Source organism: Muscardinus avellanarius (assembly GCF_963383645.1).
Source record: "Muscardinus avellanarius genome assembly, chromosome: 10".
NCBI classification, from domain to species: domain Eukaryota; kingdom Metazoa; phylum Chordata; class Mammalia; order Rodentia; family Gliridae; genus Muscardinus; species Muscardinus avellanarius.
The window spans coordinates 6,189,815-6,261,610 of NC_137796.1; the positions used below are offsets into that span (position 1 = coordinate 6,189,815).

The 71,796-nt window shown below is 49.5% G+C and overlaps 1 protein-coding gene across 1 annotated transcript; it reads right to left on the reverse strand.

The window, feature by feature from the left end:
* Positions 1-12,616: 12,616 nt before the first annotated feature.
* Positions 12,617-57,134, reverse strand: GAN (gigaxonin; the record flags this gene model as incomplete). Its single annotated transcript, XM_080703141.1, has 11 exons — positions 12,617-12,798; positions 12,886-12,995; positions 22,010-22,138; positions 22,415-22,551; positions 23,476-23,625; positions 24,446-24,558; positions 24,968-25,089; positions 25,295-25,512; positions 26,839-27,189; positions 30,753-30,867; positions 56,968-57,134. The coding sequence occupies 11 exons, from the start codon at positions 57,132-57,134 to the stop codon at positions 12,617-12,619; spliced, it is 1,794 nt and encodes a 597-aa protein (XP_080559267.1).
* Positions 57,135-71,796: the final 14,662 nt, after the last annotated feature.

Below are 71,796 nucleotides of genomic sequence, written 5' to 3' on the forward strand. Positions count from 1 at the left end.
ACGTCTCACACCAAGTCCCAGCGACTCCTTGGTGCTGCAGGTGGGGCCTGGCACCAGAGGGCACAGCCCCGGGCAGTTCTGTTTCTCAGGGAAGGCTCACGGAACTCCATCTGGGCAGGGCGGGCGAGACCCAGGCCGTGACCGGGAGCGCGGCTGTCGAGGGCCGCCTTCCCTCCAGAGCCAGGTCCAGGGGACGGACGCTAAACCTGAGTCTGATCATGGTGGGAAGAATAAAGGCATTCAAGAACGGAACCACGCTACGTCGATGACGCCGATGCGGCAAGCACTCGAAACTGGAAACCATGAGAAAATGCCTTCCCCATCAAATTATCTTTATTAGGTTAGTTAAACAGCTTAAAGACGGTTCGTTTTGTTCAGTACCCTTCTAGAAAATATTTCAAGTTTTAAATGAACTTCCAATACATAAAACAAAATTACTTTTACCATACACAAATTTCAGATCAAAATACAACACTCTGTTTTCGGACAGTTATAAAATCCAGTCAATACAAACTACATAAAAAAGATAAACACTTTCACTGATACTCGGTACACGAGGACGGCAGGAGTGTCCCCAGGGCACGGCCCGTCCTTGGGAGAAGGGATGGAGCCCACGGTCACCCCACAACGGACAAGTGTGTAAACAAACCGCGTGCAACGTCAAGTCGAACTATCCTGTCGCGTCAGATATCACTTGTAAACCATGAGGCGACTTTGTAAGAAAGGTTACGAGTTTCAACGTTACTTCTGACTTCACTAAATTTCATACCAGCAAGGGAACAGAAAACGACGCCACGGAACGAACGGGCTCATTTGTACCACAGAATGCGCGACGGGATGGTTCAACGAAAGCAAGGCAGTCTTTCTGCTATCCTACTCAATCTGGGGAGTACGATCTTACAGGTTGCAACTTGCCTGCACTTGGATATTTAGAACTTTTTTTGTTTTTTCTTTCCTTTCCTTTTTTTTTTTTTTTTTTTTGTGGTACTGGGGATTGAACTCAGGGGCATTCTACCTCTGTATTTTTTTTTTTTTTTTTGAAACACGGTCTAAGTAACTGAAACTGGCCTCCAACTTGCAATCCTCCCATCTCAGCCTCCCAAGTACTGGGATTAGAGGCGCGCACTGCTGTGCCCGGCTGGATTTTTGGAAGTTTCTGTGTCTTTCATTCACCGTGCGCACGTTCATTGCGAACCTTTGCTTTTCAGTAGGCCGACTCTGCTTAGGGTCGCAGGAGGGCGACTTCCTCACACACAGCACCATCTCCTCTGGATGCGTGCCAGAGAAGACTTCCCAACTGAACCCTAATGAAGGCTGTTCTCCATGAACCATGTCAGAAAATATAGATGCGTTCATTAGACAGACTGGGGATTACCAGGGTGGATTTTGGTATGGTAGTTTGTCACTGTTGTTGTGGTACAGGGGACTGAATCCAGGAACTTTCGACCACTGAGCTACACTCCAGCCCTTTTTTAATTTGAGACAGGGTCTCGCTAAGTCTCTTAGTTGCCTTGACCTTGCAATCCTTCTGATTCGGTCTCCTAAGTACTGACTGGGCTTACAGGAGGGCACCACCATGCTGGGCTCTTTTTTTTTTTTTTTTTTTAATTTCGAAACAGTTTCTTCCTAAATTACCAAGCTTTGGCCTCGAATCCGAGATCCTCCTGACTCAGCCTCCCTAGGATTACAGGCGTGCGCCACCGCACCTGGCTTTGGTATGGTAGTTTTGGAATTTGGTGTTTATTGTGTTATGAAATCTGCCCTATGGCATTAAAAGCGTCAACCAGACTGTGCCAAAAAACTAGTCCCTTTACCAGGTTGACGGGCACACACTCAGTACCCAGGATAATACAGGCGGAAGCCAGCAGGGGCGAGGCAAAGCCGCCCGTGAATTGGGGAGCGTCAAACTGAGTTTACAATCTTGTTGTCAGGAGTTTCTTCTCCTTGGAGAAGACCGCCAGGCAAAAATCAATTCATCCCCCCTGTTTCAACTGTGTTACAAGCGGGCCTCATTCTGCAGTCTGCGGGGCCTCCTGCGGCTCCTCGACGCAAAGCGGAGGACCGGCCCCGGGCCATGCGTCCCGTCTGCAGGGGCTGTGGTGTCTTTTGTCCTTGTGGCCGTCACCGCTCACACACGGTACGGGACGAGATGAAATGGGCATCGCCATGCCAGGTCGGCGATCTGAAGGTGTCCGAGGGGGAGGAACCGGACTACAGTTGGGTTAAAAAGGAGTTCCAGATGACAAGAACGTCCTTTGGGCAGAAAAACCCTTAAGGGAGTTTTGCTAAATAGCCTGTGCTTTTCCCAACTAAAGGCCACCTGATACATTTCCCAACAGAAAATTATTTACCCCGTGGAATTTCGACGACCTCTGTTTCCATGGAGAATTGAATTTTGAGGTGCCGTGTCAGAAAGGGATGTCACGACGCCCATAAATAGGTTTGTGTATTTTAATTTTTTAAAGTAGATGACACCCCTTTGCCCCACGGGATTTATTTTAACAAAGCGTAAGAGTCCAGTTCAGTGAGCCCTGCTAGATTAAGGACAGCAAACATACCTCAGGAGTCTCTTTTGAAGCAAGAATTCCTTCGGACAAAAATACAAAAGGGGTGGTCCGTCTCCTTGGAAACAAGCAATTCTAATTTCCAAGTCTGCTCCTCACTCGGAGCGCAGGGTGTGTGGAAGTTGGAGCCAGGAGAGAAGACATCAAGGTCTGAGTCTGCTGTAGGGAGCAGAGGCCACGGGCGGCCCCAGGGCTCCGCGGGCGGCGAGGGGCGCACGGAGCGCTTGTTTACGCCAGAGGCGCCGGCCCTGTGCGCGTCTCGCGGGACAGCCTGGGCGCTGAGGTAGTATGCGAGGCCTGGTGCCGCCCCTCTCCTGCTCAGAGAGGGGCCCACGGCCTCCAGGAGCTTGTTCTCGGCTACAGATGCTGGGGGCGAGGGGGACGGGATGTGGTGGCCCGCCTCAGTGGGAGCTGCCGAGGGTGCTGGCTCGACTGCGCGGTCAGGGGCTGCTGGGGAGGCAGAACCCGGAGGCTGACTGCGGGATGTTTTGGGGTCTGGGAGACAGAGTTAGGCTGCTTTTCCTTGCTGTGGGATGGAACAGGGCAGGTGGCAGGGCCGCCACCAAGAGAAGAGGGTTGCTAGGAATGCTTGTATGGACAGGATCAAGCCATCCTCCTGCCCAGGCCAGAGGCCCCGGGCCGCAGGAAAGGCACGCCCGCTGTGTTCTCCAAGGGCCCGTGTGGCGGCCACGGTGGACCAGGGAGAGAAAGCAACACACACTCACACAGGCTCACTGAGAGCAAGGGGGCCGGGCAGGCGGTGGCCCTGCTCCTCCCCGGACGCCTCTCCGTCGCCATCACAGAGCACCCACTCCTGGGCCCGGAGAGAGGCCCTTGCTCTCCTCCCAGAGCTGGGGGGTCTGCAGCTGACTGCCACCGGGGCAGCAGCCAAGAGGAAACCAACCTTGGAAGCCCTTCTCGAGGAACGAGAAAGAAACGCACGTGAGACACCGATGCGGGCTCCGGGCAGAGGGGCCGCGCAGGTTGGCGCACCGGCCGCGGGACAGCACCGCCTCCCTCCCGGCTTTCTTAAATCTGTCCACACAGCGGGGGATTTAAAACAAGAACAAGAACAACTATCACCATCAACTACGTGGGGCTAAAATGGTTCCAGAGGACAATGTGGTTCAGAGAAATCTCTGGAAATAAGACTATTTCTGGAAGCGTGACTAAAGCCAGCATGCCGGGTGCAGGCAGGGAGGGGGCTGCTGCAGCGGCCCCAGCCACAGCCACGGGGCTGACGGGGCCCGGGGAGGAAGGGCCAGGGCAGGGAGCACAGGAGGAGCATGGATGTCACACGGCCTTCTCCTTTTTTACTAAACAGCCTGGGACCTGGATCTCACGGCAGGGCACCCTGGAATCCCTGCTGCTGGCGCCCTGCTCACTGGGTGTCCAGAGCAGGGGGCACTGGGCACCCAGAGGAGCTAGCTGCATCATCCTGAGGCAGTTCCGTCAGAAACTCTCTGTCCTTCTGCCTCCTGGTCAGGCTCTGTGAGCACACCTGCTCCTCTGCTGCCTTCCCCGGTGCCCCAGGCTCACAGTCCCTGGTTGGCGCCGCCCACCCGCCATCCTCTGGATGCCCTCAGGCCCGCGCAGGCCTGACTGTGCCCCCCGACCTGGCAGGAGGCCCATGGCCCATGCAAAGCGCAGGGAAGCAGGATCGGCCGGCTCGGCGTCGCCCGCGTGGACAGGTGCTCAGCAGCTGCCCGCCCTGCCCGACCCTGTCCTCTGTCTTGGAGCAACTGCCTTGTCTGAATCTAGAACCAGAGTTTCTCTTTAGCCATTCCACTGCCAAGAGCATGAGACCTGAACACCCGACAGAGAATCTCTCCTACCGCTGGGCTGTCTTCTCTTTGTGAAAGTTACTAATGGAAATGTCAGCCAGGCGCTGCTGGGCTGACGGGTGGTGACTGATGGCGGCGTCCCTCGGCCTCTGCCAGCCTGGTGCCCATGCGGTACTCCCATTCAGAGCCAACGTGGACTGTGCCAAACGCCTCCCTAGGCCCAGAGCAGCCGGGCCTGGCGCCCCTGCTCGACGCCATCACAGAATCGACTGGAAGGGTGGGCATTGGGGAGAGAGCGGGGCATTCTGCCACCACCCTGCCGAGTCACCTCCTCTCCTGAAGCTGCAGGGGCTCGTTCTCTCTCGCTCATTCACACACACACACACACACACACACACACACACACACACACACACTTCTTTGCTTGTTTTTAAGTTTTATATGACACCCAAATTAAGAAAGTATAGTTTAGGTCTGTTGGTTTCAAACCAACAGATAGATCTAGAAGATACTATCCAGTTTGTTTGGCCAATATAAGATTGTCATCTTTGATATTTTAATGGGGGAAAAGAAGAAAAATTCAACTTTGGTAAAGAGTTTTAAGCATTATTAAAAGACTTCAATGGGCAAATTCTGAAAAGAGGCCTGTTTATAACAATGTTTTTTCATGTACTAGGGATTGAACCCTCCAAACTACACTCTCGGGCCCACTATTCTTTTTCTTGAAACAGGGTCTCAGTAAGTTGTGAAGAGCCTCACTAAGTAGTATAACAATTTTAAATATTCTTTTTTTTTGGGTACTGAAGGTTGAACCCAGAGGCATTCGACCTCTGAGTTACAACCCTAGCCCTATTTTATTTTTAAATTCTTGAAACATGGTCTTGCAAAGTTGCCAAGGCTGCCTTGAACATGTGATCCTCCTGCCTCGGCCTCCAACGTACTGGGATTACAGGTGTGTAATCACACCATGCCTGGTTACAACTTTAAATATTCTAAACCATATGTTGGTGGGAGGTTTCGAGTATCTAAAATTCTCCTGATTTTAGTTATTAGATATGCAAGATGGCAGAGATCAGAAGATAAATCATTTTCTATGGTGGCAGGGCCTGGAATTACAGAGGCTGTGAGGCCGGGGTCCTCTGTGAGGAACCTCCAGGTATCTCCAGTGCTGACACATGGTAGAATCCACAGGGGCAGTGGCAGCCACCACCACGTGCAAGGCACCACCCTGAGATTTTAGTCACCCCTCCTGTTGATCCTGGGAGCACCGCAGAGGTGAGTTCCCATGTATTCTACAGTGAGCACCCCAGCATCCTACTCCAGGGGAGCACCCCAGCATCCTACTCCAGGGGAGCACCCCCGCCATCCTACTCCAGGGGAGCACCCCCGCCATCCTACTCCACGGGAGTACTCCAGCATCCTACTCCAGGGGAGCACTCCAGCATCCTACTCCAGGGGAGCACCCCGCCATCCTACTCCTTCGGGTAGAAACTGAACGGAGCCTCAGGCTCACGTGCTTCCTGGGGCCACAGAGCTGTACGGGGCAAAGTCTTCAACCCTGTCCACCTCCCTGTGGAGCCTTACTCCCAACCACTGGGCTTGCTCCAGGAAAGTACAAATACATAAAATATTTACAGGTGATTTCCTTTAAGAAATATAAAAGAGTTCATGGCATAAGTTAAGGGGTGGGCTCGCGTTCTTGGAACCATTCACAGGATCCGTCCTGAGCCTGCTCCCGGGTGAGCCGAGGGCCCCGACACAGTCACAAGAAGCTTTGCCGTTCTACCCACATGAACAACCCTTTACTCTGAAAAGTGCAAGCATACAAACGAAGTCTTACCCACTCTAGGGACAGTTAAGTTTTAGATGTCACTGGTTTTAGGCTATCCTGAGTCTGCGAGCCTTCAAGGAGGCTCTTGAGGCCGCTGAGGATTTAATCCTCCATTTAAGTAGCCATGGGCAACTGTGGCCTGAAATAGGCCACTACTCTTAAAAACAGCTCCTGGAGGGAGGGTCTGTCTGCAACTGCTGCCCCCAGCTCCTTCCTCCTGACCTGGGCCCCAGGTGGGGGACAGACACCGTCCCAAGTGACCCCAGCAGGCTCGGGCAGGGGTTCTACTGACACATGGAACCTGTCAGATTATTTGTGCTTCTAACACGATTCTACATCCTTCACCTTGTACCTGGGAACACCTCGGAGTTTCATTTTAAATTCCTGGTTATTAGAACTCAAGGAGAGGGGAACTTAGTAACGAGTCTACTTTTCCATCAAGATAAAAGGTCCTTGGGAAACAACAGCACCCGTCCAAGAAATTAAAACATAGTCTCAGTTCTAAGCAGTGGTCAGATTACAGATGGACGCACTGTCCTGTCTGGTTCTCACCAGGATGGAAACCATGCGCTCACGTAATTACACAGCGTTTCATTCTACTGCTTTTCTGCTATGAAAAACACAGCCTTTAAAAGACTCTTTAAAAAGTTCAAGTTAAGTTTCAAGTCATTTTGCAGGAGCTCTAGGAGAATTATTGTTCCTCCTGATTAAAAGTGCTTATTAAAAAAAGGGGGGGGGTAAAATGGAAAACAGGCCCCAGAGAATTGTCCTCCGGGCCGCTCTCGGCTGGCTCCCAGCCTTGTGCGCAAGGGCCGCCGTGGAATCCTCGAGTCGGTGGAGCAGGCGCAGCACTCCACGATGAGGTAGCTGAGAACAGAGTTTTTCCTACAAACAGCACAACGAAGGGGCATAGGCGCGTGTGATTCTCATCCAATTAAACAGGAAACCCGATGGAGTAAGCTCGGCAGAGTCTACTGAAACCACGGCCACGGGCGTGACCTGAAAAACGCCACTCAGGGTTCGAAGGCCCGCTCCTTCGCATCTGCCAAGTAAGAATGAAAGAACAAGGGGCCTGAACTTACACTGTGCTGAAATGCGCACAGGGCTCTAGATATACGATTCACCCAGCAAGGGGGAGAGGAGCCTACACACACTCGGGGTTTAGATTCCTTTTCTTTTTGTGGCACTAGGGATGGAACCCAGGGGCATTCTACCTCTGAGCTACACCCCTAGCCCTATTTTATTTTTTATTTGGAAAACTGGGTCTCATTAAGTGCCAAAGAGCCTTATTATTTGTGGAGGCTGGCTGCAAACCTGCTATCCTCCTGTCTCAGCCTCCCAAGCACTGGGATTGCAGTTGTGTGCTACCAGGCCCAGCTGGGGCTGAATTGTTTGAAATGGCCACTTACTTACACAGAGCCTAGTAGCTGGGTGATCGTGAACCACTTCATCTTACCAAGGTATCTGACGTTCCTCCCTCCCTCCTGCGCCGCCTCGGATTCAACCACAATGATTAAAAAGCTCTCGCCACAGTCAAGTTTTCTGGGGGTGGGGGCCAATGATTTTGTGGAACTATGAGGCTATTGATACCAAAGAATTTATCATTAGGTTAAATTTCAGTTGAGCAGAGATTTAAAAAGAGTAGTTTTTATCTTAAAATTAAACCCAAAAAAGAGAGGGCAACAGATCTTTTTTCTCTAAATAATTACATAATGTAGTTTTATTTATCAGACATTTGATTTCAGTGAGAAGGGGAACAAGTTGAAACAGCCAGTCACCCAGACTCCACCAACGACAGAACTGAGAAGGAGAACTTTCCTAACCTGTGTGCTCTGACCAGGGGATTCCGAAGTATATCTGAACCCTTGGAAAGAACTAGACAAATGAGACCGTGTTGCGAGATCTAAAGTTAAAACAACAGCAGGATTATGTCTGAAAATGTAAAACCAAGCAGGATTACATCTGAAAATGTAAAACCACGTGGGTGGTCAGGGTACTTCAGGGACTATTGAAAAGCCAGCGAAGCCTTCCTGGACATCGGGAGACCGTTCTCTCTGCGGGCGGGAGGCCAGGACGCCTGCGCGCTGTTCTTGCAGACACGGACTTGTGCTTTTCTGACTGGCTCACACAGGAAAGGGATCTTTTGGCGTGCACCTGCACAGCTTGCCAAGGATGTTTGGAAGTTTAAACTGTAGTATAAATGATTATCATAGGACTCAAAACACTTGCAAGCCCAGGAAAACCAAGTCAGAGTCTGAACAGTCAGAGCTGATGGTAAACAGATGACCCCAAGCCCCGGATCTCTCCCCCGCGCCTCTCAGATGGCTCTCGGCTGGGGCACGCACACCTCTCCAGCAGAGATGCGGGGGCCAAAGCAGTATGTTCTGGAAAAGACTTTGAGCCCCCATAAAAAGCAATAAGTAACCTGACGTTAACTGTGATGAACACTGCTGGGTGCACTGGGTGTGGGGTCTTGAAAGCCCCCCAGGACATACAGAGGACAGGGCTTGCGCACCGCCAATGTCAGGCACTTTGCATTCGAGTCCAGCCTCCCACTCTATATAAGGCTGGCCCATTTGTGCACCAAGCTCTCCACTTAAGTCCAGCAAAACTTTTCAACCCCGTGAAGAGCAGTCACTGTGGGCACGAGGATACTAGGTTCATTTCTCAAATACTGAGCAAGCACCGGGCGCTGCTGGTCCCGGCAGTGTGTTTGCCTGCGAGAGCGCCGGGGCCCTGAGACACCTGCCTCGCGGCTGAGCTAGCTGAGAAACGCATGCTCAGTTCTTGGTGGGCACTCAGTAGTGTCTGCTGACCGACCCAGGGTGGGCTTTGCCGCTCCCGACCTGGCCTGTCCCCACGGCGCTCGTCAGGGGTTCCTGCGCCCCATCTACACGGTGAGATAGCCACTGACTGCTCCCCAGATAACTCAAGCCCTCACCTGACCCAGGAGCCCTGCTTCATGGGAGGCCGATGTTCGCGAAGGCAAGACTGCAGTGTTTTTCACACTCTGGGGATCTTTGGGGATCCCTGGCTTGGCACGTCGGGTGGGAAGGTGCCAAACAGAGCCCTACTGCACCACGGTGGCCGAGTGAATTCCCTGGAAACCTGACTCATTTCCCCCGTCAGTGAGGCGCCACATCAGAGACAGCCCTGTCTTTACCACGGGGACGCAGAGGAAGGATTTCCTATCTGCCAATGACCAGGACAACTCTGCCAAACCATCAAGGAAGGTCCATTCGTAAAGTGGTAGCGCAGTAAGAAGGCTTCGGTACCAACAACAGCCTGCCTGGCACCCCACAGATGGGTTTTTTTTGGTTGCTGAACAGTTTGAAAAAGCCTAATGTGAACTGTCAAGTCCTCACAGCAAGGAAATACTCAAGTTCTGAGGCCCAATCTTTACAGGTGGCAGGTGCTGTCATTTTTTTTCCTGCTGAAGAAGAGAGATGCAAACACCAAATACAACTTACTACAAACTACAAATATTTCCATATTTACAGTCAACGTGACTTCGACACAGCGGTCTAAACGGAAGGTCAACAGGCTCCAGCGTTCACCGGAAGCACCAGGAGACAGCGATGCACGTGGTCAGGAGCTACAGTTTGAAAAGTAAACACACACAGACTCACCGAGTCCCACAGCACGCACGCACGCACGCACGCACGCACGCACGCACGCACGCACGCACGCGTCTCGCCTCTCACCTTTTCTTCCACGGGACGTAAACACGCGCTCACGCTCTCCCTCTGTATGTACATCACTTCATTTTAAATTCAGCGTAAGTCTGAGAAATCTAAGCTTGGATGCGTTAAACAAGGAAAGAAAAAGAAGCGCACCTATGTTAGACTCTGGCCTAGGAGGGTTCCTTGACATTTCACTAACTCTAACGAGACAACGTTCCTTCTATTGGTGGGATAATAAAAATAAATTGCACTTCCCCCGAAGGTACTTATACGTGTGATCGGAGGACCTGACCTCGGCCGCCAAATGCAACACACACCTGGTAAAAGTGCCTCGTGGAGAAAGAAAAAGGAAAAATGTATTAAGAAATGAAGTTTTAAGGTCTAAGTGGAATGTTAAAACACAAACCTGCATGAAATGAGTTATAATTTATTTCACAATACTGAAATAAGTATAATTTACAAAAAAGTCATACATGTTGGAACATAATAAAATTAAATACAGCCCTACACTTCAACACAGTAGTTTCATATTTATATGTAGGAAAGTAAGAGTTTGGCACTTAGCAGCATTTTTCATTATTGCATCCCATATTAAGTGGTAAATTTATTTCGTAAAAATTGTCTAATTTCTGCAGCTACAGTGTCAATGAGCTGAATTAAAAATTTTTTTTAAAGTGAATTTACCAAGTCACTCAGGCACTGACTATACTGCGACAGGCCCCAGGCCTGCTGGACTGGGGAGGCTTCAGACGTCAGACGTCAGGATTGGGAGCACCGTGGCTGTCACGGGCGAGGGACCACGTCTGTGTGCAACCTGGAGGCTTGAGCCCCGGCTCCGTGCGGGACGCCTCACCAAAGCACACGGGCATTCTCAGAAATTTAACTGCAAGAGGAAAGTGCGCTTCTCTGCAGCGGCCACGTGGCGTGCTTGGACGAGAAGCTACCCAGGGTCCTGGGGAAGGCGGGGGCGGGCGCGCCTGGCCGATGCACAGTACAGTCATGGGGCCACGTGGCCACCGCACAGCCGGCCCAGGGTCTCTAGCAAAGGGGTTAAGACTCTACACTTCTCTTGCCAAGGGCCTCCTGGCCGCGAGGGAGAGGAAGGCCACGCCTCACGATCTTTAGAACCCCATGGGCCTGGCCTCTTTTGGGTGTTGACCGACTTCCAGTAGGTGCGACATTAACACCTGCTGACCCTTCTCACGTGCATGGCTGGGAAAGCCCAAGTCATGTTTCATATGCATGTTAACTGCATACAAACATGCCACGAAGGAAGCTTCCAGAAGAAATTCCTGTTCTCAGATTTATAACCGAAGGATGTATTTATACATTTATTATTAAGACAAAATGTTGCTTCTTATAGCCATATTCTCAGAAAAAAAAAGCTGTAGAAAACAATTAGAAATGAAGTACTCTATAGGAAATTGATTAGAAATTTGATATTGCATAAAATTCAAACTATGAAGTAACCCAGCACTTTGAAGTCCCTGATTTCACCTCAGGGTGGTATAATCTGAATGGAAACAAAATCTCTTACAAGATAAGGTCCACTAGCAAAAGGATTCTTTCCCCCGGTGGGAAGTGGGGCGGAGCGGGCTGAAGTGGGAATGAGTGAGAGGAGAGGAGAGTGATTTGCTCTTCTGTGAGCAGAATGAAATTAAGTTGAGGTAGTTTATTCTACCAGCCAAACGTTACTCGGAACTTAATTTGCCTAAGGCTCTAACCAGTGAACAGCATGGGAAACATTCCGTTATAAAGACGAGGTTCTTAACACAGAGCCGCAGTCTAAGCTTTCGAATCCTAAACAGTAGTAAACAAGACTTAGTGTGCTTTCAGACAGATTACATAAGAAGATTTTGATCCCTATGTATTTTATCTGGACAGTTGCTTTTTTTAAGTCACAGCAGACCTTTATTATTTGCCCGACTCAGGTCTTTCTTTTTATAAAATCTCCTACCTACTAATACCCTCGTACTTATATAAAATGGTTTTGATCAACTGGAAAGGAGGAATGGCACTGCGTGAGGGCCTTCGCCACTGCAAAAGGACCACCCCGGAGCCAGGCTGACGCCCTCGGGAACGCAGGGGCCGGCGCTTCCCTGACGCCCACGAGGCTGTGGCCCGGCTCGGACTTACTGCATCTTTACATTACTAAGACAGAACATTCGGTGCATCAGAACATATAGTTTTAAAAGATTCTTAGAGCACTAGTAATAGATGGAGACTAACTGGCAGAGTCCATTCCAACATTTTAGCCACAAACCTTAATTCACTGGGCAGGGCTGGGGGTAAGAGACCTTCCAGGTGCAACAGAAAAGCAGTCTTGGTACGTTTGGATATGTTGATTTGCATATACGGGTTCTTTTGTTTGTTTGTTTACCAAAGCTACGGACTTAAACAGAGCAGCCAGTCGGACAGGAGTTCCCTGCAGGGAAAATGCACCTTAGGATTTTAGCTTTGACATTTTATATCACACCAATCCCACTCCCTCTTGCCTCGGATATTTACTACCTCCGTGGTTCACAGCCACGTTTACCTGGAGGAGCCGATTCCTCCCGAGGGGTGTTTCAGCAGTTACACGGTCTCCAAACAAGAGCAGAAGCTCAAGCTGCTAAGCGCGGTAAGACCCCCGCAGAGTCACCATACCCAAACCCAGCACAGCGAGCAGGGTCAGAGGAATCCCTGCTCTCCTGGACGTCCAGCTCTGAGATGGCGCGCTCGGGGCAGGATGTCGCTCTCAGCCCTGCTGCTTCTTCAAGGAGAGTGAACACGGATACGGAATAAGCCTTGCTGAAGCTGCAGGCGGAAAAGCTTGCAATTTGCAATACGTAAGGCTGCACACCCCGTGCGGCGGAGGTCGGACGGGAGGAGTGGCTTCGTGTGGTGCCAGGTCCCTGTGCTTCTTTTAAACTCCCGCACGTAGTCATAGTTGGTACCTACACCGTGAAGGTAAGCAAAGGTGAGACAATGTGCTTCCGGGTCACCGGGAAACAGTTCCAGGGACACGGCTGTGATGTTCATACCTGTATCGAGATCTCCGATGACGTAGATACTGGCGCCTATGGGTACAGCTCCGTAGACAAATGAGGAGCTGGCGGGGATGCACAAATTCTGGTCATTAAGATAGATCCACCTGCAAAGGCAACAGGCAGCGTTCAGGACAGCAAAAGCGTGACCGTGATACTTCACAGACCCAGAGGAAATGGAGCTTGACGAGCCACCTGAAGGCCAGGCACCACGCCCACCTCCACTGGGCAGTACACCTGTCCCCGCGGCCTCTGCCCTGCTTCCGAGCATCACAACGCAGCCCCGCCTGGACAAGACAGCCATGTCCAGCGAATCGCAGGCTGTCCTGGTCTGCACTGCTCGGCCCAGGGCTGCTGTGCCCGGCCCAGGCTGTCGCTGCCATCTGCAGTCTGCTTCTTGTTTTGTGTGTGTGGTACTGAGGTTCCTGGAAACCCTTCTACCTCCGGGCTACACTCCAGTTTGGGGCTTCTGTGGCTACAGCTGGTGCATCAGCGTGATCCCTTTCGTAGACGTGTGGACCGCCGGGTTCTGTGCACAGGGTTTCTGCTGCCTGAAGAGAAGATGCCCCGCTCCCTACACGCACTGACATGTACTTCAGTGAGCACGGCACGAGAGTCCCACTGTCCGTATGACTGCCAGCCCGTCGTGCGGCCAGCCTTTTAAACATCTTAGCAATTTCAGTGGTGTGCATCTCCCTCCAGACCAATGACATTAAGCATCTTAAGTCACCTTGTGCTTCAAAACCCGGCCTCATGTCTCAGCTTCTCGAGTGCTGGGACTGGAGACAAGCGGCACCGCGCTCAACATAAGATCCTTCATAGTTAGTGAGGAAGAATTCCTTTTTTTGGGGGCATACTTTCCAACTCTACCTCCAGCTATTTATTTATTTATTTATTTATTTATTTATTTATTTATTTATTTTGCAGGTCTGGGGAGGGAACCCAGGGGCATTCGACCTCTGAGCTACACCCCCTGCCCTGTTTTTTATTCTTTATTTTGAACCAGGGTCTCACTGAGTTGCAGAGGGCCTCACTAAGTAGCTGAGGCTGTCTGTGAACCGCAATCCTCCAGTCTCAGCCTCCCAAATGCTGGGATTACAAGCGTGCCCACCATGCCTGGCTCTCTCTTATTTTTTAAAACAGGGCCTGCTGCCGTTGCTGAGGGTCTTGTAAAATTGCTGAGATCACAGGAGCATGCCACCACACCTAGCGGTGAACACAGTCTTCTCTCCGACACATGTATTATGAATACTTTTTCCCCAGCATGTACTGTGCCTTTTCTTTTCCTCCTTCCTTCCTTTTTTTTTTTTTTTTTTTTTTTTTGTGGTCCTGGGGATTAAACCCAGGGCTGTACTATCACCGTGCTATACCCCAGGCCCTTTTCATTTTAGAAAAGAGGCTTGCTTAGTTACTGTGTGCCGGCCTTGAAACTGCGACTGTCCTGTCTCAGCCGCTCAAGGCCGGGGTCACTGTTGTGAGCCACTACGTGTGGCTTAGTGTGCCCTTTTCTTGGTGGACTCTGTTGAGAAGCAAATGTTCTTATTGGTGAGTTCCAATGTGCCCTTCTCTGCCTTTATGGCCTTGTTTTCTGCTGCCTTCTAGGAACTCTTGGCCTTCCCTGAGGCTATCTAGATTGTTCTCCTATGCATGCTTCTGGTTTTATCTTCTCCATTTAGGTATGATGTAGTTCAGATTAAGTTGGTCAAAGTTCTCTCCTTTCCTGTACAGAGAGCAGCTCCCCCAGCACCATTTCCTGGGGCTTTTCTCTTCCCAATGAATGGCCTTTGACCCTCTGTTGACAGTCAGCTGAGTAACCCCCAACGGAGCCAGAGCTTGGGGAAGACGAGGCTGATTCCAGAGTGGGCAGAGGACCCAAGATGAGCTCCGTGTCTATGCTGCCAGAAGGGATGCTTCCAAAGGGGAAGTGAGAGGGAGGAGCCGGCCGATGGCACTGGGGCACGGCGAGCAAGACAAGACACAGCGACAGAACTGGCCCATAACTCACAGCAGAAAGTTAATTTCCACGAATCACTAAAACTAATGATTGAAAAAATTAGTATATGGAAAAGGAAAGGGTTTTCTTTACAGAAGAATTTTTTTTTTTTTTTGGTAGTACTGGGGTTCCTGGAAGCCCTTCTACCTCTGGGATACACTCCCACGGGCTACACTCCCAGACCTATTTTTTAACTTTGTTATGTGGAAACAGGGTCTCCACATAAAGAGGATCCACCTGCACGATCCTCCTGTCTCCGCCTCCCAAGTGCGGGGATTACAAGCGTGCGCCACCACTTCTGTGCCTGGCTACAGAAGAATTTTAATTAATAAATTTAGAAGGGCCGGGCATGGTGGCGTATGCTTGTAATCCCAGCATTTGGGAGGCTGAGACCAGAGGATTGAGGTTCACAGCCAGCCTCAGATACTTAGTGAGTCCTCTGCAACTCAGTGAGACCCTGTTTCAAAATAAAGAATAAAAAATAGGGCTGGGAGTGTAGCTCGGAGGTAGAATGCCCCCGGGTTCCACTCTCAATACTGCAAAAAAAAAAAAAAAAAAAAAAAAAGTAGATGAAACAAAGGAAACAGAAAACCACCTGTAGGCAAACAGATGACGTACTGCGGGCTCGGTCTCCTGATGGCCAAGACTGGCGGGTGGAGGCTGACGGAGCAGCAGCGACTCAGCACATTCTCCAGTGATCTCCTCCAAGGTACTAGCTGATCACAACAGCGCCTTCCAGGGAGGAAGACCAAGAGACCGTGCCTTGACCAGCACCAAGGTTAGCCCAGCATCCATCGATAGCACCTGTCGGCTGCTCAGCAAACTTCTTGTGACTTCTCCTGGTCCACTTCAGTTCTGGTGCCACGGCCCAAATGCACAATCTCAGTCCACTCACAGGAGATCTTGAGACAGACCCAGAGGAAGAGAGGCATTGCACTGACCAGGGTCTCCAAGGGTCCCACGGTCAGACAGAGCAGGGGCTGACTCACGGCCGAGGCCGCCAAGGGGCACAGCAGAGTGTGCACAGAGTCTACACCAACCCCGGAGCCTCTAGATGCCAGCAGAAAAGCTGCGGGCCCTGGGCAGCCGCAGCCGGGTCTCGTTCAACGTCCATTCTGACGCTTGCGCCCCGGTTCCGGGCTGTTCACACTGGGAGCAGCTGAGCACGCGGCTCCGTCCCGCGAGCTGGGAGAGACTTACATGCAGAGGCCTTGTTACCTCCATTCAGCCCTAAGCATGCGGACCGTGAGTAAGCCGGCACTGCAGTCTGACATTTCCCTACCCTTTCTTTCAAAGGCTTGTTCAGCAAGAGCGCTTCAGGCTTTTCCCTTTTCCTTTCGTTGGAGGCGTTGCGGAAACGAGGCCAGAATCTGCGTTCCTGCTCCTCAGACCCCGCAGTCGGTGCTGCCATGCTGAGGGCTCGCCGTCAGTGTGCCTCAAAGCAAGCTGAGGAGAATCCCAGGCCTGGTCTGCAGCGGAACCAGAGCACCCAGGACGAGGCCCAAGAAAGCACAAGACCCTCCTGAGCAATCCCATCGACAGGACGAACAGCCCCTCTAAATCAAGACACGCACGACCACATCACGGCATCCGAGCACAGTGAGGCTCTGGAATAAGCTTACTGAGTTGAGAGTTTATCACTTTTCCTCCCTGGAATAATTAAATGAAGCTGAAGGAACTGCTCTATGTATATTATCTACTGAACTTGGTTCTAAGCAGATCAATATTTCAGGGTTCCTGGTTTTAAAAAAAAAAAAAGGCAAGCTTAGGTGCCCAGGTGATCTGCTTTATGTACCACCGCAGAGGGCTCATGCGACTAGGGTGACTAGGGCTTGGGAATTCAACTGGAACAAGTGTGTGGCTGCTCCTAAGGCTTGTGTGCGAGGCTCTCACATCTTCATCGCCGCACGGACCTTGAGCAGCTCGGCTGTCCCGGCCTCTATATCCTTATCTGCAAAATGGGATGCCAGAGACCACCAACCTCAGCTGACTGCTGGGAGGGGAAATGAAATGAGCGCTTTAGAGTACTTTGCATGGTGCCTGGAACACAGCGGGCATCACTAAAGGACAGTCATTTTGTAACAAACTCTGCCTCCGGTTACAAAGCTTTCCAGCATCGGCTTATCAGTACTTGGAGGCTATGAAGCTGTGTCCTTTGATAATTCGGAATCCAGGCTGTCCCGAGAATGGAACTTTAATATGCAGAATGGATCACAGCAGAGAGCTTGAGAGCGAGGTGAAGGACAGGAGAGGAGGGCAGGCAAGAGCCGGGGAGGAGCAGGAAGGAGCAGGCAAGCCTTCGCGGAGTCTTGCCATAACGTCAGAACATCTTGCTGGGATATATAGCTGATATCAGCTATAATCTCTACACAAAATACAAAATACAACTAAGCAGAGGCTCTGAACACTCAACAGGAGCAGGCAAATTTTGGAAAGAGCCTGAAAGTTGAGCGAGCAACCGGCCTGGAGTCTCCTGTTTCTCTGAAGCGTTCTCGAAGGCTCCCGAGGGCAGCAGTGCTGGGTAGCTCAAGGCGGCCATCTCTCTCACCAGGAGCCAGGAACTAGGAGGGAGCCTTGGCGCCGCTGTGATCACCCAAGTGTGAGCAGAGGACCCCAGAAAGAGGCAGGGTGGAGGCCCCGAGAGGCACGCCCACCTCACCTTGGACTGACCCTGCAATCAAGGCGTAATCAAGGCTTCCAGGACTGGTGTGGGCGCTGAGCCGCCACACACTGCAGGACGGCAGCCTGCGCCCAAGGCTGACCGCGGCACCTGCCTTCTGAGACTCAGCACCACACTCTAAAGACCGTGGGAAAACCAGGGCCGCCACAGCATAATACTAACAATGAACAAAAGAAGAGCCAGAGAAAGGAGTGCCCCTTCTCAAAGGGATAGACAATCAACAGACAACAACTCTGAGCTGACTCGGGAGCTGAGATTAGCAAGCGGGGGCCAACTGCGTCACCACGAGCACGCTCGGCCAGGGAGAGCAAACAGGCATATGGTGAAGAGAGCAACTTTCAGCACAGGAAAAAAAACCCAAAAGCCAACCGCAGAGACTGCAGAATCTAAAACAATATTTGAAACAAAAAACTCACTGGATGGCTATCACAAGAGAACAGAGGGAAGCAGGGATGAGCCGGTGGATCAACAGAAATCACCTGATCCGACAGGGGAGAGAGACTTCAAACTGAGCGAAAGGAAAAGAATGGAAATGCCGGGACGCAGCTGACGTGGTGCTCCGTGGGAAATCTGATGCTTTGGGTGTGCTAGGAAGGCGAATCTCCAGGGGCGATCTGAAGCTTCCCGAGAGGCAGAGGAAGGGCCACGGGCCGCCTCGCCACGGTACCCAGCACGCTACAGTGACGCCTCAAACTGAGCCAGCCCAGGGGTCATCAGCAGAAGACTGGAAGAGAACGTGGGATTACACACAAGGGGGTTTACACGGCCATCAAGAACAAGACCATGTCATCTGCAGGAAAATGGACGAACTGGAGAGCAGTATGTTTAGCAAAGTAAGACAGATTCCGAAAGCCAAGGGTTGTGTGTAGAAGATCAAACAGGAATAAAAAAGGATCTCATGAAAGCAGAAGGGGGCGCAGCAGAGCCAGTTAAGGGAGCCGGGACAGGCGGGGCAGGGAGGGCTGGGGCCGCCACTGCGACCTGTCCTGTGCAGACGCGCCCCGACACATGCAGCCCGTTCTTCTGCAGGACAGTAAGAAATTCTTAAAAACAAAAGCCAAAGTAAGACACAGGAGGGTGAACAGCTGCACACGAAACAGTCCATTACTTGACCCCAAAATTACCATGGAGTTTCTTTAAATTACAGACTCTGGGAATACAGCTTAACTGACTTTTATGTACCATAATTTAATTAATGTGCAACATCTCAGTAACGGATTACAGTAAAAAGCAGTATACTTGTAAAAAGAACAAAAAGAAACAGAAGGGAATAAAGATAAGAAACCCCAAGTAAAAGGAAACAAATCACATAGCTTGGAAATGACTTGACCTTCATTAAAAGCGATGGCAACAGAGTCAACGGGATGAAAGCACAGCGGAGAGATAAATGGAACCACCTGGCCCCATCACAGGCCGGGGCTGCGCGGCTGGGAGAGGCGGCCCCAGCCCAGAGGAGCCAGTCTGCTCCCTTGGGCGGCAGTGTGGGGGGACCTCCCCTGCACTTCCTGGCTCCCCGAATCCCAGAGGGCCGCTGCAGTTCTCTGCCGGGGCTGAATTCTCAGCCTGGTAAGGTGGGAGGACTCCAAGTCTTACCTCAACTATCTCTGCACTCTTTCTTTTAGTTTTGATGCTGCGGATGGACCCGGCCTTGCAATGTGCTCTGTGCCCCACGCCTTGTTTCTGCGCGCTTTATAGGCCTGGCTCATCCGTGTTGGTGCAGACCACCTTTACTAGTGAACAGTCACAGGACCTTCCCTCTCGGAAGGTGCGGTGGGCGGGCAGGCTGGCCTCCCACTTCCCGGTCGTCACCCACAGGAGCAGCCTGCGGTGGTGAGCGGGGCGGACCAGGCACGGCTGGGGAACAAAGGCGCCACCACCTCTGTGCGCTCAGCTGCACGGACCGACTGGGTCCCGAGGGAGGCTGTGCAGGTCCACGTTGGCTCTGGGTGCCTGCCGTTACCGCCACTTAGAGCAGCTCGTGGCCAACTCTCTGCTTTCCTTCTAACGGTTTTGTTTTTATTCAGAAACACAAAAAATAATAAGATATGGAATTTTTCCAGGAAAGTTTTAACCTAAAAATAGGAAACAAAGACAGGAAAGACAAGAGGTTATGTGAAAACAATCTGCATGGCCTCCAACCTAAGGCAGGTCGCTTCCCTGGCGACAGTCTCCACCTGCACACAGAACACGACGGGACACCGGTCCGGGGAACGCACCGCTCCTATAGCTCTCCACAGGAAGCCTGCGGCTCTGAAGGGGATGGCGCAGGGCTGGGAGAGGGGGCTCCGGAGCCGGGACGCCTGCGCTGAGACCTGGGGGCTGCACTGCTGACCTCTCAAGTGAAACAGGACGAGCAGGGGTACCCGCCCTCGGAGGCCGCCGCGAGGGGCTGAGGGCTAAGCGAGTCGGCGCGGGGCGCGGGGACCTGCGCTTGGCCAGCAGAGCACGCCAGAGTCCTGTGTGTTCTACCAACCAGAGCTTGGCTTTTCTCCGTCGGTTTACAACTTAATATGAGTGTGAACACAGAAAAAAACCTGAATACTTATGGATTTTACATGGAATGCTTTAAAATAGCAACAAAGGGTAAAACTCAGGTTTAATGATTATGAACTTCATTACAGAGCTATATTCAAAGTTAATCAACTACAAATATAAAACAGACCGACAGAGCCGGGCGTGGTGGCGCACGCTTGTAATCCCCGCGCTTGGGAGGCGGAGACAGGAGGATCGCGCAGGTTCGAAGCCAGCCGTGCTGGCGTAAGAGACCCTGTTTCAAAAATATAAAATAGGTCTGGGAGTGTAGCCCGGAGGAAGGAGAAAAAAAAAAAAAAAAAAACAGACCAACAGAGTTACAGAGGTTCTGGGGGGCGTGGCGGCGCACACTTGGAATCCCAGTACCTGGGAAGTTGAGACAGAAGGATCTCAAGTTCACAGTGGGACTGTTTTAAAATAAAAGAATAAAAAATAGGGCTGGGGTATAATAGCTCGGAGGTATAATGCCCCTGGGTTCAATCCCCAGTACCGCAAAAGAAAAAAAGAATTACAGAGGTTCTAACAATCTATAGCATATCAAGAAGCCGACTGAGAAACTTTCTAGCAGACTTAAGTCCTAGGCCGCGAGAACAGGGCCAGAGGTGTAAAGACACCGCAGCCTGACCTCTCCAGCAAGTGCCCGGACTTCTTGTGCTCTCCCAACAGTGACGCAACCATGGAAATGGCTACAGCGACACTCACCAGACACCACACACATTCCCACTGTTAATGAAGACAGGCTGTCTTGGGAGTCATTTGGGCAGGAAATTTGTTTCTGCAGCACTGGCAACTGAACCCAGGGGCGCTCTATCACTGAGCCATACCCCGGCCCTTTTCATTCTGAGACAGGGTTTCACTACGTTTGGGCAGAAACTTAATACACTACCTCATACCTCGGACAGTGTGCCCCCACCGTAATATCTTAAGGAAGGAGAAATACAGTATGTCTTTGAGATTCTCCACCCACTCCTATCATAACAAATATCTTTTAAACTGTACTCATACTTTGTCTAATAAATGTTCCTAAGATGGCCTGCCTCTATAATTGGAAACAAAAAAGGCTATGCAAAAAATATCCTAAATTTAAAATACAGCATCAGGTAACACACGTCTTTTTAACATTGGCATCTGCTCATTTGCCCTCAGCTGTATTAAATTAAACTTCATGTTATGGTACCCCCTCCTGGTAACACGGCTCAGACACTAGCAAGGCCATGTGGGTGTTCATGGGGCGGGCAGGGGCGGCCGGCGCCATCCACTCTGCCTGTCAGCCACAGCCCATTCTCGTGACTGACACCTGACTGGGTGTGACACAGGTCGGGTCAGATGCTGGAATCCAGGAGACAGAGTGGACTGGGGCACTGGCCTGACGGTGCTTACGGCTAGTAGTTACAAACCCAGAGAGATGGGCCATAGGCTGAGCAGCCTCCGTCAGACGGGGGGCAGGAGGCGGCTTTCTCCAGGGCTGAGCGGTAAGCAGAGCTTTGGAAAAGGCCAAGTAGCGGGATGCAGAGTGGGAAGGGAAACGCTAGGGGCGGCGCAGCAGACAGCCCAGAGGCTTGGGGAGCAGTGGTTCGGTGTGGCGCTCTGGGTTGGACAGCAGCAGAAGAAGCAGACCAAGGCCATCCCAGCCAAGGCCGTAGGGCTGAGCTGAGGTCTTCGTACTTTCTCTTAGAAGCCATAGGCAGCCAACAAGATTTTTTAAACAGCTAAAGTCAGGATCTGCTCTGAATTCCAGAAACATTTCCATGGTTTTCTTTAAAGGTGCCAATACTTTTGAAGCCACTAAATATCCAGCATGCGCGGGGCATATCTCGTATTATGTAATTCTATGAAGTGACTTCAAGAATAAACAAAGCTAAAGCGTGATTTTGAAAGCACAGAGGAAAGGCGTGGAAGAAGCTACTCGTAGTTACCTCTTAAACTCATCATGGTAGAACTCAGACTTGCAGGTGACCATCTCGTTAACCTGGATGTCCTCGCGGCTTCGGACTCCCCCAAACACGTACAGCTCCATAGCGACGCCACAGGCCACAGCTCCAAACCTGAGGGGACACAGCACAGCAGCGTTGGAGCCCGGCTCGGACCGACGCCCCGCTTCCGACAGCTTGCTTTACCTGCAGCACTCGACGCCGTGGGAGGTGTGGGCCTTGCTTTTTAGAATATATACTAAGAATCTCAGGATTATGTACAAGTAAACGTACCAATAAAACATGAAATGGGGAGAAAAGTGACTTTGGAATAAAAGAAGAAGAAAAGTGAGGCCGGGAATTGTCAGAGCCGGGGCAGCAGGGAACGGGCGGGGCCCCTCCCTCATTCACCTCCTCTCTTTCAGGGGACATATCGCAGTCCACTGCTGGGTCCGTGGATCGTAGCACTCCACAGATTCAAACAGCTTTCCATACGATCCTCCACCCATGGCATAGATTTTCTTTTTCATAGCTGCATAGCAGCCAATCTGAAAGGAAGGCGGGAAAAGGCTACGTTTATTATGAAAGCAGACAAAGATGTTAACTCATCTAGAGCACGTTTTTTTTTTTTTTGTTTTTTTTTTTGTTTTTTATTTTGGTGGCACTGGGGTTCTTGGAAACCCTTCTACCTCCGGGCTACACTCCCAGACCTATTTTATATTTTTATTTGGAAACAGGGTCTCTTAAGCCAGCATGGCTGGCTTTGAACCTGCGCAATCCTCCTGTCTCCACCTCCCAAGCGCGGGGATTACAAGCATGCACCACCATGCCTGGCTTATAGAGCACGCTTTTAATGCTACTTTTAACAAGAACTGGGATAGCTCAGCATTTAGGATGCATGCGGCTCTGGGTCTGACCCCAGCACTGGGGGAAAAATAATCTTTCCAGCCTCTATTCTTTCACCAGTACTTGAAGATTCCAAGATATGGATTGTGTAATGAAAAAAATCATTCAATTCCTGTGGAAGCAGTTCAGACAGAAGGGCACAAGTGTCACGCTTCAGCACACACCGGGAGCGAGTGCCCACACCTGAAGACGTGAGACACTTCTGGCGCTGAGCACAGCTCTGGGCACCTGGGATGAGCCGTCTGCTTTCACCCTACACAGGGAGATGGTGGTCCTTCCCCGTGGGCTGGCTGTGCTTCTCCCAGCCTGCACTGTGATTAGGAACTAGCTGGCAGGCGGCTGCCCCCGGCCGGCGGTGCCCACAGCGCAACAGCAGCCCTTGGCTGACAGGACCTGTGCTCAACCGCTCGCTCTCCTGCCTGGCGAGTCTGCTGACGGACAAGGCAAGCTAGCAAAGACAGAATTCTGAGTGCTGACGCCTTCAGTCCTCTCTGCTGTGGGAAGGGCACATTTAAGAAATGAAGGAACGGCGGCTTTAACATCCAGTGGCGGGCGACAGTCCTCACCTTTCTAACCATGGTCAAATCGGGTTGCTTTGTCCAGGTTTTAGAATAAATGTCGTAACACTCCATGGAGATCAGCTCCTTGTCACCGTCTTCCCCTCCTAAAATGTACAGCATCCCGTCTATCTCCACAATTCCAAAGTTGTGTCTTGCCTGAAAGACAGGGGAGACCTCTGTAACAGGTGATGCTCGTGTATTTGCTGCCAACGACAGCATCGTTCTACCGCCGCGTGCCAGGAGAGAAGGCCCATGCGCAAAAGCACTTCTCTGGTAACACTTCTTCAATATCCCTCACTTCCTTAGCAGCCCCCTCATCTAGCACGGGAGACAAAGAACCAGAACAAGGGAGGAAAATACGTGTAGAATTTACTGGCAGAGCCATTACTTTTTAACCCACAAGAGCTCACAACAAGAAAAAGAATTACCACCTTAGGTAATCACTGCTTCGATCAAATTGTTTTAGCGGAGCAAAGGGCAGTGAGTGTCTCTCGGCTCCCGTGTGAGAGACCAGGAGGAGCCGTGCAGCGTGGGCTGTCCGTGGCCGGCGGGGGCAGGACAGGGTCACGTCAAGGTATCGGGAATCACAGAAGCTTGGGCGCGCAACACTCCCCTGCTGAAGACTCTCCACTCAGACCAAAAATAAAACTGAACTGAAGGAATTTCCCTGCTGTCAAAGGGTGTACATAAAAATTTGTGTGGGGAGGTGCCATGAAGTGTGGCGTGGGAAGCCCTCAAGGAGGAGCGGGCCAGCAGCGATCTGAGGGCGAGGGAGGTTTCAGACAGGGACCCAGGGTGAGACCCGGGATGGAGAAAGTCCTGGGAAGCCGGAAGGAGCTGGGGTGGAGGCCCGAGAACGGGCCGGGTGGGAGGCGCCAGTGCGGGGCCGGGCTGGCTGCCTCTTCCTTTGCACCTCTGACCACAAAACAACAAAGCCCCGAGAGGAAAGGCGCGCAGAGAAGCGCGTGCGTCCCACCTCGCTCATGGGCGGCAGCGCGGTCCACGTGTTCGCGTCTGGGTCGTACTTTTCTCCCGAGCTCAGCGTCTGCTTATTTTCATCTTGGCCGCCGAACACAAACAAAAATCCTTCTGCAGAGACGACAGGAGACACACAAGGAGGCTGAATCAGGCCCCCAGCAGCCAGGAGCCTGGCAGGCGGGACAGGGCGCCTGAGAGCCCCTGGCACGGCCACGGGCTCACCCCGAGCGGGGCCCTTCTGCCTCTCCTTGGCTCCTTGGTGACAGAGCTGAACCCGAGTGACTCTGGCCATTCTGCTTTCTCCCGTCTCTGAGACGACCCCCCCAACACACACGGTGAGACCGAGACTGACATCAGACGCTGCTCCCCGAACTCACATCATCTTAAAAGCGGAACCGCAATGAAAATGTCATCATGGCGACAATAAAATGATCTCTGAAAGGCTGTGACTTATTCTGAATGACCTTGGAATTGCTTATCACTTGGTCTCGTGTTACTGAAACTGGCCCGCAGCAAGTACCTGCTGAGAGGACTCCGTGGTTAATTCTCGGCATGCTCAAGGGGGCCAGCTCGATCCAAAGCTGCCTGTTGGGGTCGTAGAGAGGGCACATGCACCGCATTGCTGCCGTGGGCTTCCGTGAACTAGGAGAGCAAGCACTGATTAGCGGTTAGGGTTTTACGCAGTTCTGCTTCCAACCATCACCACTAGCTTTAGTATCTTAAGAATGTTTAAAATGATAAAAAATATCAATCGCTATTATGCTTTAAATACTGAAAAGCATCTGAATTCCCGCGTGTGTGGAGTGCGTCTTCCTGGCCCCACTCCCCAGCGCGTGCGTCCACTCACACTCTCTCCTCCCCTCCGACGGTCACGATGCACTCGGAGTAGCCCCGGGGCTTGAAGCTGGCCAGCATGGCCTCGCCCTGCTGCGGCTGGCTGAGCGGGATGTTGCTGCACTCCTTCACGATCTCTCGCACTAACGGTTCATTCAGCATCTGCTCCCGTAGGTAACTGGAGTCCAACCCTGAAACCCACAGTGCCGACATGACGTCCTTCATGTGGACCTGTGGAAAGGGAAGAAAGGGCCGCGGTTAAAAACGGAGACTGCCACACAGGAACGGTCACAGGATCTTCAGATTGCACGTTTCCTGACTTGTGGAAAACAACAGTTCTTAACAGTCTGATTATTATTGTTGTTGATATTTGTGCGCAGTACTGGGGACTGAGCCTAGGGGTACTCTACCTCTGAGCTACATCTCCAGCCCTATTTTATTTTATTTAGTTTGAAACAGTCTCACTAAGTTGCAGAGGGCTTGCTGACTAGTTGCTAAGGTTGGCACCAAACCTGTGATTCTCCTGTCTCAGCCTCCCAAGCCTGGGAGTCCATTGTGTCTAATTCGTGACGGGCCAGGCATCAGGGTCAGGACTGCCCGAACAGGTGTCACCGCCCCTTTCCTTTTTACCTCCCACAGCCTCGGGAATAAAGCTTTAACTTTTTTTTTTCTTCTTTTTTTGCAGTATTGAGGATGGAACCCAGGGGCATTCTACCTCCAAGCTACATACTCAGTGCTATTTTTTATTCTTTATTTTGAAACAGGGTCTCGCTGAGTTGCAAAGGGCCTCACTGAGCAAGTGAGGTTGTCCACAAACCATGATCCTTCTAAGGTCTCATTTTTGATAATTTTAACAAGGATTAGCATTCATTCACTTTTTCCATTATAAATATGACATGATAGCCGGGTGTGGTGGCACATGCTTCTAATCTCCACACTTGGGAGGCAGAGACAGGAGGATCGCACAGGTTCGAAGCCAGCCTCAACTACTTAGTGAGGCTCTTAGCAATTAGTGAGACCCTGTTTCCAAATAAAGTATAAAATAGGTCTGGGAGTATAGCCTGGAGGTAGAAAAGCCCCTGGGTTCCACCCTAAGTACCACAATAATAATAATAATAATAATAATAATAATAATAATAATAATAATAAAAATAAATAAAAGCAATGGACAAGGGACACATCACTTCCAAGCACCATTATTTTCACTAAACCTTGTGAGGCACATGGACCTTTACAGAGAGGTCTCAAAGATCCACCACTTTAGTAATACATGGGAAGATATTTACAGATAAAAATCTTTTAGGTCACAGCTTGGTACTTGGAAGGCGGAACCAGGAGGACCCCAGGTTTGAGGCCAGCCCCCGTAACTTAATAAGGCCCTCTGCAACTTAGTGAGGCCCTGTTTCAAAACAAAAAATAAAATTGGGCTGGCAGCGTGTAGCGTGGAGGTAGAGTTCCCTTGGGTTCAATCCCTAGTACCAAAGACAAAAGAAAACCCCCAAACAAAACAAACTTAATGAAAAGGTGGCCCGAGACCAGGCCAGCCACGCCAGGCACCTTTCTTATCTCCGCGTCGTGCGCTATCCACCGAATCACGGCTTCGAACACGTATCTCTCATTGCCGACGTTGAGCTTCTCAAGAGAAATCACCTCCTTGAGCTTCTGAGGACTCAGCTCTAGGAACTCCTCAGTACTGCTGACGTCCCGGAAGTGGGTCTCCAGGTATTCGGTGGCGAGGTAATGGACGTGGTGCAGGCAGTAGTGCAGGGCGAAGTCCCGGATGCCAATGCAGTTCTCAGCTGCGATGCAGCCCTCCAAGAACTCGCAGCACAGGGTCTTCAGGTCCGTCAGCAGCAGCAGGTCTGCCGCCTGCACGACGTCCTGGATTGTATCCTCATTGAGCCTGATCTGGAAGAGCACCGTAAACATTCTACATTTGAATGCAGATAATCCAAACCCACAGCACTCATCTATCAGGCTGACCCACATGAAGCTTCCACATGTGTGGGGCAAGGATGACTGCATACTTGCGATGTGGTGCCGATCACCCTCTAGGTTTGAGGGCCCCGGCTGAGCCATTGCTGAACTGCTGGGGACCCAGTGTCCATGACTACCTCTAACTCAGAGAAAAGCCTTCTGACTGAAACTCCTATGACACTGGGCTTTTGCCTTCTATGGGAAACTGAATGTGGTTTCTTTAAATACTAGCACCAGCGGGGTTGACAATCTTACCTCCAAATCTACTCTTCTGCCAAGCACGCCCTGGAGGAGGGCCACCCAGTCTCCACAGCCCACTTCTGAACCCAAACCCTGGACATGGCGCAGGGGATACAATTTGGCCTCAACTACCTGCTGGAACAAATCTCTAAGCATTTTTCTTTCACTACAAATTTTACTTTTCATTTCATTTATTTTCTTAAGTTTTCTAATTGATACTTCTTTCTCTACCCACTTCACCATTTCTCCATGCAGAAAAGCAGTATAGAGATATGTGCCACTAAAATATTTCCACAATCAGAAATGAATCCCCAAAGCAAGGCTGCTTTCCTACATTCTGAATCATAAAGGAAAGAACACGAGAAGTCCAGCAAGGAACATTTCACCACATGCCACAGGTTTTATACCACAAAAGAAAAAAAGGCAAGACTGCCAACTGCTGTACAAACTGAGCAACAAAGCTATGAGAAGTAGAATACTGAATGAGGGCCAAGTGAAGTAAGTGAGGTCCAAGTGAAGTGTAAGTGAGGTCCAAGTGAAGTAAGTGAGGTCTAAGTGAAGTAAGTGAGGTCCAAGTGAAGTAAGTGGGGTCCAAGTGAAGTGTAAGTGAGGTCCAAGTGAAATACAAGTGAAGTACAAGTGAGGTCCAAGTGAGGTCCAAGTGAAGTACAAGTGAGGTCCAAGTGAAGTACAAGTGAGGTCCAAGTGAAGTGTAAGTGAGGTCCAAGTGAAGTAAAAGTGAGGTCCAAGTGAAGTGTAAGTGAGGTCCAAGTGAAGTGTAAGTGAGGTCCAAGTGAAGTAAGTGAGGTCCAAGTGAAGTACAAGTGAGGTCCAAGTGAAGTACAAGTGAGGTCCAAGTGAAGTACAAGTGAGGTCCAAGTGATGTACAAGTGAGGTCCAAGTGAAGTACAAGTGAGGTCCAAGTGAAGTGTAAGTGAGGTCCAAGTGAAGTAAGTGAGGTCCAAGTGAAGTACAAGTGAGGTCCAAGTGAAGTACAAGTGAGGTCCAAGTGAAGTGTAAGTGAGGTCCAAGTGAAGTACAAGTGAGGTCCAAGTGAAGTACAAGTGAGGTCCAAGTGAAGTGTAAGTGAGGTCCAAGTGAAGTACAAGTGAGGTCCAAGTGAAGTACAAGTGAGGTCCAAGTGAAGTACAAGTGAGGTCCAAGTGAAGTACAAGTGAGGTCCAAGTGATGTACAAGTGAGGTCCAAGTGAAGTACAAGTGAGGTCCAAGTGAAGTGTAAGTGAGGTCCAAGTGAAGTACAAGTGAGGTCCAAGTGAAGTACAAGTGAGGTCCAAGTGAAGTGTAAGTGAGGTCCAAGTGAAGTACAAGTGAGGTCCAAGTGAAGTACAAGTGAGGTCCAAGTGAAGTGTAAGTGAGGTCCAAGTGAAGTACAAGTGAGGTCCAAGTGAAGTACAAGTGAGGTCCAAGTGAAGTACAAGTGAGGTCTAAGTAAAGTGTAAGTGAGGTCCAAGTGAAGTACAAGTGAGGTCCAAGTGAAGTACAAGTGAAGTACAAGTGAGGTCCAAGTGAAGTACAAGTGAAGTACAAGTGAGGTCCAAGTGAAGTAAGTGAAGTCCAAGTGAAGTATAAGTGAGGTCTAAGTGAGGTCCAAGTGAAGTGTAAGTGAGGTCCAAGTGAGGGGAAATTTCTCATCTTAATGTCACATTAATGGGAAGGGAGGGCTGTAGTCTGTTCAAATATAGGAATGTGAAAAACTGTTTATATCTCAATAAAAATAGCTGGGCAATTCAGGAGTTTGTTATCACTTACATTGCAAACACAGTTTTACATTTAAATTAGAAACAAAGCAAAGAAGTTGATCTATAAAAGTTTCTAGTACATTCCTCGGCATGAACACGTCTCACTGGCCTCTGACTTGCTGTAAAGACGAGGTGCTACACTGACTGCAGGTCAGACCCGGGGCAGCTGGCTGTAAGCCTGGTTTACATCACTAGAGAGCAGCTCCAGGATTTTAAGGGCTGTCCCCAAATTACTTTAAACTTTTTTTTTTTAGGTGGTACTGGGGTTCCTGGAAACCCTTCTACCTCCGGGCTACACTCCCAGACACCTATTTTTTATATTTTTATTTGGAAACAGGGTCTCTCAAGCCGGCGAGGCTGGCTTCGAACTTGTGCGATCCTCCTGTCTCCGCCTCCCAAGCAAGGGGATTACAAGCGTGCACCACCACGCCCGGCTAAACTCATTCATTTTTAACAATCCCCCCCCCCCACACACACACATACACACACACATACACGCACACACATGCACACACACTGCATGTGCTTAAAGAGAAGGGGGTGATATTATAAAACCACACCACACACTTCCAAAGGAGGCCAACCACCACATTTGGCTGTGGACAGAAAGAATGTCTTCAGAGAAGGTAAACAGTGTACTTAGAACCATGAGAAAGCACACAGGAGAAACAACCCTCATGGAGTTGTAAAAGCAAAACAGCAAGAGGCAGGAAGACCAGGAAGAGGGCAGAGAGAACGAAGGTGAAGGCACTCCCGCGTAACCAAGAGCAAGGTACACTGCCCCCTTGCTAAAATGCAGCCCTCACTCACACCTAGATCTGCCCTGAGAGTCCCACGCTAGAATCCAAACCCAGCAATGGGGCTGAAAGTGGGAGGAGGACAGAGGAAAAGCAAGAAGTCTAGTTGCTTATCTTTTCTCCCCTGGGCATCGCTAAATCTCCAGAAACACATGGGGGTACAGAGAGTGCAGGGCAATCAGCAAGAGAATGAGGTGTGGGGCAGGTTAGTGACGCTCCTGAGGCACAGGGATGGAGGCGTCGTGGCCACAGTGAGGGCATCTGTCACCGTGTCAACCTCCTCTCTTGGGAATGACCTGTAAGAAACACTTCACTTCTGCAAAACAAGCCCTGCTACCCAAGGGCACCCCTGTCCATGTTATGAACGGAACACATTCCCTAACAGTGTGGACACAAAGCAAGACTGGATTCAAGATGCAAAAACAAAACACAGAAGACAGCAGTGAGGCTGCAGCATGTCCCTCATCTCTCACACTGGAGGGAGGAGCTCAGACTTGGGTCTACGACCTTGCTGTGTGCAGGGCTGCTCTCCCAGGAGCACAGCCTGGAAGAGCACCCTGGGTGCCATCGCCCAGAAACACCTATCAGAGCCCACATGACAGAAGGTAGACGACCGTCACCACGCACAGGGTGGCTGAGGGGACCCTCATCTGCGCTCGAGGAGCCGCTGCAGGCCGCCTCCCCCGTCTCACCGTACCTGCCCACTGAAGATGTAATCCAGGATCTCTCTCATAACCATTACCGATATCCCTTCAAGTTCAATCTTATAAGTGGAGCCATCATCTTTTGGAGGATTATAGTTTAACTTTGTCCTGAGAAAGGGAAAAAAATGTGAAATTTCTATGAAAGAACATAAACAGCTATAAATATCTATGCGCTAAAACTATACAAGTATATGATACTTAACAGTTCTGCACCTCCACCTAGAAAATTTAGTTTAACTTTAGGTCAGTAGATTTTTAAAACTTTCAACTACAAAAACAATGTTTAAAATGCTATTTCTTAAAAAAAAAAAAAAAAGCAAAACAGACTAGCCAAAGATCCATGTAACCATGAATCCATTTCACTCTGGAAATCCCAGTCCTTTTAGGCTTATTGTTTTGCATATTTAATTACCTAATTACTTATTTTCAATAATGAAATAAGAACTCCATAAACCTACTACCCAAAGCAAAAGCTAAGATGCTGACAATAATCTGCTTCTCACCAGATGGTCCTCAAGGAATCATACCTGTTTCCATCATCTGAAGTAACTGTACTTTAACTCCTATGTGTAATTTTCTCTGGCTTTCTTTTTACTTGTGCACTATTGAAATACGCATTTTACATCTTGGATTTTTTTATATGGGAGTTTGAACCCAAAGGCAGTCTATCTCTGAGCTACACCCCCAGCGCTATTTTATTTTTTTATTTTGAAACAAGGTATCACTGAGTTGCAGAGGGCCTCACTAAATTCCTGAGGCTGGCTGCAATCCTCCTGAATGTGATCCTCCTGACTCAGCCTCCCACTTACTGGGATTACAAGCACACGCCACCACACCTGGCCCTGGAGTTGTTTTGAATTTTATTTATGAGTGTGCAGATTGGACTGGTTCAGCTGTTCTTCTGTATGACATCCCACTTTCCTGTGGATGGTCTCTGAGGCTGTTTCCGGCTTTTGATATTACGGAGAGTGTTGTTGATGTCTCCTTTCGTAGTATGTAAGAACTTCCCCTGGGCATGCCCGGGGAGTGGGACTGTGCCCAGGAGTCTCCTTGGTACCAGATGCACTGAACGTCCATGGCGCTCAGAGCAGTGCTGGCCTGCCTTCCTACTGTCTGCATGTGAGCATCTGTGCACCACAGACTGCAGCATCTAACCTGGCCCTAGGTCCTGCGGATCCACGAGGTTGGCATCGGGTGCCTCCTCCTGTGTTTGTGGCCACAGGCTTCCTCTGCTGTGAAACACCTGTTCAGTCTCAGTCTCCTCTCTGGTATGAGGGATCGAGGCCAGGGCCTTACACATGCTAGGCGAGAGAGCTATCACTGAACTACCTATCTCCAGCCAGCCCATTTTCATAATAAGAATTCTTTATACACCCCTTTGGTAGGCTTTACACTCTGGTAAAGGACAATCTGAAGAACAATATTTCATTGCCTATGCTTCTCTGTGTTTAAGAACTCACACCCTATCCAAGATATAAAAGATATTACTAATACTTTTTTTTGTAGTACTGGGGATGGAACCCAGAGGCTTTCTAACTCCAGGCTATACTCCCAGACCCATTTTATATTTTATTTGGAAACAGGGTCTCACTGAGTTGCTGAGAGCCTCACTAAGTAGCTGAGGCTGGCTTCGAACCTGTGCGATCCTCCTGTCTCAGCCTCCCAAGCGCGGGGATTACAAGCGTGCGCCACCACGCCTGGCTATTACTGATACTTTTTAACAAAGAAATTTCAAAGCTTTAAACAAATATTTTTAAGTAAAAATTTAAAAGTAACTGAAGCTGGGCGTGGTGGCGCACGCTTGTAATCCCTGCGCTTGGGAGGCTGAGACAGGAGGATCGCACAGGTTCGAAGCCAACCCCAGCTACTTAGTGAGGCTCTCAGCAACTCAGTGAGACCCTGTTTCCAAATAAAATATAAAATAGGTCTGGGAGTATAGCCCAGAAGTAGAAAGCCTCTGGGTTCCACCCCAAGTACCACCAAACCCCCCCAAAATAAATAAAAAATAAAAAAGTAACTTTGAAACATGCTGTTGATACAAATTATAATGTTAAACCCCAGAAATGGCATTATGTTACCTGCTACCCAGTAACTATGCTTTTCAAGAACAGCAGAGTGCCCTTGGAGGGCTGGTACCCGAGAGGCAGTAGTTACAGGGAAAACATCACAGAAACAAACATCAGTACTCACCCTTTGCACCCAGGTTCCTACAATAGCACCAATAAAGAACTGAGTTTTGATAGAGTAATACAAAAAACAGGATAAAACACTTCATACACCTGACAGCAGACAGGAGTAACTGACTTGGAGTGTCAGGAAGCCAACTCCTAATGTAGTAGTGCGCCGAGCCACGCTACGATCTAACTTGCGCTGGATTCCCCCAAGGCTTGGGGACTGACGGAGGTGGTGGAAGGAGGGGACGTGGAAACAGATGAACCCCTCTTTCGTGTGCACGCAGCTCTGTGCTGAGCGTAGTAAGGCGCTCCCCAGGTCTGGGGGAAGAAAGGTGATTTATATTCTGAAAAGGGCACAACTGTGCATTCTCTACACAGGCACACTGAAGACAGATGTGTTGTGCCAAACCCCAGAGAGTTAAGAGAATATTTTCATGCTGAATATTGAACCAACAGTCATTTTCCCCACCTAGTTCCTCAAGTGCTAGAAGCAAAACCTGTCTCCTTTATCAAGAAACTGAAGTCTTGGGAGGATCTGATCAGCGGGAGACAAGACCCAGTGCTGACCCTGCCTGATTACAAACACTGAGAGCCGCGGTCAGCAAGCACACACAGGAGACAGCTTTGCTCTGGGTAAACGGGCTGTCTGTAAGCTGGCACCAGATGTGGCCAGCCACGTGGAAGACTGACACCACTGACATTTTTACACACCTGCAACACTTTGGGGCCGCACGGGGTTAAGAAACCCTGTTTTAGATTCCCATTCTTAAACTGCACTCACTAGACATAGAAGAAAGACAAAGACAGAAACCAAAGCTAGAAGGGCAACTCGAAAGAAGTGAAGATTATACCAACATCAATGTTCAAAAAAAAGAAAACCTCTCATTAACATTCCCAGACAGAAGGCAGGATACTGTGCTCATAAAGCAAGAACAGGAGCAGCCAAAAAGGAACAGAGAACAACAATTTTTAATGGTTGCAAACAAAAATTGTTAGCATATAAATCAAAATGAAAAGTTGAAGAATCTGCTAAGAAAAGAGGAAGGCAAAATAGAAAACTACTCATGACCATGGATGAAAATAGGTCCACTCCAAGCTATCGCTGTGCCGCAGGATACTGGAAACAAGCTAAGGGTCCTCCTTAGAAGCTGGCAGAGAGGAGCCAGGTTACAAAGAAAGGCACAGGTGTCAGGTGGTGTAAATGGAAGTGAATAACAATGGGGAGATGACTTCAAAATTCTGGATGAAGCCGGGAATGGTGGCGCACGCTTGTAATCCCAGCTTTTGGGAGCCTGAGACAGGAGGAGGATCATGGTTTGCGGACAGCCTCAGCTTCTTAGTGAGGCCCTTTGCAACTCAGTGAGACCTTGTTTCAAATAAAGAATTAAAAATAGGGCTGGGAGTGTAGCTCGGAGGTAGAATGCCCCTGGGTTTCATCTCCAGTACCATACACACACATACACACACATACACAAAAGAATTCTGAAGGAAAACTGTTTCCACCGGGCATGGTGGCGCACAATTGTAATCCCAGCATTCGGGAGGCTGAGACCAGAGGATTGCAGTTCATGAACAGCCTCAGCCACTTCATGAAGCCCTCAGCAACTTAGTGAGGCTGTCATCAACTTAGTGAGACCCTGTTTCCAAATAAAATACAAAACAGTTCTGGGAGTGTAGCCCAAAGGTAGAGAGCCTCTGGGTTCCATCCCCAGCATCAAAAAAAAAAAAAAAAAAAAAAAAAAAAAAAAAAAGGCTATATATGCTTCAAAGAGAGAGGGGAACCCTTTTTATTTTAATTAATTAATTTTCGTGGTGCTGGGGATGGAACCCAGAGACATTCTACCTCTGAGCTACACCCCCAGCCCTACTTTTATTCTTTATTTTGAAACAGGGTCTCACTAAGTTGCAGAAAGCCTCACTACGTAAGTAGCTAAGGCTGGTCTTGAACTACAATCCTCCCGTTTCAGCCTCCCAAGTACTAGGATTACAAGCATGCCCACCACGCCCGGCTGGGCCAGGATCCTCTTATTACTATAATCCTGCCATGCAGGACGCAGTCCAGCTGTATACAAAGAACAGACGATGCTCGACGATGATTGGTAAAATACATTTTGGACTCATAATGCCTCCAGACATTGGAAGTGCTGTCCCATGAAGAGTTTTTGTTTTTTTTTTTTGCTGACAATCTTGGGTTATGGAAGCTAAATCAGACCCAGAAAATAAGGCAGAGCTTTCCGAGGACTTGATCTGTCCAACATGGAAAGCCTGGGGCTCGGCGCGCCTCTCGCTCCCGCGCTGGAGTCCGCTCCGAGGTCGGGAGGCCCTGCGTCTGTCGTGCTGAACTCTGGTGATGGTGGTGTGGACGCCCCGGTGTCCAGGCCAGCCCTGAGCAGCGAGCGGCTAACTGGTGCTTCTCAAATGGTCCCGGATGTGTTTCTGTACTTTCAACTGACCCTCCATGGATATTTTACACCATATAATAAAAATCAACGACAAGAAAAATGAAATTAAAAAGCCATAAAAATACAGGCCCCAATAATTTTTATTGTTACATCCAGAAGACATCAATCGCTCTGGTAAACTACTGCGATGAGTCCCTAAGCTCTGCTCTCGATGCCCGCACTCTCCACAGCAGACAGGCGGCAGAGAATCTGCAGACCTGCAGGCCGAGGCCGCGGGGTGGGCAGAGGGGCGGGAAGCGGCCGGGCCTTTGGCCCCTGGACGGCTACCCGCCCTGCCCAGGGGCGCAGGCCGCAGGGCCACATGCTCAGCGGCCACACCCCTCAAACTCTCCCCATGGCGCTTGCTTTTCCTCCCGCTTCCAGATTCAACCTGTCTGTGTGTTTGTTCCGTGCTATTTTATGTTTCTTCCCTTCGGTACGCCCTACTCACTGCAGAGGAACCGTCCTCCTCACATCCAGGGCCTCGGCTCGCACACACTTTCCATCTCTGCTGCGTGTAACAGAATTCAAGGAGCTGTGCTGAGCGAACCCCAGGAAGCAGGGCTACCGCGGGAAGGGGACGGCGGCGCGGAAGCCAGAGACCAGCTGCTCTTTTCTGTTTCTAGGGCAGGACATTGCCCCTCTCTGTCCACTTTTTTCTCGTTTGTAAATGAAGAGTTAAGTCAAGTGGTTGAAACCACGCTGTCCCTAAACACCTCTTTTTTACATACTTTCATTGGTGTGTTAGTCTCACATCGTAGTGGCAATCAGTGATGGTGGCTTCCGTGCACACACCTGGTGGGCTTCCCCGCTCCCCACACGGGGTTGGCACTGGCTTTCTCCCACAGCACACACTGCCGATGGAGGGCTCCCTCCTCCCGCTCCCTCCCCTAGACCGCCCCCTGGCTCGCTGGGGTCTCTCCTGCACTATCCAAAGTCCCTCGAGTGTCCCAATTGTTCTCTAGCCTCGACATATGAGAGAAAACATCTGACCCTCCATGTTCTGTGATGAGGAGTCTCACTCACATCATGTTCTCCATACCCACCCATTTCCCTGCGAACGACATAATTTTGTTTTTCTTTATTGCTGAATAGAATTCTATTGTGTGTATATCTCATACTGTGTGTGTGTGTGTGTGTGTGTGTGTGTGTGTGTGTGTGTGAGATACTGGGGATGGAACCCAGGGCCTTCTACCTCTGGGCTATACCACCAGACCTAATTTATTTGAAAAAGGTCTCACTAAGTTGCTGCTGCTGGCTTCAAGCCTGGGATCCTCCTGTGTCACGCAGGCACCGCCGTGCCTGGCTGTCCCATCTTTTGTAATCTGTTTGTTGATGGACTGCTAGATTGGTTCCCTTAATTGGCTATTCTGAATTGTGCTGCTATCAACACAGATATGCACGCATTCCTATAATATTCTGATTTCAGGCCCAGCTATACCTACCCAGGAGTGGTATAGCTGGATCATAGGGTGGATCCATTCCTAGTTTCCCGAGGAATCTCCACAGTGGCTGTACCAATCTGCCATCCTAACAACAGTGTAGAGGAGTTCCCTGAGCCCCCACCCGAGTCCCCTGGGGTTAGGTCTAGCCACCGAGTCAGTCGCCCAGGGTTTACAGTAACACTCCTGCCAATTATGCACTCCAAGTTTTATTTTCCCTTCAACTGCCAATTCTTTGGCCAAGGATTTAATTTTTTTCTGTTCTTCAGAAGTTGAACAGAGTGAAACAAAAATCAGATGTGCTCTTTAACACTAAAAAAAAGTCCTAACAACAACAACAACAAAAAGTCGCTGGTAACTAGTTAATAAAGAAATTGGTGGTGGCGCACGCTTGTAATCCTAGCATTTGGGAGGCTGAGACAGGAGGATCTGGGTTCGTGGACAGCCTCAGCTACTTAGTGAGGCCCTTTGCAACTCAGTGAGATCCTGTTTCAAAATAAAGACTAAAAAATAGGGCCGGGGGTGTAGCTCAGAGGTAGAATGCTTCTGGGTTTCATCCCTAGTACGGTTAAAAAAAAAAAAAAAAAAAAAAGAAAGAAATTGGTGTGTTTTTGATGTCAGGGATTAAATACAGAACCTCTCTCATGCTAAGTATACATCGTATTACTGAGCTCCACCCAGCCAAGAAGATATTCTTCAAAGTTTCTAAATATCCATGAAAGAGTTCTATAACTTTTGAACAATTAGAGCCAAAGTGATCTGTTGGTCATACATAGTCCTCTTTTTATGGGCTTCCAAACTGCTGAGGATGTCCAGCGTATCTAAAGGCCACAACAGTGACCCAGTTAACTGGCCTGGCCCTCCTCCCCAAGACCCACCCCAGACAGCTCAGCAGGGGATTTGGTTGGACAGTCAGAGAGTAAGTCTAAGTGACCGACCCCGCTGACGCAACCGCCCGTCTCCAGTAAAATGAAGGGCACACGCTCAAGTGGGACGCAAGAGAATGCGATGTTCAAGACGTTAAGACTTACAGAAATCTGGGGGTGACTCATGGACATTACTCATGATCCCAAGTGACTCACGACACCTGGAACTGTGTGCGACCAAGAGAGGCTCCCTGAGATAAAGGGAGGCGCCTGGGCTAGCCTGCACGCTACACTCCAGGTTGTGTTCCTGGGGGATTTTACAGACAACCCCCCGAAACTTCCTCTCCCCCCATCTCCGTGAGTTCTTATATCTATTAGTACAATAAATCTGTAACACAAATATATATAAAAAAAAAAACACATCAAAAGTGGATCTTTAGGGCAGAGGAGTTTAGGCCAGGGAAGCCCAGAGGCTGCACGGCACCACGAGGGACCCTGATGTAAACCGTGCCTTGGAGAGTCGGCAAAGCCTTGGCGGAGGCTCATCAGCTATGACAAATGGGCCGCCTGAGAGGGCGCTGACGGCCAGGGGAGGCTGCAGTGTGTGGGATCGTGCGCGCGGGAGCACCTCTCCACCTTCCCCTCAAGCCTGCCGTGAATCTAAAACTGCTCTAAAAAATAATCCAGCCGGGCGTGGGGGCGCACGCTTGTGATCCCAATACTTGGGAGGCTGAGACAGGAGGATCGTGCAGGTCCAAAGCCAGCCTTATCTACTTAGTGAGGCTCTCAGCAACTTAGTGAGCCCCTGTTTCCAAATAAAAATATAAAATAGGCTGGGCATGGTGACGCACGCTTGTAATCCCAGCATTTGGGAGGCTGAGACTGTTTGTGGTCAGCCTCAGATAGTGAGGCCCTCTGCAACTTAGTGAGACCCCGTTTCCAAATAAAAATATAAAATAGCTTGGAGGTAGAAGACCTCTAGGTTCCATCCCCAGTACCACACACGTACCTAATTAATTACTTAATTAAAGGTCTATTTTGTGTGTGTTACTAGGGACTGAACACAGTGACATTTAATCTGCAATCCACACTCCCAGCCCTATCAATCTTTTTATTTATTTAGTGGTGCTGGGGATGGAACCCAGGGGCATTCTCTCTCTGAGCTACACCCCAGCCCTATTTTTAATTTTGGAACAGGGTCTCACTAAGTTGCAGAGGACCTCGCTGTAAGTTGTAGAGGCTGGCCATGAACCTATGATCCTCCTGTCTCAGCTTCCCAAGCAGTGCCGTTTGAGTACGCAATCATGACTGGCTTTTTTTTTTTTTTAATTTTGAAACAGGATCTCACTAAGTTGCTCAGGCTGCCCTCAAACCTGTGGTCCTCCTGGCTCAGCCTCCATAGGGCTGGGATTCCAGGTGTGCGCCACTATGCCCAGCTAAAGTCTGTTTTTAAGGGGCCCTTTTAGTCCCCATTCAAGTTGATAGCAACATACAATAATGTTTCCATCGACTGAAGGCGCCTCTCACACAGGCCTCGGTGGGAGAGCCGGAGGCAGCGTGATATCCGGGGATGGCTGTGAGCTGCTCTCCTCCTGTCTGCATGATGCCGGGTGTGGTGGCGCATGCCTGTGATCTTGGGAGCCTGAGACAAGCCACCACCGTCTGCCCCTGGACCAGCATTACGGGAACCTCCTTCCCCCCGCGCGGCCAGGCAGGTGCCCCCAACGTTTCTATCCTCTCCTGACAGCCTGTCATCTGCTTTGAAGGTGAAACTGAGCATTCTGTACTCCGAGCCGGCCACCCAATCGCGTCGGGTCTAGAAGGAACACAAGAAGGGCAATTGTGTTTTTGGGAGTTGTAGAATTCGAGTGAAGATGAAATCATCTTCAGGAAGATCACGTTTTCTGAGAAGCGAACACGGAAAGTGTGAATTACAGCTCAGTGGAGGAGAGCTCAGGGAACCGGGTGCCGTAGACACGTCTGGGCTGTCCGGGAGGTAAGGCAGGCTGGAGCATCACAGGGAAAGACAGAAGGCGGAACCAACCAGCCGCTCGCTGCACTGGGCCGCGGCCACGCTCTGCACGCCAGCCCTCCGCTGCACCAGCCACACGAGGTGTGAGCATGAATTCAGAAACCAGATCTCAACTAGCTGGTAGCCCTTGAGGAAATGCAGGCTATCACTCCCAACCATGACCAAATGGCAACAAAGCGAAGTCGCCAGCCGCTTCCAGGAGCCTGGGTTTCCACCTGCCATGCGAAGCCTCCAGCACTCTGCTGTCTAAGTCCTTTTCCTGCTGCTCCGCTCAGCGGCTACTCCTCCCTTGGTGTCCCCATCGTAAAAAACGGTGCTATTTTCTATTCGGCTGCTTGAGTCTTAAATTTAGAAGACCAACTAATAAATACTGGAGGAGGGGTTGAGTTCCAAAACCTAGCTCATAAGGAATGGAATATTTATATAATCTCAAAGTATCACCCCACAAATTAACTGCTCGGTATTAACCCAGAGTGTCAAGGTCATGAAAAATAAAGAAGACCGAAGGGTTGCAAGGCCCAGAGAGACTGAGGCCAAGGAGACCGCCAGGAAGCCGCCACTGACCCGGGGCAGGCGCTGCGCTGAGCGCCAAGCACAGGAAGGCAGGGCGGCTCTGGATAAGGGGCCTGCAGGGACACACAGGGGCACTGTCTGCCCAATGTGGCCCTGAACTTAAAAGCACTCCAAAATAAACCCATTTTATAAAGTGAAAAAGAAAAAAATCAGCTCCCTGGGGAGAGCAGTTACAGAAGGCCTCACCTGGGGCACCTGAACCAGGCACAAGGGCTTGCAGGCAAAGAGGAGGCACAGAAGCACACGGAGAGGGGCAGGGCAGCACAGGGAGAGCTTCTGGGAAAGTGGAGCAGGGGTCTGAGTGGGGAGGAGGAGGAGCATGAGGAGGGGGAGGAGGAGGAGCGCTGGCTGCCTCCTGAAGGGCCTGTGCACCTTGCCAAGGGGTTTGGACTTCATCTCGAGAAAAAGGTGTCTGGTTTAAAACTACTTTTAAGGGGTCTGATTTTCTTAATTGTTTTGAAACAGTTTTGGGCGTTTTGTTTTGTTTTGTTTTTTGGTGGTACTGGGGGTGGAACCCAGAGGCTTTCTACCTCTGGGCTATATTCCCAGACTTATTTTATATTTTATTTGGAAACACGGTCTCCCTAAGTTGCTGAGAGCCTCACTAAGTAGCTGAGGCTGGCTTCAAACCTGTGCAATCCTCCTGCCTCAGCCTCCCAAGCATCGGGATTGCAAGCGTGCGCCACCATGCCCAGCTTGAAATAGTTTTTAATTGTTTTAGGTTTAACAGAAAACCTAAAGAAAGCAACTTTACAGTTACTTTATATTCCTTTCATCTAGCAAGTATTGAAACGAAGAGATTAATATTGGGACGACACCAACGCACTATACCGAACAGACTCCAGCAGATAGCACCACTGGTTTTTTCCTGATGTCTGTTCTGCTCTGGGATCCAGATTAGAGTCGTGAATTGCATTTGGGTACTGTCTCCTCTGCTCCACTATTTATTTGTCCTCAGACACACGACTGACTTTGCATGGGTGTTTACTTTATTCCCTGGCTATAATACTTCATTATCGTGGCTTGTCTTTTTGCTGAGATGGCCGCAGCTCTGACCATTAGAGCTCTCTCTCGCATTAGCTCTTGGGTCCTTTCAAACCCTATATTCACCTGTACTGCTCTCTGTTTTCTGGCACAAGATGCTCCAGGCTCATGAAGTATTTTTTCCTGCCCTGTGACTGAATTTTTTCCTGCCCTGTGACTGAATTTCCCTGCCCTGTAACTGATTTTAACATCTCCAAAGACATTAGAGTTTTAAATATTTCTTGACTACATTCTGGAAACCTCCCTGTGGCAGCAGCGAGGGGAAGACTGGGACTGTGCGGCCAGCAAGAGGCCCTGTCCCTAGCCAGACTCCTGAGAGCCGGGACTCGAGCAGGGTGGTGGCGGAGGTGAAGGAGGAGCGTGGGGAGGCAGACACCAGAGGCTCTGGCATCCCTGGACACCGAGCATCGGGAGGAGGCACTCTACGGGAGCCTGCAGGACACTGGCCATCACAGGAATGAAGGACAGCCTGGGTTAGGGAGGGGCCCGCCTGGGTTAGGGTGGCCATGCACCCCGGCCAGAGCTCAGGCGCAGGAGAGCGGACAGGACAGCCATGTTGCTGGTGAAGGCCAGACTGTCGTGGGAGAGGGGAGGCTCTGGTCAGAATCCAGCTCCTCATTGAGGTACAGGGACAGCCAGAGGTCAGCCAGAGAGCAGACTGCAGGGGGATGGGCCACAAGATGTCACAGAAGCTTGGAGAGGCCGAGTGCTGAGAAATGACCAACAGGGACAGGTAGAGCAGACAGGTCACTAAGAGAAACACCAACAGGTTGACTAAGAGAAATACTGAAACAGGTCAACTAAGAGAAACACCAAAACTGACAAAGAGAAACACTGTAACATGCAGACTAAGAGAAACACTGAAACAGGTCAACTAAGAGAAACACCAAAACAAACACTGAAACAGACTAAGAAACACTGAAACACTGGACCAAGAGAACAATGAAACACTTTCACTAGATTTGGCAACTAAATTGCAGTGTTTAAAAGGGTGTCTAATGGAGCAGTGAGACAGGAGCCCAACTGCAGAGGGAAGACAAAACAGGAGGCAGACTGCCATCACAGACAGGTGGTTCTCTTGAGAGGCTTGTTCACAGGGTCAAGGAAAGCAGGCAGCTGTTCAAAGCGGAGCGGAGCCTCCGCCCCAACAGATGCGCTCACTCAACACTGTAGCTACAGGTGAGGGGCTGGAGAGACGGACGCAAGCTCACGCGAGGGAAAAGCAGCCAGGACAGAAGAGAAAAAATAAAATGCAGGAGGAGGAAGAGGGTCCGGAACAGAACAGAACATGGGGGTGGCGGTGGAGGCCCAGCTCTACAAAAGAAAGGCATATAAATATCATCACATTTCAAACAGCTTAAGAATTAAAGTCTGCATAGCCAAAAGTTTCAAACTCTACTACTGCAGATGAAAGGTTGGCCAAATACAACCTACTGCCTGTTTTTATATGGCCCTTGCACTAAAAATGGATTTTACATTTTTAAGCTGTTGTTAGAACAAAAGAGAAAGAAGGATATGTAGCCAAGGTTACAGGTCATCTGCAAAGCCTCAAATATTTCTAACCCTTTACAGGGAAAGTCTGCCAGTCCGGGCTCGGTAGAGCAAACGCCTATCACATAAACTCCAGTCTAACGTGTGTACGATAACAATGTTGAGAAATCAGTTCCAAAAGTCACAAAGTAATGGTGATAGCTATTTAAAAAAGGAAAGAAAACCAGATACCCATTGCCTGGTCTTGAGATGATGATACGGTCTTTCCTGACAGTAATCTGGTTTCATACAACAAGAACAACAATCTGTTTGTCTTCACACCTGGGACACAGCCCTCCAAGTTGGTCTACCTACGTCCACAAAACACACAAAAAAGGAACTGATTTTTGTTTGTGGTTTTATAATGTTGCTATTCAAGAAGAAAAAGAACTAGAAAGTAAAATGGCAAACAGGAGAATGAGGAAGCAAGTTACATGGAACTGCGATAGGGTGCAACGAGTTACTGAAGGGATGCTTAGGGGCCTCACGTTGAGACACAGAGAGAGAAGAGTGGGAAATGACTTCAGGGGCGACGAGCCACAGCCGGTACGCGCAGGTCGGCAACGACGATAATCGTAGTCTACTGGTAATCAGTGTTCCCGTGCTTCTCTCAGTCCACAGGTCCCAGTGTTTCATAAATGTGCAGGTCGGCTACGACCATACTCATACACTGAGTGTACTGCTCAGACCAAAGCTGATTTAGGGGACATAAATAATTCAACTCTCATGTGATTTTCCATATTTCTCGTATATGAAATGGATTTTCAAAATTTGCATCTAATTCTTATCATTTCAAAAGTAAAGACTGGTCAACAGGATTTCTCTCTTAAGAGACAAGGTATATTGAAAATGTATTAAAATTTTGAGATGAATTAAAAAACAAAATCATGATACAGCAACTTGAGAAGTAAAAAAAAAATTCTTCTAGAATGAACTAAGCCCAATTCCTTGCTCTGGTCACACCCTGACCTTTAGAAAATACACATAAAAGAAACACACTCATGCTCCAACCTGCCAAACGGTTCCAGATTTCTACTTTGGAATTATTGTTCAGATCCTATTTAAAGGAGAAGCCTTCTCTGACCTCGAGACCCCATGTAAAAGGTCTACTCAAGAGCGGCCCCTCTGACTGGGGCTCTGCGGCTCGCCCTCTCCTTACACCTGGCCTCTCTGTGCCTGTCACTGCAGCACACGAGTGGAATTACTGCCACAGAAGCACTGCGTGGCGGCGACAGCTTCACGTTTCCACCGGCCTTCCACATTTATTTCCCAGTGGGGAGAGTTAGGAGGGTTTATGGCTTTTCAAAGCAGATCTCCTGAGTAAACACAGAAAGTACAAAGCTACATGAATGTATTGTCATCTTTGTATTCACCCTTTCAAAACAGCTCAAACCAAAGCACTAAGAAACTGTGTCTATTTCTCTTCTTTGAAAAGGAGATGGTGGGAGTGGGGAAAACAAACCTGCAGCCTCAACCCCCCACCCCCACCGGCCCCACAGCGACGAGAGGCAGCTCCAGGGCCTTCCCTGAGCACCTTCCGCTCAAGCTCCAAAGCAGCTCTGGCTCCTGGCGCCACCTTCACTCAAGCCCGCATAAAGTGAAGCCCTCAGCTTCTCCACACCGCGGGGAGCTGCAGATGCTTCAAACGTCAAGGGAAGGAGAGCGGCTCTACTTCCTCAGTGACGCCGGAACGCGGGCCTGCTCCTGGAGCTGCTGCCCTGAGTAGACAGCTCTGTCTCCTCTTCCCCAGCTTTCCAGGCACCAGGAACTGATTCTGTTGGAGCTGACCCTGCCATCTAGAACGGTACAGAAGCAGGACTCCCGGCAGGTCAACTCTGCCATCCCACAGCTACCTTGCGCCCCTCTCCCCTCCCCCAACTCCTACTTGGCCACACAGTGAAATATTGTGGCAAAAAGCTTCACCTCATTGGAAATGGCGTGCTCAGCACCCTAACCTTCATCAACTGGCAGACTGCAGTCAACAACTCTCTTCCATGAAGTCCCTGTCCCTGGAGACTCAATACAACGGGCTTTAGAAGCACCCGGCCCACTTCTGTTTCTCCCCCTAGATAAAGGACGAAAGGATGGCATGCTGAAGGTAACACCACATACAAAGGAACCTGCAGGAGTCACGTGGAGGCTCACGCTTATAATCCCAGTACTTGGGAGGCGGAGACAGGAGGACGGCAGGCTCGTGGCCAGCCTCAGCTTCTTAGCGAGACACTACATCAAAATTTAAAAAAAAGGAACCTATAGGAGAGAGGGTCTACTTGACAGAGTTAGAAGAATGTTATGGAGAGACGGACATTTGAAGGATGAACGTGTCAGTCAGCGTTTTACTGCTACGACAAAACACCCGAGAAAAATAACTTAGAGGAAAGACATGTTGGCTTGTGGGCTCAGGGTTTCAGCCAGTCTCTGGCTCTGCCGTTTCTAGGCCTGTGAGGCGGTGTATCGTGGTGGACAGGCGTGGGCAGAGCACAGCCAGGAAGCAGAGGTACGGCAAGGGCTGGGGACAAGCCCCAGGACACATCCCTCTGACTAGGCGCCACCATCTGCTCTACATAAGCCCACGGTCCAGTGGAGAGAGGAGTCCTCAGTGGATGAAGCCGCTCCTTCCCAAGAGCCACCTTTGAACACCAGAGCCAATCCTCACTGTGTGGGTCTGTGGGGGGCCAGCCCAAATCTAATCCTTAACCACAAACATGAACTTGGCCGCCAGAGCACAGCAGGAGGTCAAGAAAGGCAGCGACATACGCACACAGAAAAAGAAAGACCGCGTGTAGACAGGAAAGTGCGTGGCCGGCCGAGGCACACGCAGTGCTCCCAGCCCGGCTGCTCCCCTCCTTCCGTGGAGGCCAGCTCGACACCTGCTGCCTCTCCTCTCCATCCCAGTCCCCACCTTCGATTGCTGGCCGGTCCATCAGTTGATTGCTTCCCTCGTTCCTGATGTTGGCCGCCGCTCTGAGCTGAGGTCACTGCTATGGTCCCTGAATCACTGAGCAGGTCCAGTCTTATCCCTCCCCAAAGCTGACACAACAGTTTCCTCCTCCTCTTCCTCCTCCTCCTTTTTGGGGATTAAACCCATGGGCGTTCTACCTCTGGCTGGCTACACTCACCAGCCCCATTTTTTTTTTTTTTTTGAAACAGGGTCTCACCTGAAGGGCCTAAGTTGCTGAGGCTGGCCTTGAACCTGCGATCCTCCGGTCTCAGTCTCCCAAGTACTGAGATTACAAAGTGTGCCACCACACCAGCAAACAATTACCTTCTTAAAGCAGAGCTTCGTCACATCACCAGTATCATTCTTTAACAATTACCAACCACAGACTGAATAGAAATCTAGACCAACCCGGCACTCCAGAACCGCTCCTCCCATCCCCCCCTGCACGGTCCCACCTGGCACTCCAGAACGGCTCCTCCCATCCCCCCCCTGCACGGTCCCACCTGGCACTCCAGAACCGCTCCTCCCATCCCCCCCTGCACGGTCCCACCTGGCACTCCAGAACCGCTCCTCCCATCCCGCCCCTCCAAGGTCCCGCCCAAGCAGCTCCTCCCCTCAGAACCCAGGAGTGCTCCGGAAGGATCTCTATGATTAGAATCGCTTTTATTCTGTGATTTACACAACTGATAGGTACAATTTAAGAGCAGAGCCTATACTTTACGAAGTCTTTCCGGTGCCCCTGATTCAACGCACGCAGTTCGTGATGGAGGCCATCACTGCCTCCGTTACGAGCCGGCCTGCTCTCTGCTTCTCCTAGACACTGGGAGGGTCACCTTGCAGTCGCTCCCCCGTCCAGCCAGCACCTGGTACTCACTGAGATGTCCTGAGTTATCGACCGTGTATTGGTTGAATGAACGTGACCAACCTGTATCAGCCCCCTGATTACACGAGGTCCTTCTACTGTGAGCTGTACCTGCGATGGGATAATACGCAGGCATTCTGGACAGTGCTGGTTCTTCGGTCCTTTACTATTGGTAAATAGCATCTTGCTAAGTTGCCCGGGCTGGCCTCGAACTTGAAATCCTTCTGCTTCAGCCTCCTGCGTAGCTGGGATTAGAGGCGTGCATCATGGTGCCAGGCGGGGATGACATTTCTAAAGAATATTCCAGGCCAGGCACGGTAGCACCCACCTGTAATCGCAGTACTTGGGAGGCGGAGCAGACTGCAGGTTGGAGGCCAGCCTCAGCAATGTGGTGAGCCCCTTTCATAATTTAAAAAAGGGAGGGCAGCCGGGTGTGGGGGCACACTCTTGTAATCCCCGCGCTTGGGAGGCTGAGACAGGAGGATTGCACAGGTTCAAAGCCAGCCTCAGCTACTGAGTGAGGCTCTCAGCATCTTAGTGAGACCCTATTTCTAAATAAAGCATAAAATAGGTCTGGGTGTATAGCCGGAGGTAGAAAAGCCCCTGGGTTCTACCCCTGTACCACAAAAAAAGGGGGGGCTTGGAGTATAGTGTAGCCTGAAAGTTGAATGCTCCTGGGTTCACACCCCCACTGCTACCCCCCAAAAAAAAAGAACGTCCCAGCAGTTGTGACAGTGATGAGCATTTTCCTAAGCCCCTTTCCTATCCAGAAGAAAGAAAACTGAAAGACACGTTCCAACCACTCCCCCTGCCCCGCGGCAGGAGGCGGGAATGAGTACCTGGCTCCTCCCGGCCAACAACAGGGACCCTCATCTTATGCACGGGATGAAGCTGGTAGCTCTCCTCACACAACTGCAGCCGTTAAGGAGGCCAGGAGGACAGCAGACCCACGGACTGCATGCCCAAAGAGGGCCTCTCATCTGCTGTCCGTACAGAGCCCACCCCGCTCAGGTGCAGGGACCTCCAAGTCCCGGGGACCCGTGCTCCCCACCAAGCACAGGGGAGTCATCGGCCAACAGCGGCTCCTGCTGTCCTCCAGTTCCACCCATGACGTCGACGGCGAGCTGCCAGGCGCGGGGCAGACACGATCATCAGCGATCTTCCTAAGGGATCTCAGTACTCTCCAAAACGCCCCCTCCACCTCGGCTTCATCCCAGTGAACAGCCTCTTTGTGTGAAGAGACTCACATCCGCCTCGTGTCCTAGACGGGAGGTTGCAGCATGGCGTTTCCTCCAACTCGGGGACTGATCGATATAAACAATTTAAGAGACAGAGGTTTGCAAATATCTTGAGCTCAAAAATATTAGACAATGTGCAATTATTCAGAGCAGGGGCAGCTGGTTACTGATGGATGCTAAGACGATTATAAAACATGTTTCAAGTTGTTATCTATTTGTGTTATCATAAAAATCACACATATCAAATGGTCTTTAAATGTGTTCTTTAAAAGACATAGAAATACTTTGTAGCAGAGAACCACAAAAATAATTATGAGGGAAAATATACATTTAAGTTTCTAAACTGGGCATGGTGGCCCTCGTTTGTAATCTCAGTACTTGGGAGACTGAGACAGGAAGATCCCAGATTCACAGGCAGCCTCTCAGCTACTTAGTGAGGCCCTCTGCACGTTAGTGAAACCCTGTTACAAAATAAAAATAGAAAGGAGAGCTGGGGATGTAGCTGGGAGGTAGAATGCCCCTGGGTTCAATCCTCAGTAACTCAGTCACCCCCCCCCCACTTTCTATATTCATTAACACACTAACCCCCCAAAAGAAAACAAAGACATTTTACCTGTCTGTATTCCATCATTCAAGTTGATTTTAAAAAATCAGTTTTCCCATCCTTGACTGATGCTGTACACTGCTTCTCAAAGCTTTATTGTTTGTATATTTGTTTTACCTAACAAAATATTTCACCTAGCTCTTATTTTCCCCTAAGTGTTACTTAAAACAACAACAACAACAACAACAACAACAACAACAACAACAACAAAAACTATGAACAGAGAGAAAAAAAAAGGCAAACTCCTTTACCACCATAATAAGTGATGAAGTGCTACAGGCCAAGTCTCCCTTATGAACCAGTGCTTGGGACCAGAATGTTTTAGCTTCAGGCTTTAGAATCTGTCACCTACAAAGTGAGACCTGTAGGGGATGGTGCCCAAGTCTAAAAGGAAGCTCCTCTGCTTCCGTGCACCTCGAGCACATGGCCTGAGGGAAGGCTAACTCTGGTGTGTCTATGCTTATACTCTGATCGACCACACAAGGTCAGGGATGGAATTTTCCACTCGTGACATCACGTTGGTGCTCGAGAAGTTTCTGACTGGAGCATCTTGTATTAGAGATGCTCTGTGTATTTATATTTCATATTAATTCCCACAATAACTGTGTGGCAAGTTAGGGCATTTCCCGTTTATCGCCATGAAGTAATGAAAGCAGCAAATGGCAGGCCGCTGGTCTGCAGCTCAGTCACTCTGGCAGTGGGGACTCTGGAAGACGCTCGCAGACTGCTCTTCCGAGCACAGGGGTCAAGAACGCCAGCTGGCTGGGTATGGTGGTGCATGCCTGCAACCCCACTGCTTGGGAGGCTGAGACGGAACATCTCAGGTTCACAGCCAGCCTGGCAACTTAGCAAGGCCCTCCACAACCTAGCGAGACCCTGTTTCAAAATAAAAAATAAAATAGGGCCAGTGGTGTAGCTCAGAGGAAGAATGTCCCTGGAGTCAACCCCCATACCCCCCCCCACACACACACATAAAAAGAACTTCAAGCCGGGCGTGGTGGCGCACGCTTAGAATCCCAGCATTTAAGAGGCCGAGACAGGAGCAGTTCGTGGACAGCATTGGGTACTTAGTGAGGTCCCTTTGCAACTCGGTGAGACCCTGTTTCAAAATCAAGACTAAAAAATAGGGCTGGGGGTGTAGCTCAGAGTAGAACGCCCCTGGGTTTCACCCCCATACTGCAAAAAGAACTCCCGCTGAGCACTGAGGCGGTTAAACGGAGGCGAGATGGATGCGGTGGGTGCATCAGAGGACCCCACTGACAGCGAGCTGCCACCTTGCCCGTTTCCTTTGTCTTTGGACTTGCTGCGGCTTAGAAGGCACAGAACCCACAGGAAGCACTCAAATTCAAGGCTGCAGCCAGAGCCTGCCACGGATTGTGCCCCACACCCGCATCCCCGCCTTAACCCAGACCTCTAAGTCACAAATTATTCATTTATATTACAGCGCCGGTATACAAAATGGTAGCCTTGTCTCCTTCAGGAGGAGGCGGCTCCCTAAAGCACTTCCTGCAGGTGCTCACGGGCCGTGACTCCTCATTTGTCCTCGTCGTGTCTCCTTTATGGAGCACGAGTAGGTCTTGGGTCCCACTCTGACAGCATGAGAAGAACGGTAACACTTTAAATAACGCATAAGACGGCTTTGCAATCTGGATGCTCAGCCTTCGCCATTCAAATCGAAATCCTACAGAACCACAGTTACTCTGTGGAAAAGCATTTACTTGACTCTCTAAATTATAAAATAAAAACTGCTATGAGAATGGTGAAGGGGCAGGGTGTGGGAGCACACACTTGTAATTCCAGTACTTGGGAGGCCAAGACAGGGGGATCGCAGGTGCGTGGCCAGCCTCAGTTACTTAGTGAGGCCCTCCACAACTGAATGAGACCCTGTTTCAAAAATAAAGAATAAAGCCGGGCGTGGTGGCGCACACTTGTAATCCCTGCGCTTGGGAGGCGGAGACAGGAGGATCGTGCAGGTTCGAAGCCAGCCTCGCTGGCTTAAGAGACCCTGTTTCCAAATAAAAATATAAAAATAGGTCTGGGAGTGTAGCCCGGAGGTAGAGGGTTTCCAGGAAACCCCCCCCCCCCAATGCCTCTGGGTTCAATCTTCAATACCATAATAAATAAATAAAATAATGAAGGGGAATAATGGAAAAATCCAAACTATAAGAAGTAGTAGGGCGTGGTGGTGCACGCTTGTAATCCCCGTGCTTGGTAGGCAGAGACAGGAGGATCGCACAAGTTTGAAGTCAGCCTCAGCTGGCTTAAGAGACCCTGTTTCCAAATAAAACATAAAATAGGTCTGGGAGTGTAGCCTGGAGGTAGAAGGCCCCTAGGTTCCATCCCCAATACCACCAAAAATTAAAACAAAACAAAACAAAACAAAAAAGGGCCGGGCGTGGTGGCGCACGCTTGTAATCCCAGCATTTGGGAGGCTGAAACCGGAGGATCACAGGATTGCAGCTAGCCTCAGCAACTTAGCAAGACCCTGTTTCAAAACAAAAAGAAAAAGTATTTTAAAAGGCTGATGCTAGAGCTCAGAGGTGGAGTGCTCCTGGTTTAATCCCTAATATCACCCCCCCCCAAAAGGAAGAAAGAAAAAAGGGGAGGTACAAAAGGGTAAAAGGATGAGGACTCATCAATTAGGCAAAAGGTAAGGATTAGAGCTAAGCTCTATCAGTATCACTCAAAACGACAATCTCCAGGGCAGCTCCACGGGATATCCAAACGCTCACTGCTTCCCTTTCTGTTAGAGTCACTGGTCTAACAAGTTAGAATCTTATCGATTTGTTTCATCATGTGAAACCTTCCAAAAGCCTCTCTAGAATTAGCGCACTCACGGATGCGAACAGTGATGAACACTGTCTTGGACACATAAAGCGGGAGCCCAGGCTGAAACAACCAATCCAGAATGAACTTGGAGCGCTCCAATTTAAAGCACTTAGTCTCCCTAAAAGCCCAGATAAGAATCCTTCTGTGATCATCCACAGCTGAACACAGTTTAATATTAAGTTTTAAAAATTCACATAGAAGCTAGGCGTGGTGGCACACCCTTGTAATCCCAGCGGTTAGGAGGCTGAAGCCGGCAGCCTCAGCTACTACTTCATGAGGCCCTTTGCAACTCAGTGAGACCCAGTTTCAAAATAAAGAATAAAAAATAGGGCTGGGGGTATCGCTCGGAGGTAGAATGCCCCTGGGCTCCATTCCCGGTACTGCAAAAAATAAAAGATAAAAAGACTAAAAAAGTAGGGCTGGGGGTATAGTTGGTAGGTACAATGCCCCTGGGTTCCATTCCCAGTACCACAAAACAAACAAACAAGCAAACAAAAAAACTCACAAAGGAATGGGGTTTACAAACAAGACTGTAAATACAAGAGAGAGGGAGAGGGAGGGAGGGAGGGAGAGAGAGAATGAATATCATTTTGAACCACTTGACTATAAGCCCTTCAGGTCAGATTTAATCTTTTAAGCAGTTGTTGGGAAGACTTAAGAGTAGGAGGATAAAAACAAGGCCTAGATCCATTAAAAGACACAGGCTCAATTCATTTCCCATCACCAAAACGTGTGGCAAGAGATGGGCACAGTCAATGTGATTTTCAGGACGCTCAGGATTTGGTAAGAGACTCAGAACCTGGAGCGTCTAACCAAATCCCGAGCACAGAGAAACTGACCAGGCTACGGTCACTACTCAGAACCCGTATGGCAGTCATTCAGGGATTGCTGCTGATACGAAGGACGACAAACCCCCAGCACCAGTGGAAGATACAAAGATTGTGAAAAGATCATAAAGAAAGCAAAGGCCAGCAAGCGAGCATCGCTCTGAAGCCGCTCTGCTGCCACCAGGGAACGCTTCGCGGGCGTGCCCCGCACTCACCAGGAAGCAAAGACTCTGAAAGGAAGCTGCTCGGCTAATCAGTAAAGCAACCAAGCACAGGGCGCTGGAGACTAATAGCATGCTCCGTACACAGCAGACACACTAATGCACTCGAGTGTTCCTGTGACATTAAACTACAGGATAAATTCCAGGGACTCATAAAAATGACGACAATTTCCATTCACTATACAACTTGACCTCCAGCGGAGCTCGTATCAGCCTCCCGCAGTCGTTCTGATGGCACTGTATGTCAAATTTTAGAATTAGAGGCCAAACAGGATCATCAATAATTAGGCCTTGGGACATAATCAAATTACGAGCATGAAACAAATGCTTGTCACAACACAATGTTATTGGGCTGGATTTATAGACCGGAACGCCCCACAAAGTCCTGCATGATACGGGAATGTTTTAATATTAATGTATAATGATAAAACCTTAAAAAAATAGAAGGAAAACTCCCCCTCCCCTCCCTAAACCACATACACATGAAGCAAAACAAAAATAGCCTAAGTAGAGGTAAGAGTCACGGCTTGACACCGCACTGTCTTGGTATGGAGTTCTGGGAGAGCATGTGCTGGTCTGCATTCCCTGGTGAGGCTGCCACTGCCCCCATCAGTGCCCAGGTGAGCAACGGGCCCCACCAGGGCACTGGGGAGTGTGGGGGCAGGCCAAGCTCCTCATGCACATCAGGGCGTTGGCACCTGCCACAGGATGTTGGAAAGCCCTCTCTCTCTCTCTCTCTCTCTCTCTCTCTCTCTCTCTCTCTCTCTCTCTCTCTCTCTGCCATACTGGGGATGGAACCCAGGAGCATTCTATCTCTGAGCTACACCCCCAGCCCAATTTTTTATTCTTTATTTTGAAGAGGGTCTCACTGAGTTGTGAAGGGTCTAAGTAGCTGAAGCTGTCTGCAAACTGTGATCCTCCAGTCTCAGTCTCTTAAATGCTGGGATTACAAGCGTGCACAACCACGCCTGGCCGTTTTCTCTCTTTCTAAAACACACACACACAGACACAGTAGCACAGAGCCATATAATTTAAACTTCCACGAATCAGGAGAGAAAGGGGTCTGAACTCCACATCTGCTCAGTGCCACTGGGCCAGATTCAGAAGAGCAAAGTCTGAAACATTCCAAAGAAAGGGAAATTTCCTATAAACCTCAAGGAGCTTTCCCAGGACTCAGGGTTTCTGAGAAAGGAAAGACCAAGGGTTGTTACAGCTATGATTTCAGTCTTGCCTTTCTTAAAGGGCTGGAGCTATGTTTAGATTTAGTGTTTCCAACAAACCAAAGGAAAAATGTCATCCATGGACTGGAAAGAGGACAAGCTAGGGAAAGGGTGTCTGAGAAAGGGCGCCCCACTCACTGCGCTGACAGGATGTGAGGTCCCGCCCACCTTTCCCAGAGCATCTGTACCCTGAGGCTGCGGGACAGCTCTACATCCCAAACTCAGGCCTCCTTGGCCTACCCTGAGGGGTTAGTTGCTGAAGTTGTTTCCTGCCTTTTTCCTTCTATGCTTAAAGTTCTCCAAAAGTGGCATGCTTGAGAAGTCTACTAGAAGGAAAAACAAATGCCAGGCCATAGAAAAGTGCAGAAGATGAATCCATTAAGTTAGAAGACTTATCTGAATTAAGTAAAAAAGCGCGTCAAACAAGCTTCTTCAATTCCTGGTGTGACAAAGTTGGATTGGTTCCCACTGTTGAGCATACATACACGCATATGTATACATGCATATGGTTTCTAAACCATACAACTTTCGACCTCTTGTCACAATTACTCAAATAAGGCTAACTAAAATATTAAAATTCAGATTTTTAAGGAACTTCAGGGATTACCAAACTTTTAAATATCTAGTTCATATATTACTATCACAGATATGTGCTTTAGCTCTCAAAGGAAAATAGTAAAAAAAGAAATCAAATTCTAGAACATATAAATTCATTTTGTTTTGGTGTAATTCTCTAAATCCCATTCCTACAAAACATGTACATTATAAAAGCCCAATATATTGACATTAAAATTATTAAGCAGTCTGTTTCTAGGTAGAAGTAAAGATTGTTCTAATTTGAAATAGACTTAAAATTGATAAGCTTCAAGGAACCACAAGAATATTCTACCACTTCAAAAGTAGTGGGTTATGGAGGCACACGCTTGTAATCCCCGCGCTTGGGAAGCTGAGACAGGAGGATCGCGCAGGTTTGAGCCAGCCTCAGCAACTTAGGCTCTCAGCAACTTAGTGAGAGCCTGTTTCCAAATAAAAATATAAAAGAGGTCTGGGAATTTAGCCCAGGGTTCCACCACCAGTACCACCAAAAACAAACAAACAAAAAAAACAACTTAAAGTAATTACTCTAACATTGAGGAAATATATCAACTGATTTCATGTTTACTGGTAAAAATGTTAAAATATCTATCTTAGCCTCATCAACTGGTGAGGCCCTCTGCAAATTAGTGAGACCCTGTTTCAAAATAAAGAATAAAATATCAGGCTGGGAGTGGAGTTCAGAGGTAGAATACCCCTGAGTTCAATCCTCAATACCACACATAAAGAAAATAAAGAAAGAAAGAAAGAAAGAAAAAGATTGTCCTACCAACTGCCAAAGTAGTTGAAACTAAAAATCAGACAGTATGTAAAAGTGCCTGGTAGTCACTTAAATTGTAATATAAAGTAAGCCACCAAGTGGCAGGTTTTATGCAACAATAGTTACAGACAAGTGATGCTGTGACTTGGGACAGGAAGAGAAGGGTGGGAGGCATCATCAACTTGGAGCCCAATCCTAGTTCAAGCTTCACAATACAAGCCCCGAATGGTCCCTGAGCTCCCATTTTTCTACTTAGAAAGTGGACAGAGCTGGACAAGAGATCTCTCCTAATCAGTGGGTATCACTACTTCAACAGACCTGTGTGCCGACCTGTAAAGGGTTCCAAACTCGATTATATATTTCTTCACAGTGGCTCCAAGACTGAATGAGATGGAAACACAGTGTATCCCCCCTTTGTCAGATTAGTGAGCTGAAGCCAAGCCTAGGCCATGGATCAAAAAAGCTCACAGCTAGGAGGAGTAAAAATCGGGGGCAGCCTTCAAGCTCTTGAGTCCAGCACACTCCTCAACCTGGGATAACTGCCCGGATAACAAGGAAATATAACAGCGCCAAGCCTCTCATGCCAATGTGCCGTGGCAGGCAGGCAGGCATTCAACACTCTTACTAAGCCTCTAGGCACTATTCTTTCTCGGTGTGAGCAACTGAGCAACAAACAGAAAGAAAAATCCCTGGCCTCACTGAGCTTACACCATGGTTGAGACAGAGCCACAATGTAAGTGAGTGAAATATAGGGTGAATTACAGTGTTAAGTGCTACAGGGCAAAGTGAAAGGAGGTGGAGAGTTCAGTGATTCGCAACGTCTTTTAAACAGGCCGGCTGCCATTTAAAGAACTACAACGCATTTAAAGTATTTCCTAAGCATGTCCCCAAACAAGAACTAGTCTGGATACGACCCTGGCCTGCCGGTCCAATTTGATATATTGATTGTCCTCACTTCTGAATTGCCAGCAACGAGCAGTCTATCACACTGGCATCTACATTCCATATTAATGCCCCCCCTTCCACAAAGGAAGAGGGCAAAGGTAATTATAAGAGAGTCAGGAAGATCCAGACGTTTCGAAGGCACTGGAAATCCTTCTGAGTTAGCACGAAGGTCTCCTGATGCAAAGGTTAAAATGTAGTTTGTGTGCTGAGTTCTGCTGGGACACAGCCCTAAGAATACAGTACGCGTCCTCTTGATTTTTCTGACCTGTCAATTCTGGTGACATTGTCTACCATTAATCTATATTTAACCAGCTTACTGGGCACTTTCTCCGGCTTTTAGCATCTTCCCCTTTTTATAAAAAAAGGAACCCAAGTTTGCAGGGCAATTGCTAAAAGAACCGATAGGAGCTGCCCGCAAGATCTGATACGCCTGTATAAGCACTGTCTTAACCTTTTAATTAACCTGGTCAGTTGAGCTGGTAAATCAAGTTAAGCTTTGTTTCACTGAAGTTTTAAAATGCGCTCTACTCGCTCACCATTTCCTGGTCCTCCGTGGGTGGCTGATCCAGAGAACAGCAGCAGGTCTTTTAAAAAATCCAACAGCCTTTAACATGTGTAACACACCTTTCTCTTAAAAACAGCTGTCACGTTTGACAGGCGGGCCTGGACCTTGGGGGTCGGGTCACGGAGCCCCAGGAGATCCAATGGGGCTTTCCTTCCGCCCACACCGGGAGCAGAGGTGTTTGTTTGGCTTCTCCGCGGGGAGGGGCGCCCGGCCCAGCCCACTGCGCGTCGCTTTGGAGGAGAACCGCCCGCAAACTTCTGCCCGGTTCGCGGCCCCACCCAGCTCGCGGGTGCAGGGCCAGAAGCCGCCCCGATGGCGTCCGGGGGTCTCCGGGTCTCCCAGGCCTGGAAGGATCCAGGATCCAGGCGGCTGAGGGCCGAGGGGCCGCGCCCCCTGCCCCGGGGCAGCTCGAAGGGGCGCGGGCCGAGCCCCGGGCGGCCGGGGACGCCGCGCCCAAAGGTGACCCGGGCCCGCCCTCGCCGGCCGCGGCCCCCGCTCACCTGATGTACGGGCTGGCCGCCGCCAGGATGTTCTTCTGCACCGGGATCTCCTCCCCGTCCAGGACCAGGTGCGCGTCGCAGAAGCGGGACTCCTCGCGGAAGGAGCTGAGCGCTCGCAGCAGACGCGCGGCGTGCTGAGGATCAGACACGGCGCTGCCCTCGGCCATCGCGGCGCCCGCGGCTCCCGAGGCCGCCCGGCCCGACCCCTCGAGCCGCCCGCGCCCGGCGCGCTCACCACGCGCGCGCGCTCCCGCCGGCCCGGCCCCGCTCTCAGCGCCGGGGAGCGAAGCTGGGGCCCCCGGAACGCACCTGCGCCATCCGCGGCGCGCGCAGCCGGCGCCTTTAAGGTGCTGCGGCGTTGCGTCATTTCCCCGCGACGCCTCCGCACCCTCGCGCCCCGCCCTCGAGCTCCGAGGCGGCCAATCAGAAGGCCCCGTCCCCCGCCCGCGCCCCCCGCGGATCGCGGTCCGGCGCAGCCCAGGTGCCCCGGAGCGCGGCGGCGCTGAGAGCGCTGGGCCTCGGCGGCGTCCCCGGAGCCGCGAGTTTGAATCCGAGCCTCAGCTCTTCCACCGATCGCTCCGGCCGCGGGACGAAGACGAGGATTTCTGAATGCGGTGGAACCGGGGCTCCGCGGCTGGAGCCTCCGTCCTGTACGGGAGCAAAGGAGCTCCCCCAGCCCAGAGCTCGGGGCCGGCGGACCCAGAGAAGGTGGCTTTGCGTGCGTGCCACGGGGAAATGGGACTGGCCGATGCAGCAGGAGGAAGTCGCCGGATGCGTTCAGATTTTCAGGGCCTCCTTGGCCGGGGTAAGAAGGTCGATCTTGCTCCTCTAGGTGTTAGGCGTCATGGGAGGGTTTTATTTTAAATACGCAGGGGATTGAACCCAGGGATATTCTACCTCCGAGCGACCACCAGCCCTCTTTATTTCGAAACAGGGTCTGGCTGAGTTGCTGAGGCTGGCCTCAAACCCGCGAGCCTCCTGTCTCCCGCCTCCCCAGCACTGGAATTACAGGCTTGAGCCACCACGCCCGGAGAGGGTTTTAAGCAGGGGTTTTTGTAAATATCACTAAGGTACCTCTTAGGAGGATGGGGTGGCTGGCGGTGGGATGGTAAAAGCCGATAGATGCTTAGGTATTGTAGTACTTGAGAGAAGAGTCTGGTGGCCTGGATGGAAGGCTTAGATCTTCACGCAAACCCGCCAAGGCTTTGGAGTCAGTGCCAGAAATCAGAGTATAGAAATACTTTCAGAGCAGAAGTCTAGGTAAGGAGAAGAAAGTTGCTAGTGGAAGACTGCGCCTTTTCAGTTCCTTCTCCCAAGCAGCTCAGTGCTTACGGGTGCAGTTGGTAAAAATGTCTAGGATTTGCTTCAAAACAAAGGGGTGGGGAAATCAGGTGAGTAGAGATGAGTCAGAAGGGCTGGCCGTGAGATACTCACTGTCAAAGCCAGGTAGCCAGGATAGAGAGCTTTTGTTCTGTTTGTATTTTTTTGTGTATAGTAGAGAAATGTCATAGTAGAAAGTTAAAAGAAAAAAGAGGTAAGCAGTGTGAACTTATCTACCACTCCTTTTCTCCAAACAGTTTCTGTACTATGAACATCACTCTGGCTGGAAGCTTGTAAGGAATTGATTTATCCATGTATGTATGTTGATTGTATCTTGGCACACTTTGCAAATGCCAAGCATAAAACACTTGGGAATAAGAGTGTTTCCCAAATGCTGTGTGGGTGGAAGGATTAAAGAAAACTGCGGACACAAGGCATTTAATAAATGGTTTCTGAATTATGTTCTCTTAGTTAATTTGTGGGCTTCTCACACACACACCCCCACACACTTTGGGCTCAAAAATAATATATATGATAGAGAGAGTTCCCTATACAACATTGGTATTTGATAAATACATATTGGCTAATTGCTTGGAGTACTGGTCTGTTCTTCACAGGGTCCAGTAACAGAACCCCAGTCGGGTAACCAGTTATCTCCGAATGGGCAGGTTGCCTCCGCTGAGGTAACTGGAAGTGAGTGGAGATTAGTCAGGCAGGCTCTGCCTTCCTGGTAGAGGTGAACCTTCTGTGTTGTTTTGACAAAAGAAACATCAAGAACTGGAAGAGCTGGACAGAGGCTCTTAGTGTCCATCAGGAGAAAGGTCGTTGCTGGCTGGAGAGGCTCATTTGTGCAACAGACAGGCCATAAGCAGAAAACCTACAGGCTACTTTTAACACCATACCCAGGATCACCCACCATTCCATCTGCCTGGGGAACTCTTAGTCATCCTTTGAAACCCAGCTCACAGGTGACCTGGAGGAGACCTCCAAGCAGCCTCCCAGGACAGAGCGGGTCAGCCTTCTTTCTGCGGCCTCTGCTGTGCCGTGTTCTTCTGTGCTGCGCTTGCAATGCCAGCTGTCCTGAAGCCTCTGGTTATAAACCTGTCTGTCCCCTCTGGACTGTGAGCTACTGCAAGGTGGGGCTGAGCTGTATCTCCCCGGGACTTTCACAGCCCTTGGAGCCTAGGAACACACTCCCCTCAACTCCAGCTGAGTGCTCTGTGGGATAAGGGCCCAGCGGTGCCAGCTCTAGCATTTTTTTCCCCAAGAGATTCTGAAAGTTCAGATCTATATGTTGAAAGCTCCAGTTATTCGACACTAGCAGCTAATCCCACGGGGGTGGTGGGTGGGAGCACGGCTCTGCACACAGGGTGGAGCTTTCATTCATTCTCAGGTAGTTAAAAAACCCTCTTGGTGTACAGGAAAGGAAGTTGGTAATACCAAGGGTGCTGGGTTGCCAGTGAAAACGTTGGTTAGTTCAGATGCCCCAGGAAAGCTCCTCCTGATGCCAGGGGGAAGGAAGAGGGCACAAGCATGGGAGGAAGGATGCAGGAGGCAGAGGGACCCTCCCACTGCTGGCAGAGCCGCTCCTGGTTGAGCCAAGGACTGTTTTGCAGTCCTCTCTCTATTGCTTAAATGGAGCCGCCCTGATGTTATTTACGATGGTGTATACAGTGTTACTGCTTGCCAACATTCCAGAGGTATCAGATATCCACTGTCCTTGTGAAACAAGCAGCCCAAGAGCTCTGATGTTGTCCTGGCGGGTTTCACTCCAAGGACTGGCTACGTGGAGCTCTTCTAAAATGATTTTTGCAAGATACCATTGATTCAACAAGTACCTGCCATCTGATCTGCGCTGCAGACGCAGCCATGATGCGAGCAGACAGCTCAGTGGGCCAACCACGGCCCCTTTGCACTTTTCTCCAGTTACATATTCTGCACTGGTTCATGTCTCATTTTTGCATGTGGTACTGGTACTGGGGATGGGACCCAGGGGCATTCTACCTCTGAGCTAGAAAGCCATCCCTCTTTATTTTGAAACAGGGTCTCACCAAGTTGCTGAGGCTGGCCTCGAGCCTGTGACCTTCCTGTCTCGGGCGCTGGGAGTAGAGGTTCCTTCTGTTTCAAAATAACTGTTAGAGAGTCCAGTAAAATAAACACTATAATAGAAAGGAAAAAACTCAGTAGTTTGAGAACTCTTTAGGAAACACGGAGTCCAATGGACCAGCTTACTGAGAACTGAAGTACAGGTGCGCCCAGGCCGCCCAGCCACCCGGCACAGCAGGCCTGCCTTCCAGCTGTCAGCTTCTTCCTTACACCGCCTCGACTCTTCACAAACACTAATTTGGTCGAGACAGTCTCTTCTGATTCATTTTATGCCGTCTTCAGACGTTGTGTTGGGTAAATCTGTCATTTGTCCAAATCTATATATAGCTCTTTTCTTTCCGAAAAACCTAAGCTCTTCCAGATTGCTGAGTCAGAGAACATCTTAGTGTTTATAATGCTTGAGAGTCGACTCTATATATTTCACAGCAGTCAGAGAAGTGTCCCAGAAACCGGAGAACTAATTAAGTTGTAATGGAACTCCATGAAGGTAGGGACTATTTCTGTCCAAATTCATGCTGGACTTCCCGCCCTAGCAACCAGTGCAGGGCCTGCCACACACAGTAGGCGCTCAATAAACGTTTGCTGGGTGAGTAACTATTAATAGGTAAGGAGAATGGAGAATTTTCTACCGATAAGCGGTGACTTTGGCTGTTTGTTTTCCATAATTCCCCCACAGAACTCTAAATGGGTTTATTCACAGCCTGCTCAACGGGTCCAATTACACATTGAAGTTCCAGACATCAGGAACTTAATGTGTCAGAAAATAAACTGGTTTTATCCCAAGAACCGAATCATTCCTCAGGTAAGTGGCAAAACCATTCGTTTTCCCAGGGCCAGAAACTTGAGGTCATTCTTTTTTTTTTTTTTTTTAGGTCTGGGGGTGGAACCCAGGGGCATTCGACCTCCAAGCTACACCCCTGCCCTATTTTTTATTCTTTATTTCAAAACCGGGTCTCACTGAGTTGCAGAGGGCCTCACTAAGTAGCTGAGGCTGTCCGCGAACCACGATCCTCCAGTCTCAGCCTCCCGAATGCTGGGATGACAAGCATGCCCACCACGCCCGGCTGAGGTCATTCTTGACCTCCATCCCTCTGCCAATCCTGCAGCCCTTGGGCGAGCTGTCTTATGAACGCGGCCACGTCCCACAGCCTCCACCTCTTCCACCCCGACTGGCCTCCGTGCAATCCTTCTGCCTCTCTTCTGCACCCTTCGTGAATTCTTTCTTCCTGTAAGGCAACCACAAAAGCTACTTCGTAGCTCAAAACCCTCAGATGTCTTTCTGTCAAACTTGGACAAATAAATCGAACTCCCCGTCATGGCCTCCAAAACCCTACAGGACACGGTCTCCGGTTTCCTGGGCAACCTCACACCCTCCCCTATCTACCCAGAGTGGAACAACCACAGAGGGCTTCTTGCTCCTCCATGAGCAGCCTAGCACTTACCCACCCCAGGACCTCTGCTCTGGCTAATTTTCCCACCTAGAAGCCTCTTTCCTCCCGTTCTAGCTGCTTCTTTTGTTCCACTGGAATTAGCTTTTTTTTTTTTTTTTTTTTTTGTACCAAGGATGGAGCCCAGGGCCTTTCTACCTCCGGGCTACACTCCCAGACCTATTTTATACTTTATTTGGAAACAGGGTCTCACTAAGTTGTTGAGAGCCTCACTAAGTAGCTGAGGCTGGCTTCGAACCTGTGCGATCCTCCTGTCTCAGCCTCCCAAGTGCTGGGATTACAATGGAATTAACCTTTAAATGTCCACCTCCAAAAGGCTTTCACTTGCCCTCCTTCCTGTCTTTCTTCATTAAGCATAATTGCTGCCTGAGATTATATACATGGACTTGTGCGCCGTGTCTCCTCCGATTATAATACAGGTTTTTCATGAAGCCTGACTGGGTTTATTTATCACAGTATCGCCCGACTCTAAAACAATACCTGGAATATGGTATGTGCTCAATAAATATTTACTTATTCAATGAAGGAGCGACTGAATTGCGTCCTGGACCCTTTCATTACTGCCTGCTTAGCCGAATGTGGCCAACTTAGAGGAATCAGGTTATCGAGAGTAACTCCGAGGGCCTGGAACCCCCAAACCTCAGAAAGTCCTAATCAACAGCTCTGGGCATAGGTGGCCCCAGTAACTTCTTTCAGAGTAGACCCAGTGCCAGAATTCCTATTTTCCTGTGTCAATATGACCACTTTGCCCGGCATGGTGGGACACGCCAGTAATCCCAGTATTTGGGAGGCTGAGACAGGAGGATCGCAGTCCGCAGACAGCCTCAGCTACTTAGTGAGGCCCTCTGCAACTCAGTGAGACCTGGTTTCAAAATAAAGAATGAAAGCCGGGTGTGGTGGCGCACGCTTGTAATCCCGCGCTTGGGAGGCAGAGACAGGAGGATGGCGCAGGTTTGAAGCCAGCTGCGCTGGTTTAAGAGACCCTGTTTCCACATAAAAAAAAAAAAGTATAAAATTGGTCTGGGAGTGTAGCCCATAGGAGTGTAGTCCAGAGGTAGAAGGGCTTCCAGGAACCCCAGTACCACCAAAAGTAAATAAATAAATAATTAAAAATAGGGCTGGGGGTATAGCTCGGATGTAGAATGCCCCTGGGTTCCATCCCCAGTACCATGAATAAATAAATAAATAAATAAATAATAATAACAATAAGTAAAATAAAAGGTACTTGAATTCTGTCCTCCCAAGAATTCTAGCCAATGTACTACTGTATACAAGGAACTGACTTATGCAGCAGAATTCACATCGTGTAAATAATTTGCCTATGCTTTAGGTCTGTTTATTTTTGTTTTGTTTTTTGGTGGTACTGGGGATGTAACCCAGGGGCCTTCTACCTCCGGGCTACACTCCCAGACCTATTTTATATTTTTATTTGGAAACAAGGTCTCTTAAGCCAGTGGAGGTTGGCTTTGAACGGGCGCGATCCTCCTGTCTCAGCCTCCCAAGCGGGGATGACAAGCCACCACGCCCGCTTAGGTCTGTTTAATGCAAAGTCATTTCAATCTCTTACTTCCCTGGAGTCCCAGCTGCCTCCCTCTGGGCGTCTTTCTCCCAGCCTTGGGGATGCTGGATACATTCCGTAGCTTCCTCAGTTTCTCCCTCTTTTGGGATAGTCATGGCTCCTCCCACCTGGATGGTGAGGATAACAGGAGGGGTACCAGTGAGGTTCTGATAACTGGAAAGGACGCAGAGAAGCTCAGTAGTGCTCAGAGTTATTACTACCAACCACTCCATCCCACCACCATCGCCCCTGCGTTTGGCGGCCACCTGACCCGGCTCAGGAATCATCAATCCCTGGTGGGCTTTCAAGTGGAAATCTCGTCTTGCGTGGGCTTCGCCTATTATCAGACTCCACCTCGCCCTCTCCTACTCCCGGGCTTTCGACATCCCCTTTACTTTATGCTCTGTGGCCTTCACTTAACATTGAAATCCACTCTTCCATTTTATGAAATATGCCAGACCTTTTCTTTCACCAACAAGTTTTGGAACTAATACTTTCAACCATATATCCTGGTGTGTGTGTGTGTGTGTGTGTGTGTGTGTGTGTGTGTGTGTGCGCGCGTGTGTGTATATGTGTGTGCGCACGTGTGTATGTGTGTGCGTGTGTGTGTATGTGTGTGTATATATGTGTGTATGTGTGTATGCGTGTGTACATGTGTGTGTGCACATGTATGAATGTGTGTATGTGTGTGTGCGCGTATTGTATGTGTGTATGTATGTGTATGTATGTGTGTGCATGTGTGTATGTGTGTGCGTATTGTGTGTATGTATGTGTGTGTGTGTGTGTGTGTGTGTAGCTCAGTTACTGCGTCACGGGGTGGGTGTGTGTCTGGCTTGCGCAGGCACTGCCAAACAGTTCCAAAAGCAGTTGTACCAAATTACACCCACCAGGAACGTAGGAGAGTTCCAGTTTCTCCACATCCCTCAATAATTGGCGCCGGCCGTCCTTCGGCCATACCCATTCTGACGGGCCTGCCGTGGCATCTCCTTGTTGTTTTAATTTCTGTTTCTCTGCTGAATGATGACATCGAACACCTTCTTATACACTTTGTAACCACGTGGTGTGTGATTGTTTACAAGTGATTGCTGAAGTTCTTTTTTTTTTTGCAGTGCTGGGTTAAACCTAGGGCTTCATGGTGGGTGAGAGCTCCACCACTGGGCTACATCTCAGCCCCATTATTTTATTTATTTATTTATTTTGGTGGTGCTGGGGTTCCTGGAAGCCCTTCTACCTCCGGGCTACACTACCAGACCTATTTTATATTTTTTTTATTTGGAATCAGGGTCTCTTAAGCCAGTGAGTCTGGCTCTGAACCAGTGTGATCCTTCTGTCTCCGCCTCCCAAGCACGGGGATTACAAGCGTGCGCCACCACGCCCGGCTCAGCCCCATTATTTTAAATTAAATTTTTAAATTACCTTCTCGGATTCCTCTGTCGTATATCTATCTGTAAAGACACATTTCCTCTAGCTGGTAGCTTGCCTTTTTACTCCAAGAAGTGTCTGTGATGAACAGACTTTCAGTGAAGTTCAGTTTTTCAGTCTTGTCTTTTGTAGCTGCTCATGTTCTGTTTAAGACATCCCTGTAACAATGACATCGTCCTGTGCATTCTTCTAGAAGCTTCCCCCTCCCTTTTCACCCAGAGGTCTTTGGTCCACCTCAGATGTTGCATTTCCTTAAGTCCAGCTCAAATTTCAATTATTTGGCGACTCACAGACCTAAACATGAAATCCATTCATGCTTTTAATCACTCATTCACTCAACAAAAATCTTAAGCACCTGCCATATTGCCAGGCATCTGTGGGAGACCACAGCAATTAGGGTGAACATTTAATTTAAGGGACTAATTGGCTTTTAGGGGAAGGAGTGGAGTCATAAACTCTATCTAGAAAGTAGTAATTTAGGTGGAAAAGATGATGTGGCCACTTGTTCAAATGCACTGTCCGGAGTAATCTCTTCTTTGAACGCCAGCTTGCAGGTCACACCGCCTTCACATCAGCGATCCTGGCTTCAACAGCCTCCCACGGTCCCGTCTCCTCCAGGAGGGGAAAAGCCCCGTCCCTGTGCCTGGCCTTTGTGGTGCCGGTCACCTGGCTTCATCTCCTTTCCTCATCTGCTAGACCCCGCCATCCCTCCTGCCGAACCCCCCGCGATCCTGCACGCCACAGGCCACATCGACCCATCGACCGCTCCACGCAACTTCTTTGCCCTCTGGCCTGGACCCCGCCCATGGCTTTGGGTCCTGCAGATCCCCTGGCTCCCCCTCCAGCATCACCTCCCCAAGGTGCCCCCCACTCGGCTCCTTTCTGTCTTATTGTGTGTTCTGTGAAATCTGTCTCCAGAGTCAGATTGTCGGGTTCAAAGCCTGTTCCTGTCCCTTCCAGCTCTTAGCCCCGGGGCCATGGCTTCTCACTGGGAATAACTGTGATCCTGACTCAACTTGACACCCAAACCCCCACAAATAACCCAGTTTAAAAAATGGGCTGGGTGGGTCATTCATTTTTGAACCACTCCCCATTCCATTCTGGCATGGGGCTGTAACTGTCTTCTGTATTTCTATCTTTTTAATAAACTTCTTTAAATCTTCAGCAAGAGTCTGGGCTGATGTGTATTTACCCTTAGCTCAGGATAAGAACCCGCACTTTTTCTCTTTTTCTGTTGCTTTTTGAGTTTTGTTGTGGTTTGAGGGAAATTGTGTCCTGGACCCTAACAGGGGTCCCCGGGGACAGTTTCCCTAAAACATAACATATTCTCAAACAATAAAAAAATAATAAAATAAAAAATGGGCTACTGAAATGAATCGACGCTTCTCAAAAGAAGACCTACAAATGGCCAATCAATATATGAAAAAATGTGCAACATCATTAGCAACCAGGGAAACGCAAATCAGAACTGCCCCGGGATCCCGTCTCACTCCAGTAAGGACGCCGGTCATCAGGGATACGAACAGTAGTGAAGACTGGTGAGGACGTGGGAGACAGGGACACTCACATGCTGTCGGGGGGACTGTAAATCAGCACAACCACCTTGGAAATCAGTGCAGAGGCCCCTCAGAAGATTAAAGAGACTAGGAATGGGGCCACCATGTGACCCAGCCTTTCCAGAGGAACTGAAGCTGGACTCTAGCGGCACAGACACACTCCTGCTAATAGCAGCCAACATTCACGACCGCCCAAACACGGAACCAACCTGGGCGTCCATCGACAGATGAGGATGAGAATGTGGTATGTGAATGCAATGGAATTTTACCCAGCCACTTAAAAAGAGCAACTTATGTCATCTGTAGGAAAGTGGATGGAACTAGAGGATGTTATGCTGAGATCAGCCAGTCTCCGAAGTCAAGGATCTTGTGTTTTCTCTCATATTTGAAGCTAGGACAAAAATAGGAAGCACAAGAGGCTTCAGTCAAATGAGGAGAGAAGGCAATAAAATAGTGAGGGGGAAGGGATTCGGGGGAGGGAGGCTGGGAGGGAAACCAGGATTGAGGAGGAGACCGTCCAAATAAAGTTACTTCCTACAAGGTTTCACTCCCAATCTCACCAGCATATATGGGGATGGGGGAAGGGGAAAGGGGTGTGTGATGGAGGGAAATGGACCTAGTGCCGTGTGCCTGCAGCACTTTGAATCTACTATGATGGATAATTGTGTTGCACCAATAAAAGCATAAAAATAACTGTGGTCCCTCCCTCAGATAATTTTGTGCAGGATGGATGAGATGGTCCAGGTACGAGTGTTTTAGCAGCGTCTGGCACATGGTAAGCGTTCAGTAAATGTTAGCTTTAAAAATACAGGCAAGACAGGAGGATTACACAGGGTCGAGGCCAGCCCCAGCTACTTGGTGAAGCTCTCAGCAACTTAGTGAGACCCTGTTTCCAAATAAAGTGTAACATAGGTCTGGGAGTGGTAGCTCAGAGGTAGAAAAGGCCCTGGGTTCCACCCCCAGTAACACACACACGCAGACACACACACACGCAGACACACACACACACACACACACACACACACACACACACACACACAGAGGCATATAAGAAGTGGGGCATGGTGGTGCATGCTTGTAATCCCAGAATTTGGGAGGCTGAAGGAGGATCCTGGTTTGCGGTCAGCCTCAGCTATGTAGTGAGGCCCTTTGCAGCTCAGTGAGACCCTGTTTCAAAATAAAGACTAAAAAATAGGGCTGTGGGATGTAGCTCAGAAGTAGAATACCCCTGGGTTCCACCCCCAGTACCACACACACACATGCACGCACGCACGCACACACACATAATCAGGCATATGAGAAGCTGGACGTGCTGGTGTGCACTTGTAATACCAGTACTTGGGAGGCTGAGACAGGAGGATCCAGCCTCAGCTACTTCATGAGGCCCTCAACAACTTAGTGAGACCCTGTTTCAAAAATAAAGAATTGAACTGGGGGGGGTGTAGCTTGGAGGCAGAATGCCCCTGGGTTCAATCCCTAGCACCACCAAAAAAAAAAAAAAAGGCTTAAAACACAATAAATAAGTAAGTAAGTAAGTAAGTAAGTAAGTAAGTAAGTAAGTAAATACAGGCTTATCTTGAAATCAGAAATCATTTCCTTTGTGTTTTCTACAATCCCCACTTCCCCTAGTGCCCAGTTTGGAAGCTCTGATTCAGTGCCAATCCCCTGTGCAGGGACTTCATGTCTATTACTCCAAGTCCTTCCAACCACCTACAAGATAAGTATTAGTCTCTCCATGTTCTGGTCTAAAAGACTCCGGCTCTGAAAGACAAATCAGATCCTTCACTTAGGACGTCCTTAGCTACTTAGCCAGGATCTTATGTCTCACTTCTTTGCAAAGTCTGCGGACCCATCATCACAGGCCTCGCCTGTTCACAGTCCGTGGCACCGACACAGCGAGCTTGGTAAATATATGATAAAGGGAACTGGGTTGGAGAGACCCAGAATCCGCCCAGGTGTGTCAGAAAGAGGCAGCGGTGGGTTCAGGCTGCCAGAGTTCGGAACGTGACCCTAGAAGTCCAATCATTCAGAAACTGAGACCTGGCTCACCAGATAACATCTGGGCAGGCGACTGTTTTCAGCTGTTTCCTCTTGGGAAACGGCAGTTTCAACATCAATAATTTGCACTTGGCAGCTCTGGGGTGTGCTCTCTAACTGACACAATGCTGCCTTTCCAGAGGAACGGGTTGTCACTTTTCACAAAATTTGTCCTATTTAATGAAACTTTTTGTTTGGTATCTAATGGCCTGTCCTTCCTCCAATTACTTTATTATCACTTTCAGCTTCTGTTTTTGTCTTTTAGGGTCTTAGGGATTGGACCCAGGGCCAACATTTTACCACTGAGCTACACCCCAGCCCCCAGTCCTCAGCTTTTAGAATGTCGTGCCGAGAGTCTTAGGAAGACCCTCTTTGGGCAGATTCGGGAAGCTTGGCCTCTCCAACTCCAGTGTGAGTGTCCAAAGAGCAGGACCACATATAACCATCGGAATCTCTCATAGCACCTGACTTGGGTAGACAGAATTCACCGAGTCGTCACGGAGTTCATGATCTGATTCCTGTGTCTTCCCAGGCACGGGGTTAGGCCTTGGGAGGAAGAAAGGAGGATTCAGATTCCAATCTTGCCTTCAGGAGCATCTAACCCAGCCCAGGATACAAGACTCTAATGTAAACAAAGCAGGTGACTTAGGTAAATGGGTTATGGTTATACACTGGGGTGTACCCTTTCCCAAAGCAGCACCTGTAAAATAAAGATCGGTGGGGACTTCTTTAACATTACGCACGGTTTGATGTGGAGAACATCATAACAAGTGCATGCATGTCTCCCCCGTGGGTCCCTTCTCTACCATTACGATGCTTTGGTGGGGATCCTGGCAAACATTGTTGGCATGAGACAGAATCAATCAGACTTCCAATTCAAGCTCTTCTCACTACTTGCAGACTGTGTGACTTTGATCAAGTGGCCCGAGCCCTCTGGACCCGACTTTATTCATGATTGTGGGAATTAGCGTCTTAGATAAAGCTCTTATCACACACACACACCTTTTATACTTATAGTGAGGAAACAATGTTTATGAGATGAGGATAGATGGATGGATAGATGGATGGATGGATGGATGGATGGATGGATGGATGGATGGATGGATTAATGGATGAACGGACAGACAGACAGACAGATAGACGGATGGATGGATAAGTAAGATAGTTTGTCACTACATAACAAGAAAGGCAGTTATTCCCTTTAGCACTAATACTTTGCAAATCCACATTGTTTTGTACTCTCAAAGTACTTCATATCACACAAAAATAAAAGAAACTAAAGTTATCCCTACTTCATCTATGAGAAAAACTGAAGCTTCTAGCTCAGATTGATCAATCTAAGGTAGGTGTGTGTGTGTGTGTGTGTGTGTGTGTGTGTGTGTGTGTGTGTGTACCCAGAGGCATTCTATCTCTGAGCTACACCCCAGTCCTTTTTATTTTATTCATTTATTTTTTGAAAACAGGTTCTTGCTAAGTTGCTGAGGGTCTTACTGCATTGCTGAGGTTGGCCTTGAACCTGCAATCCTCCTTGTCTCAGCCTCCCAAGTGTGGGGATTATAGGTGTGCCCCATCCCCCCACCCTCAATCTGAGATTTGAACCAGTTCCTGGTTCAGCCCCTTTGAGACAGTAGCTCTGGGTGGGGACAGGGAGAAGGAGGCACATCTTCCAAGCCACTGTCCTTCCTTTCTGAGCCGTGGACCGCCTGTTAACTTCTGCCCTGCATGAGCAATCATGGAATTGCACAGTGCTGGAGCCGGGCAGTGCAGAAGGGCTGGACCCTCCTCACTGAAACACCAATACTCCTGACCCCAGCGGGGAATCTGCTCTCCGTGAGAATCCTGGCTCACACAGGGGTGCACATGCACTTTCAGGGAAGCCATAGGGACCCTGCAGCTCCCCCTCCCGTTCTCCTGAGGTGCTCACCCCACCCCAAGCAAACATCTGCAACCTGACCAACCACAGCAACCAGACTCAGAACCTCCAGGCGGACCAAAGGAAACGAGGTGGCACGACACAGCAGACCCCGACACCTTCCCTCCCAGCTCTGGGGTCGTCCAATCCCAAGAAGCCTGCCCTTCAACACAGATGCAGAGCCAGGCCATCCCCTTCCCTCGGAGACTTTTGCAAGTCTTGGTGGAAACGAGAATTGAGGTTATCTGTGTTTTGGAGATCAAAATCGCCAGTGTGATGGTGGAATGGGGGTGGAGACCAGCAGGGAGGTGACCTAGAAGTTACTGACTTCACAACAGGTAATGACTTCACTGCCAGGAAAGCCGAGGTTGGCCGTGGCAGATAAAGAGGCTCAGATCTGAGAGAGGCTGGAGGAGGCCATTCTGCTCACATATTCATTCAACACCTGTGTATCGAGCGCCTGCCGTATACCAGGCACTGGTCTAGGTCCCGAGGATACATCCGAGACTAAGATGGAGCTTGCCCTAGGGAGCTTAAATCCTGGTGAGGAAAAGAGACAATACTAATCAAGGTCATAAATGAGTTCTGAGTCAGGCATGGTGGCGCACGCTTGTAATCCCAGCATTCGGGAGGCTGAGACCCGGAGGATCGCGGTTCGCAGACAGCCTCAGCTACTTAGTGAGGCCCTGTGCAACTCAGTGAGACCCGGTTTCAAAATAAAGAATAAAAAATAGGGCAGAGGGTGTAGCTTGGAGGTTGAATGCTCCTGGGTTCCATCCCAAGACCCAAAGGGGGGGAAAAAAAAAAGCTAGGTGCTATGGCTATCTGAGTAGTAGCCCTAAAGGTATCCAGGTCCTAATGGCTGGAACCTGGAAATGTGACCTTAAATTGCAAAAGGGACTCTGCAGATGAGAATGAGGTAAAGATCCAGAGATGGGGAAGCCCATCTTGGACCCACCAGGTGGGCCCAGCAGGATAACAAGTGTGCTATTTATTTATTTATTTATTTATTTATTTATTTATTTATTTTGCAGGTGCATTCGACCTCTGAGCTACACCTCCTGCCCTATTTCTTATTCTTTATTTTGAAACAGGGTCTCACTAAGTTGCAGAGGGCCTCACTAAGTAGCTGAGGCTGGCTGTGAACCACGATCCTCCGGAATGCTGGGATGACAAGTGTCTAGAACCTAGACACTTCTCCAGAAGCAAAGAGAACCCCAGGTACCGGTGTGACATGGCAGGAGAGGGCAGGCTCTGGGGTCCCTGTGTCTGGCTGGCTTGAGACCCCACCGCATCCTGAGCACACTGTCCTCTCTGCACTTCCCTCATCTGTAACAGGGGCCCTGTCCACCCTTGTGCGGTGGTCACAGGGTTAACTATAAATGTGCACAGGTCCTTTTTTCTTTCTTTTTCTTTTCCTTTCTTTTATTTATTTATTATTTTTTTCAGTACTGAGGATTGAACCCAGAG